Source organism: Eschscholzia californica, unplaced genomic scaffold, assembly GCF_041429995.1.
Source record: "Eschscholzia californica isolate CP2 unplaced genomic scaffold, dmEscCali1.0.p SCAF_1, whole genome shotgun sequence".
Classification (NCBI taxonomy): domain Eukaryota; kingdom Viridiplantae; phylum Streptophyta; class Magnoliopsida; order Ranunculales; family Papaveraceae; genus Eschscholzia; species Eschscholzia californica.
In genome coordinates this window covers 45,486,035-45,558,123 of record NW_028238198.1, presented here as the reverse complement: position 1 = coordinate 45,558,123, position 72,089 = coordinate 45,486,035, and the positions used below count along the sequence as shown (strand labels likewise).

Genomic DNA, 72,089 nt, shown 5'->3' with positions numbered 1-72,089 from the left:
AGTCCGCATCTAATCTAATCCTAGTCAGCGAAGATCTTAAGTATGTAATAAACTTCGGATACAAGAGATCTGCGGGGAGGAAACTTATCCCACAAGATAACTATGATCGTAAACTCGATATATCCTACAAACAGAGTATCATTGAATAAGGGAACTTGCATTTATCCAAATATACGGGCTAATCCCGAAGGTCCATCAAGACTAGATTATAGTAGTTTTAACCCCAGACTGTGGATCTTAACCACTCGTCGGAATCGGCCAAATAAGTCTAAATAAATCTTTTTGATGGAGATTTATTGCAACAACTAATTTATAAAGTAATGCATTTATTGTTTTCTAAAAATAAGGATGAGAATCCGATTACAGATAGACATTGTAAATCCGGTAACACTAACCACGATATTTTTGACAATGTCTCTTACAAACAAAAGTGCATTCCGCATCGTATGAATTAAAGAGTTTCATACATTCTCTGTGGAAAATTCTAAAACACCAATGATATATTGATTCTCCAGGATATGCTGGTGGAGCGTATCTTTTGCGTGGCCCAAACCCACAAACCGAATCCATTGTTATAACAATTATAACCAAGATCATGATGGTCTTATAATTCATATTTACTTTCTAACTAGTAAGAGTACACAGAAATAAGTTAATAAAAAGAAATGTCATTCTTCTTTATATACTTACGAATAGACAACTTTCGTACAATGAAAATACCTTAGAACGTTAAAAGTAGTAATAGATAATAAATAAACTAATTAAAAGAATAAATGTTCGTCTTAATATGTTTATTACTTAACAAACTGAAAACATACGTAAGCTATTATTAATTACTTCTTTAATCTTAGTGTCTTTATGACATATATAGACTTGAGAAAAATTTTACATGTGTACTTCCGACAGTATTATTGGCGCATCCCTGTTATTAGCGCCTCTTATATTCAAGACACTGGATAAAAGCACCTCCTCTCAAAACATGGACTCCTTTTTTTTGACGACTTTAAATCAGTGGACCCAAGTCGATTTGATTACAAAATCGACTCTAGTCCACCGATATCAAATTTGCTGGGTTGGAATTGGTTTTGTGCTTCAGCCATACCGTGATTACATAACACAACTCAAATTGGTGGATACGCGCCGATCTTTGTTATGTTTTTTAGCTCACTCGACCAATTTATACTCCAGAGCATTTGAGTCATTCAATTTACCTTGACCGAAAGTTTTTACCAAAATCGACTCTGAGTTCACCTATTTCATTGAGAACATTGGAGTTCAATCAGGTGACCTTATACAAATTTGGGATAAAATTCACTCAGTGTCTATTGATCATGGATACAAATCCAATGAAACCAGATTTACCAAATCAAAGGGGTGTGGAAGCGTCATCCGGAGGCACGTTTAAAACTTCCCTTTATTTAATAGTGATTTTAATATCTCTCCAATCTTCTCGAATCAAAACAAGGTTAAGTTTAGGGAGCAATGATTAATTTATAAGTCAAAGTTTTAATAAGAATAAGGAATTTTTTTTTTTTGCTTATCTAATTATTCCATTGTTTTATATAAAATTTAAATACATACATATATATATATATATATATATATATATATATATATATGTCGATTTCATTAGATATCTAAGTAGAAAGGATGTTTCATTATCATTCTATTAAGATCTACTTTCATTACCTTTTGTTAAAAAAATATTCCTGAAAAACAGTGTTCTTATTTTCTCATTTTTTTATTGCATGCAAGCTAGGTTTGCAAACATTGCAAATTTAGTTCTTAAATTCACAAACTCAATAGTTAAGACTCAATATGTATGAACACTTTGAAATTCAATTTCGGACATACAAGATAACACCATGAAATAAGAGTCACACGACTAATGAAGAAAAACACAAATATTTGAGCAAACAAAATCATATTTTAGAACCATATGTGATTTCGATTCCAAAATGGTTCATCATTTGTTATTTGACATAAAAGTGAATCAAAATCAGATTTCAATATAATATGAAATTCTAAAACAAGATCTGATTTAAAGGCCAGCAAATAACATGAACACAAGTCATTTTGTTTTGATCAATAAGATCATTGTCCGTTGGTTGTTTTTTCTGGTATTGTTGTTCGATTGTAATAATATATTTTATTTTTATATTGAACGAATCTAATCATTTCAACAAATTTAGAGATTTCAGGGACATTAACCATGGAAAAATCATCGATTTCATACATGAAAGGAAGAAAATGGAGGAGGAAAAGGAAGGAAGAGAATGAATATAGTCGTAGATGTGAATCAATGGGTGGCACATATAAAACTTTTATGGGAGTGCTACATGTACAAAATCTTTGACAAAATTCTCGACATAATGACTCATTTTCATGAAAGACAAAAGTTTTTCAAAGTTTGACTTAGATCCGGACGGTTTATTTAGAATTTGGTCAAGAATTTTGTCAAAGATTCTTTGTACACTTAGCATTTCCCAAACTTTTATCGGCCTGATATATTTTTGGAACAAAGAACATGTGTAATGACATAGAAAGAAAAATAAATATTTCAAACATGAATAACAATTACACATATTATTATGACACTTTTCGGTTATTCAGAAAATCAAGTGCTTTTTCTAACTTTATGTATAAAAAATTGTGCATCTCAAATAAAAAAAATTATGATTTTATTAAGTAAGATACTTTTCTTGATTCATAAAAAGTAAAAATACTGATGGTACAAAAAAAATAGATTATTATATTGTATGTTACGAGATTGTAAAGACCATTTACTATGTATCTCCAAAGGGGTGCTTATTTTAATTTTTACTTGCCGTTCACTTGTGTTTCTTGTATGTACTAGGTTTCCTCCCCGTCCTACGGAGGGGGAAGTGTGCGTAATGCTTAACTGACTTAAGTCCGTATCTAATCTAATCCTAGTCAGCGAAGATCTTAAGTATGTAATAAACTTCGGATACAAGAGATCTGCGGGGAGGAAACTTATCCCACAAGATAACTATGATCGTAAACTCGATATATCCTACAAACAGAGTATCATTGAATAAGGGAACTTGCATTTATCCAAATATACGGGATAATCCCGAAGGTCCATCAAGACTAGATTATAATAGTTTTAACCCCAGACTGTGGATCTTAACCACTCGTCGGAATCGGCCAAATAAGTCTAAATAAATCTTTTTGATGGAGATTTATTGCAACAACTAATTTATAAAGTAATGCATTTATTGTTTTCTAAAAATAAGGATGAGAATCCGATTACAGATAGACATTGTAAATCCGGTAACACTAACCACGATATTTTTGACAATGTCTCTTACAAACAAAAGTGCATTCCGCATCGTATGAATTAAAGAGTTTCATACATTCTCTGTGGAAAATTCTAAAACACCAATGATATATTGATTCTCCAGGATATGCTGGTGGAGCGTATCTTTTGCGTGGCCCAAACCCACAAACCGAATCCATTGTTATAACAATTATAACCAAGATCATGATGGTCTTATAATTCATATTTACTTTCTAACTAGTAAGAGTACACAGAAATAAGTTAATAAAAAGAAATGTCATTCTTCTTTATATACTTACGAATAGACAACTTTCGTACAATGAAAATACCTTAGAACGTTAAAAGTAGTAATAGATAATAAATAAACTAATTAAAAGAATAAATGTTCGTCTTAATATGTTTATTACTTAACAAACTGAAAACATACGTAAGCTATTATTAATTACTTCTTTAATCTTAGTGTCTTTATGACATATATAGACTTGAGAAGAATTTTGTATGTGCCCTTCCGACAGTCTTGTTGGCGCATCCCTGTTATTAGCGCCACTTATATTCTAGACACTGGATAAAAGCACCTCCTCTCAAAACATGCACTCTTCTTTTTTCGTCGTCTGAAAACAGTGGACGCAAGTCGATTTGTTTACAAAATCGGCTCTAGTCCACCGATATCAAATTCGCTGGGTTGGAATCGGTTGTGTGCTTGAACCATACCACGATTATAGAACACACTCAAATTGGTGGATACGCGCCGATTTTTGTTATGTGTTTTAGCTCACGTCGACCGATTTAAACTCCAGAGCATTTGAGTTATTCAATTGACCTTGACCCGAAGTTTTTGCCAAAATCGACTCTGAATCCATCTATTTCAATTGAGAATATTGGAGTTCAATCCAGTGACCTTGAACCAAATTTGGGATAAAATTCACTCAGTGTCTATTGATTATGGGAAGCCTCAATCCAAATCCTATCAAACTAAATTTACCAAATCAAAGGGGTGTGGAAGCGCCAATAAAGTTATCGGGGGCGCATTCCTTTTATTTAATAGTGATTTTAACATCTCCTCCTATCTTCTTGAATGAAAACAAAGTTAAGTTTAGGGTGCAATGATTATTTTAGACAAAAACTCAAAAAATTAGTGGAAACAAATTTAAGAAGGCCGCGACTTTGGGGAATAAAAAAAATCTTCGGGGAATAAATACTTCAGTCTATCAAGGTTGACTTAGGGGGTATATTTAATTTTTGGCCCACAAATTTATTAAGTTGTCTTTTGCCCCTTATTCTTCATCTACACCTTAATCTTCATCTTTCTCCTCCTCTCTCTCTCTCCGTTATTCTTCTTCCTTTTCTTCTCTCTTCCTTTCTTCATCTTCTTTCCCCCTATTTCGAATTTGAAAAACCCTTTTCTCAGATTACCTAAATTTTTAATACCCACATCACATTACCATTAAATATCATTGTTAGAGAAAGAACAAAGAAAAAAGTGAAACTGAAAGGAGAGAGACAATATAGTAATGGATCTTGCCTGGGAGACATTAACTACTATATTAGAACACTAGGAAATTTTTAGAGGGAGAAAGAGACAATGGTATTACGTGATTGGAAGATTTGGGACATGGATCCAAATCATGCATCAAATCTCGTTAGGCTACAGCTTGCAGGAAAAGCTTTATCCTTTTGGTCCCTAAGTTTCTTTCACCAAATCAAATTTAAAAAAGAATTAGGGCACTTCTTCAAGGTTTTCAAATCATTTTGGTCTTGAGTATTGAGAACTACACTAATTTCATACCTAGAAATCAAGGACAAACTATGTACAAACCAATCTATAAGATAAAATCTGGTTTCAAGAAGATTAAATTTTAGAGAAAAAAAGAGGTAAAAGAAAGAGAGAGGAGGAAGAGGAGAAAAAAACATATGAAAATGGTGGTTGTCTGGAAGCTGTGTGGTCCGAATGGTGGTGTTGGGAAGTTGCAGTAGTGAAGGTGATAAAGAAGATGAAGGTTAAGGGTCAATGTTTGATCAAATTAATTTTTGGGGTAAAAAATAATATTCCCCCGAAAATGTATAAAAAAATATGAATTCCCTAAAGAATTTATTCCCCGGAGATTATTATTTATTCCCCAAAGCCGCGGCCTTTAAGAAGTACTATTCAAGCCGAAATTTTAATAAGAATTAACAATTTTTTTTATTTAACTAATTATTGTTTTGTTTTATTTAAAACTTAAATATGTATATACATATGTTGATTTCATTAGATATCTGAGTCTAAAGGATTTTTTATTACCTTTTAACAAGATCTAGTTTCATTACCTTGTCTTCAAAAAACATTCTTGAAAAACATTGTTTTTATTTATTTATTTTCATTTTTTTATTGCAAGCTAGGTTTGCAAACATTGCAAATTTAGTTCTTGAATTGGTGGCCAATACGCGGACAACCGTTTTTCTTATATGGACAACTATCTTATGTGGACAACGCAAAAAAAATAAATTTTTATATGGACATCAGTTTCTAAGGGGACAACTCTCTATTATTTTCACCCAAGTCCTCTTAGAATCAGATGTATTATTTGATGATCTCCCTCTTTCTCCATAAACCCTAGGTTAGTTAGTCTTCATCTCTTCTATTACTTGTTCTTCATCATCACCCAAATTTCTAGAGAGAGAAATTCCTTGGAGAAGCAATATTGGTGGTTATGGCATCAAACAAAGGCAAGGGAGTTGTTGTAGAATCTTCCCAAAGATAAAGGTTAGAACCCTAAAACTCTAAAACCAACCATGAAGAAGAAGATGGTACTGATGGGAAAGAAAAACAGAGAAGATATGGAAGACGAAGATGGATCTGTTGGTTTCGACTCTGAAAACGATGGTGAAGAGGAAGATGAATCTGGTAATTGGGGTTGTGCAAATATATGGCATAATAGAACATTACTTGCGACGAAAATCTGGCATAATAAAAAAACTTGCCAGATTTTCGTCGCAACTTGGCTTCTGTTATGCCATATTTTCGCAGATTTTCTGCGAAAATATGGCATAACAGAAGCCAAGTTGCGACGAAAATCTGGAAAATTGCCCGATTTTGCCAGATTTTCGTCGCAAGTTAAATTCTGTTTTACCTCATCAGTTTCATTAATGCCTATTATAGAAACGTCCGGAAAAACTTCTTCAGGTGCGTGCAGATTGGGGGATTTTGTCTTCTTCATCCATCTAAGGTTTGATAAAAAAATGGTAGAAACTACAATTTACTTTTAGTAGAAGTGAAGAAAGAAGAATAAGACAAAGAAGAGATTTTGTCTTCTTCATCCATCTAGGGTTTGATAAAAAAATGGTAGAAACTGCAGTTTACTTTTAGTAGAAGTGAAGAAAGAAGAATAAGACTAAGAAGAAGGATGAAGATGAAGAAGAAGACAGTTTAGGTTTTCAATCTTTAACTATTATTTTTGTTAGTAGTCCACAAGTTACTAATTATTAGTATTTAAGACTTTATGGAGTTGTCCCCTTATTAAATCAAAGTCAACTAAGTCAAGTATAGTTGACTCGCATCGGGCCCGAAAATAGTTGTCCATATAAGAAAAACGGTTGTCCGCGTATTGGCCACCCTTGAATTTACAAACTCAATAGTAAGGCTCAACATGTATTAACTGTGAAATTCAATTTCGGACATACAAGATCAACACCATAAATACAAGTCACACGACTAATGAAGAACAAAAAAAAAAATTTTGAGCAAACAAAATCATATTTTAGAACCATATGTGATTTCGATTTCAAAATGGTTCATCATTTTCTATTGGACATATAAGTGAATCAAATTCAGATTTCAAAATAATATCAAATTCTATAACAAGATCTGATTTAAACGCCAACAAACAACAACAACACAAGTCACTTTGTTTTGATCAATAAGATCATTCATTGTTCGTTGGTTGTTTTTCCTGGTATTGTTGTTCGATTGTGATGAAACTATTTCTTTTTTTATTAAACGAATCTAATAATTTTAACAAATTTAGAGAATTCAAGGAAATCTGTTAACCATAAAAAAATCATCGATTTTGTACATGGAAAGAAGTTAATGGATAAGGAAAAGGAAGGAAGATAATGAATAGAGTCGTAGTTGTGAATCAATTGGTGGCACATATAAAACTTTTATCAGCGTGAGGTATTTTTGGAACAAAGAAGATGTGTAATGACATAGAAAGAAAACCAATTATTTCAAACTTGAATATCAATTACACATATTATTATGACACTTTTCGGTTATTCAAAAAATCAAGTGCTTTTTCTTACTTGTTAGTGTTCTTGTATTGAAGTTTTACTCATCATGAGTATATAATAACGGTGAACCTGATGACCCCACGGAATCGGTGGATCCAGGTTAACTTGATCCTCAAGTCTCAAGATTTCTCATATATTCTCTTCCCTTGTTCATATTTATTCCTTATATATTTTCACCTATCAAATATGTAAATTAATGTACTCTCTTTGGTAAACACGCTAATGGTGTGTTTGGATGACGAAATCATGAATCCACAGGTTCATGAGTCCTTTAGATTCATGATTCCATGGATTCATGAATCCAAGTAATATTTTTTAGTTTGTTTGGCAGCTAGTAAGAACCCCATGATTTGAGTATTTTTAAACGTCTTCTTTAATAAAACATTGAAGTAATATTTTTTAGTTTGTTTGGCAACTAGTAAGAACCCCATGATTTGAGTATTTTTAAACGTCTTCTTTAATAAAAAGATTGAAGAAACCTTGTTCTCGAAACTCGTTTTTTCAAATACTGTTTCATTCGAGAACCTTCCATTTTCTTCATAATTTTTTTTTCGAGAACCGTTTTCTCCAAAAGCTGTTTTTTCTTCAAAAACCCTTTTTCCCAAAAAAAAACTTTTTCTTTTCGAAAATCATTTTTTTCCGTAAGCGAGATTTCATGAAACCTTTTTTTTCACGAAAATCGTTTTTTTCCCCCCGAAAATCGAATTTTTTTTCGATAACTGTTTTTGCCTTGGAAAAAGTAATTCGGAAAAAAACTGTCTTCATAAAGTACAAAAGTTTTAAAGAAATTTCAGTTATCCAAAAAAAGATTTTTGAGAAAAAAAAATTCGGTAAAAAAATGGTTTGGAGAAAAAAATGGTTTCAAGGAAAAATATGTTTTCGGGAAAAATATCGGATTTTGGGAAAAAAATAGTTATTTGCAGAAGAATTTGTTTTCGGAGGAAAAATCGGGTTTTGGAAGAAAAACGCTTTCCGGCAAAAAAAAAATTGAAGGAAAAATTGATTTTCGGGGAAAACAATTTTTGGAAAAAAACACGAATTTTGAATAATTATTTTGTAGAAGGAAATATATTTATTTATTAATGCAAAATCTTAGCAAATACTAGGGGGTAGGGTGAGATTTTAGTACAATACAAATTTTGGGATTAGGAATCCTTAGGATTCAAGAGTCTCAGGATTCTTGATAGCCAAATAGACCAAGGATTCTTGAATCCTACCAAATCCCACTTTTGATAGGAATTTTACTTAGGAATCCTACAACCAAACACACCACAAATATAAATATAAATATATGTGAAGGGTTTGGTAGTAGAACCATCCAAAGTTTTACCATTTTATTGTTCTCTATTGGTTTCTATCATAGTAACAGAGTCATTGTTATTATCTCTCTAAGCAGTCTTGGTGTCAATATTTTTTTTCCGATCGATAATATCGGGCATATCGTTGTCGTCGTGTCTCTTTTTGGTCTTTAATTCATTGTCTGGTTTTTATATACTGGTATTTTATTTTGGTATCTCGATTGGTATTCTTGGTCGAAAGTTTGTAGTTTTCTTGGTCTAATCGAATACTCTATCTATCAGTTACTTGTTATCATTAATTGCGTTTTATCATTATGACTATTCCAAGCGAATCTGTCCAATCTACTGCTTCATCATTCTCACCTACTATGGTGTCCTATCCTCACTTAAGTTCAATGATCAGTTTGAAGTTAACCCCTGACAATTATCTCGTATGGAAACAATAACTTCTCTCACTACCTGAAAGTGAGGAACTATTAGCTTTTATTGATCGGGTTGTTTCTCATCCATCTCCTACCATTCAAACCTTGGATGGTACGGTCTTAAATCCTAACCGTACAACATGGAAGAAAACAGATCAACTTGTCTACTCGATTATTTATAGTTCATTGTCTACTGAGCTATGGGAGAAATTATAGGCCTCACAACAGCAGCCGAGGTTTGGGCTCAATTACTTAAAACTTATGAAAATCCTAGTATTACTTACTCACTTCAATTACATGAAGCTATTCAAAACAACAAGAAGGGTGATTCTAGTCTTGGTAAATCTATTCGTAAGTATCGGGAATTGCTTCAGTTTGTGGCTTCTATAGGGAAACCTTTAAGCGAAGAGTCAAAAGTGTTTTATTTTGGGTCCTTCTTATGCTACCCTAGCTGAATCTATTATGTCGAAGAAGAAATCACCATCTTTTCAGACTCTAGTTCCTATGATTCCTCTTTAGAAGCACTTCGCTGAACCTTTCACCCTGCTCCTCAAATTCTTGAAGGTACTTTTTACACTCAAGCATCACGTTGCAATGATAGTGATTGTCGACCACCTCCTTAGTCTCAGTCTCCTTCAAGTCTGGACCGTGGGGAGCCTATTATTTCTCGAAACCAACCACCACTTTCTTGGCAATAGTCTGGTAGGGTTGGTGACACCGCAGATCGTTGTTATGACTTAGTGGGTCGTCTGCCTCGGGAGCAGACTCGAGATCAGAATCGTACACAAAATCGGCCTCTTGTACTTGATCTGCGAATTGTTCAACGACTTGTTCCCACCCATCATGCTAAGCTACCAGAGACTCACCATGATCAAGACATTGCTGCTGCTTTGACTGCATTGACTGTTTCAGACGTGACTGACCCGGCTTGGTATGCCAATAATGGCGCTTCCGCTCATATGACCTACACTTCTAGTATGTTTTCTTCCATTCGTCCTTATCATGGGTTAGGTAATGTTCAGATTGGTGATGGTCACCTGCTCCCAATCACTAATAAAGGCACTTTCTCTATTCCCACAACTAGGGGCCCTCTCTCAGATGTCTAATGTCTAACACTAGTATCCCCAGGATCTAATGCATGAGCTAAATAAGAACTAAGTTCATAGAGATTGTTACCTTAATCACTATTTATCCCATTAACTATTCCGGCTGAATATGAAGACCAAAAGCTCCAATTATAGCTTCTCTAGTCTAGACACCCGAGTAATCAACTTGGTCTCCCACCTTTAAGTTAGCTAGATCTCCAATGGTGGTTAGACGAAGAACACCTTCTTCTTTAGACTAGATAGATAGTTGGAAACTATTCTCTCTTTCTTTCTCTACTTGATGTTGTAGAGTAAGAAATCTCTTTGAGAAATTTCCACACCTAGATCTCTTCTAATGAGGGTCTTATATAGAATCCCAAAGTTAGAGTCTAACCTAATTAGGTTTCCTAAAAGACCAGAAAAGAAGGAGGTTTAGGATTTTCATAAAATAGAAACTAGTTTCTATTTTCCATACACAATTGTGGCTGGCCAGACTAAGCCCTAATGGGCAGATCTGGCCGGCCCACTAATGGCCCTTAAATGCCTTTTAAGTCCCCGACCCAAATACTCCTCTATCGGGCCTTCGTACTATCTTTGTCTTGACTTTCTTTAGGCCTTCTAGACATATTTCCGGATCTAATCTGTGTATATATGTCTCATCCCTCTATTCGCATCTCCCGATCAAGTGCACACTCTTTGGTGTAAGCCGATGTAGGATCCGAACAAAGTTAGCCGAGAATTACCTCGTAATCCAATGATCGTAGTTGGTTTCTAGCTAAACACTATGATCCCTAAATCGTCTGGAGTTGCTGATCTTCTTCATCAATTGTCCTATCCGAAAAATTGTTTGCATTACATCTTTGGTCGAAGGACATCTCCTTCAGTCTCCCACCTGTACCTAGAATAAGTGCAATGTTCGATTCCCTTATCAATTTGTGTCCCATCTGATACGGCATATCTTTCAGACTTTCTTGATCCCGAGCAAAGCTGTCAACCAAACGATTAACTACTTAATCCATTTGAGCGTAGCCACGCATTTTCAGTTGCTACTCATCAAGTGGCCTTGAGACACTTTTCCTAACTTAATATGATGACACAATCCATTCTTGTACTCCCACTTAGCTTCATGTTTATCATGCCTAGCCCAGTGTCTGCCTTTATAATCTCCTTTTACGGCGCGACGTTTAACAGAGCTGAAGTTAGACATTCCTTACATAAGATGAGTGGAGCACTCTTTTAACGTTCATCACTCTTTTATGTAATCTCATGGTGGGTTATCTAGTATATATTCCCAATCATACACCCACGTAGTCGACTTGAATACATTATTCCCATAGCCCATGAAGCAACGCTATCTTGTCGATTTCACGTGCTAGTCTTCATAAGTCATTGTTGTCCATGCAACGACCTGGACTAGAGAGATGATAACAAAATAATTCCAAGTTAACTTAATAGGATTTCATTTATCAGATCACGTATCTGACAAACCTATTTGGAATATTTCATTGTTGATGGACTGTCGTTTAAATACCAAACCAAATGTAGACGACGAAATAAACAACTGTTTATTTCGTATAACAAAAGTTTGTAAATTTGAGTCCCCTCCATAAACCGCTTTAGTTACTCAATTTACTAGTCAGGGTCATTCTCAGAATGCACCTTATGCCTTAAACCTTGTATGATCCCGTTTATACTTTGTCTTACATGACTGTTTAGTTAAAAATGGATCTCATCCAAGTAAACCTTTGCTAATTACCTCTTTAATCAAAGGTTCCCTCCTTCAATTCATTCGATAATTTCTAGTATCCCTTTACTAGAATTAATGCTTTTAGAGCCTTAATTACATTCTTTCATTTGTAGAGTTTCACAACAGTGTGCGGCTTGGAACACTTTGCAGCCTACTTTCCATCCATGTCTGGAAGTTGCCAAAGTATGACATTTTCCACATTCCTTTTTAGACTTTGTACCAAGAATTCATCCTAAGTACTTCCCAAGCTCTTTAGGATGATCTTTAGTTGTGGTTCAGATTTCCTCATCTGAATTCAAATGGTGACGTCTCATCATACTTCTAGTATATGAGATGTTTTTAGGCAAATGCTAATCATGTCCCAAATGATCGATCTTATGGTTAAGCATGAGCACCTTTCTCACGCGTGCTTGCTCATTAGAGCCTACCGGATTCAGAGTCTTGCTTAGCTCTATGTCATGAGACTTGGGTCGAATCTCTCTTCTAGAGTTTTTCACATTGGACCTTTCAAGAGGCTTATCTCAGTAAGTCCCTTGACTTAGTCCTATCATCCTTTCGATCTATTCTCATAGATCCTTGATGCCCAAAAGCATTTTACCTTTGTTTGGTCCTTTATTGAGTCAGTTTTAACTATTTACAACATCCAATGTTGTTCTCAATTTCTGAAGCTTGCATACTAACCTTTAAATCAATAACTTTGATTATGTCGAGTACACATCTTCTTCCAAAGGAACTTCCAAAGGAAGTCAGTTTTTACCTTTATGCGTTAGTGTGATCTTTACGAACTTAAGCGACGATTATAAAGATCTCGTTCATAGTCTCATGCTATGAATCCGCGGTCTTGATCTTCTCGTTTAGGTTTGGGAAGCACCAATATTTCCATCCTTCTCGGTTTTCACCTTTGGAACACTAATTTTGCGTTCAATGGGTTTTACTCCATTGACCAAAATTTCAAGTTCCGAACTTGATGAGATATGGATTCCATATCTTGATCTTTTGGCTCCAAGCCTATTTTCAGAGTTAGGTTCTGTCGTAGTTCTGCGCAGGTTTGTTGCTTTTATCTTTTATCAATAAGATCTTAATCTTTTGAGCTAGATTGATAAGCCATTTTTTGACCTAAAGGGATTATGAACAACTTTGTGCCGAGATCATTTTGGCCGTTAAATCTAGTTGGACGCCCAAACAATAATAGTAGTCCCGAACTGTGACCGAAAGGGTACCGAAATTTCCTTTACGCTGTTCGATTTGAGCATGTGTCTCTGGCCGATTTGGTCAACCCTCATTGACCCTATCTTTGACTTGGGCTTTCTCCTCCGGCTTCGATTTTCGCCTTTGGGTTCGTCATGAACTTCTCTTTTCATCCAAGCATCAACATTGCTCAAAATTATCAGAATACACAAATGACCAAAATGCCCCTCAAGTGTATTTCTCCAGTTTTTATCCGTTTCTGTGCTCAATTCCTTGGAAGACACCTGAATAAAAGTAACAGATAATTCATCAGAGTAAATGCTCGAATCGAATTAACCAGCACAAGTTAAGAGATTCAAATGGGACATTTTCATGTCTCATCATCCTCCCAAATACCCATATGATTACGGCTTACCCCCCATTGTATGTACCAGATCGATTCATATAGTTAACGAGCACTCACATTGGAAGAACAAATGGTCGTCAATCTCCTAAGTGGAGAGACAAATAGGGCATAAATCATCTATCCCCAACCCCCATGTTTGCAACGTAGCCTTCATTTTTAGTCCAAGTTTTATTGCAATCCAAGAGACAAACGAATGTTTCGGGAATAGCTTTATGGCTCCATACTAACTTGGACCAATAAGAAAGTGCTCCTCTCTTGCGAATATGATGGTATGTGTCTTTCACCATGATCTCCTGGCGTGATAATTTTCCATACCACTCTGTCCACTTCCAAGCCTCCAACCTCCACTCGAGGCAAGGCCACAAACACATCACTAAGAACCTGACGAATATGGTCAGTGAAAACCCACCTGCCATGTACTAAGAAATCCGATACTAGATCATCCTCCCTTAAGTTGGCCCAATAGTGGTGATAAGTAGAGAAGTGGTCAGTTGATGATCATGCTAGATGCCACACATCACGATAAAAGAATGTCTGACTACCGTCCTGGATGAGGTATTGAACCATACCTTGTGTTATTGACTTGTAATGTGTATGGGCCAAAATACGTCACCAAGAGTGCCCCAAAAAATTCACAATTAATGGTCTTACTCGATGTCCAAGCCCATGAACTAATGGCTAATGGGCGCGGCCCATTTATCTTGGGGCACCCCGAAGCAACGCCAAAGTAAAAAAAGCACTTCCAGCCCTGGAAGAAGAGGTATGCCCTCACCTTCTCAGCAGACCCAAGTACGGAAGCACATCCAGCCCTGGGTAGAGAGGTCCGCCCTCAAATCCTCAACAGACCTCCTATCATATATCCGTTGGGGAGACGTTACACTCATTCAAGATGACAATGTCTCGGATATATGCGTTACAACCATTAAAGATGACAACTACCATCAGGCAACGGTCGACCCAAGACACTATAAAATGACGGAACCAAGAATGATACAGATGATCTGGTGATGACCGAGCACACCCAATACTTTCTCTCTCATACAGAGGATCATCAACTCAATTTCTCTCTCATAGAGTCTGGCAGTTTGATAGAGTCCTGCTTCATCATATAGTCCCGCCTTCGTTCTCTCACCTAAGCACTATTACGGTCTTGTATCCATATACAGGACCTCGTAAGATACCGTGCACAGAAGATCGAGGCTCTACACCATTTATCAAGGTATAGGGCCTTGTCAAATACAAGACATTATCAAATACAGGCATACCTTATCAGGTGCAGGATCTTTGAGGAAACAAACATATACTTTCCCAAGAAAGTACAAGTACAGGGCTTATCAAGGGCCTGCTTACTTTCTCTCTCCTTCAACTTCTAACAAGGGTTCCCCTACTTTAAGGGTTCGCCTACTTTCAAGAGGTCAGGACCTCCCCACATCTCCCACGTGACAATCAATAAGGGTTCGCTCACCTTATCTCTCCTAGGGGTCAGATCCTTAACATACCACCCACGTGATTAATTACGAGGTCAGACCCTTAAAGCTTCTCACTTATTTACGATACATACCCCTGCAAACCACTCCAGGGCTGCCTCACTCAAGGAAAGACCTCATAGGCTGTCATAATCACTCTCCAATCAAGTCAGTCATCCGTAGAGAGCGAGCTCCGGCCACTCTACGAGTCGTGCCTAAGCTCCGACCATATCCAATCAACGGTAACATTCCAAGGCTAATATCCACTTACACTTTACTTCTCTTGCAAGCTTACTGACTTGACCGTCCGAGCCCCCATAGGCCGGCACCATCCCGGTGTCCCCTAAGACCTCACGGTCACGTGTGTTGTTGTCTCTTTTGTCACCAGTTAAGCCCAAAGACGTCGTCGGTGCCCGCAAAATTATTAACAGGTGGAGGTTCGACATCCGGTCAACGATCCGGTCCAGCTGACTTCTTGACCCGCGATTTCCTACCCTCACATAATGTAGGATGCGTCTCCAGCACCATAAGAAACTATTAGGAACTTTCATGGTCCCAGAGGTTATTGCCCCTAATCGGATATTTCTCCACCATCTGACCCAGAGAGTAGTCTTCCCTCTAATAAGGTCCCAGATGTGTCTTAGATTCAAAGTTAAGTCCATAGTCTTTATGTCTCTCAAGCCCAGACCCCCTCATTTTTTAGTAAACATACATCCGACCATTTCATAGCAGGCCTATTACTCCTTCTTCATGCCTTTCCAAAGGAATCTATTGAAGATCTGGTTTATCTCTTTGAACACACGTTTAGGTAACACAAGTACCGATGACCAGAAGACCATCATACTGCCCAAAACCATTTGTAGAAGTATAAGTCGACCTGCGTAAGATAAGTAACAAACCTTCTATGATTGAACTCGGTTATATATCTAGTTTAGTAGAGGGAGGCAGTATGTATACGATAATCACGAAGCTAATAGAGGAAGGTTGGGGTACTGAATAGGAAGTGTACCTATCTGAAACCCAAGTGTCAGTCGGACAACTTCAATCTGTTCCTCGGACATACCTGCAAAAAAGGACCTCGTTGCAACATTCACCGCCAGAGTCATGTTTCCTTAAACAGCTTGTTCACAGTCACCTCTAAAGCCTGATCTGTCTCCTCGCATAAAAACCATGAGGTAGTTCGTGAAGCATAAGTGGGTGAACATCGGGTCTCTACACCATGGATGTAGCTTTAAATTGTCATGTATTTGTTCCTGCTGAATGAGAGTGGAAAAACCCTCCATAACCATAATAAAGAGATAGGGAGAGAGGGCATCCCTGTCTCAAACCTTTCTTCCTGTCAAAGTAGCCATGAGAACCTCCATTAACCATAACTGAGTATCGAGGGGTAGACACGTATCTCCTCATCCAGCCAGTGAATCGATCTAGCAAACCAAACTTCTGTAAGGTTCGATACAAAGCAGACATCGAACAGTATTACACGCTGGCTATGACAAGATGGGTGGACAAAATAAATTCCTTATATTTTCCCTTCATTTTCTTTTTTGGAAATCCCTCTATTTTATTTATCTTCCCTTCACTAAAAGATGACAATAAACCTGTTTAATATCATCTTAATATCCTGCATAAATTATTTTATCTATTAATATTCCTCTATCATATATTTAGTCTTATGTCTAGCCGAGCTGAATTTTTTTCATCTTCCTCACCAAATCTCATCTCCTTCCACAAAGCATAATTACTCGTTAATAAATTCAATTGTTGTGGACTAAGGTGTGGTTTTGACTTTTCTTTCTTGCAAAATGTGCAAGTGTTTCTTGCTTAATTACTTTATTTGAGAAATAAATTTCTTTTGTGGGAGATTTTGACATTGACCCCCGGTATTATATTAATATTTGGACTACACCCCCGTTTTTTCAAAACTTTTGATTTACACCCCCAAGTGGACGGACACCATTAAAACACTGTTATGTTTGGAGTGTGTGAATGACACATGCAAATCTGGACGAGATTACCCTTCTCTATAATAAAATTTCCAACTCAAGTACATCTTCCTCATCATCTTCTCCTTCATCATCAATCACCTCCATCACAAGCACAAAAAAAAACCCACCATCGCCACTCCACCTTCACTTATCGCCATATCTTCATCGACCACCACATTCACCAATTACTACCACCATCATCACTAGCAGCTTAATCTTCTCCTTCAAGAGCACCAACTTAGTGATTAAGAATGAAGAAATTGTAGTAAGATGAACTACTAGCAGCTTATTCTTCCAATTCAATGATTTAAACATATAAACGACCAACTCTTAGTGATTACTCTAATGGTGAAATTCATCGAGTCTGCGGCCATTTTCTAATTTCTCACCTTCCACTTTCAACTGCCCCGACAACAACCAAAATTTTCCTTCCCAAAACCAAATTTCATAAACTATCCAGACCATCCAAGAAGAAGATGATTGGACATGATTATCATAAGTTAATTTTATAATTGCACTAGAGAGATGTAAAAGTACCAATTTCATCAGCACATACCTTTTGATAAGCTAAAACCCATGATTCTAATATTTGAAGATGTGTTATTAATTTCGTTAGGATTTTATCTCATAGCTGAACACACTGCAACTCCATCTTCTTTCATCTTGGTGGATGGATCATCTCGTCTTTGCATCGAGAAGGTTGATGAGAAATTAAACAAAATCAATTCCATATCATCTAGGATTTAGTTTGTTTGTAAGTTCAGAAAAAGCTGATGATTTAGGTTCTGTGATTAAGTACAATTTCATGTCAAATTGAAAAGAATTCAGAAAAGGATACCGTGGAAATACATCATGTTCGGTTGATTTCCCAAAGTTGAAATTACACGAGAAGTAGATGAAGAAGATGGTGGATGAGTTCTTAAATTTTGTTTGAAACCCTAGAAATCTATATAAACTCCTGAAGAAGAGAAGAGGGTTCGGCAATTCTAAAAATTTGGTGAAAAGTTTTGATGCAACTATATTAAATATTAGGTTTTTTGTTTCAACCGTTAGATTTTAAGAGACGCAGAGATCCACCCGATTAGAAATGGCAATATTGTCCTGGTTCACGCGTGTGTATTGCACACGCTCAAGTTAACTTAGAGTTGACCGTTTCCGTCCAAGTGGGGGTGTAAATCAAAAGTAAAAAAACGGGGGTGTAGTCCAAATATTGATATAATACTGGGGGTGTATGTCAAAATCTCTCTTCTTTAATTTTCCCATCATTAATTTTATTTGTCTTATCTTCATTGAAACAATGACAATAAATCTGGCGCTTAATACCCTTTTAATGTTGCTGCATAAATAATTTTATCTATTGATATTCCCCTCTTTTACATTTAGTCTAACATTTAGCAGAGTCCAATTCTTTGCATCTCCCTCACCCATGGACCATGGTTAAACTCACGTGACTTGCATTAATGAAGAATTAATTTAGTTACCTATCTAATTAATTTATTTTTCAGTAGCTTATTTTAACTTTTGTCCAATTCTTAACCCGTTACTGATGATACATAAAATTGTCAACCGCTGACTGCCGTCAAGAAGTCAAGAAAAAACCAGAAGCCCAACGGGTCAACCCATCACAAGACAACAGGACGGCTGCGCCCGAAGAGGTCTGCCACCTAAGCCCATAATCGGAAGATCGGTCAGATCATCTAAGGAGCTTCAACCCTACATTGCCTCAAACACAACCAGGTCTACCTTGGGATTTACAAGAAGTATAGGGGGTCCACGTAAGCAAGGTTGATGCGTTACACCATGAACATGGGAAGGCAACAGCGTGCCGCACGTTTACCGATGTAATCCCAAATCTTACTAAAGATCTTAGTCTGTTAAGACTTAAGTGTTTGATTAACTTTGACTTCAAGAGTCTCAAAGGAAGAAACATCTCCTAGAAGATCTATCAACTCGGCAAAATATTTACGAAGGATCCTTGTACAAATGAACTTTTAAATATCCAAGATACGAAATCAAATCAAAAGGAAACCTACTTTATCCACACCACAGTCGGTCCAAGCAGCCTATAAAAGAGCATCACATCACGCTCACCAAGGTACGTTTTCCAAGGATCGATCAATACTCAATACTTTAACTACAAAGGGCAATCTGACTATCTTGAGCGTCACAGAGGTTTCTGAACTCTTTGAAGGTTTTCCCCCAGGTTTTCGAAAGTGGAAGCTAAAGGAGCAGTATCACTCATTCAGACTCATCCATTCGGATGGGATATCAACCATTCAGACGCGATTCAGTATCAAGTCTCTGTTTCCTAACTGCAAGTACCATATCAAGAAAATAAAAGTTTAAGAATTTTTGTTCTCTTGCAGGTAAATTTGTTATTCCTCATACTTCCATTTTATATTTCAACATGCCTATATTTCTACTTTTACGGTCAATCTAATATTCTCCGTCTTGAACTTATTCAAGGTTAGTTTTATTCAATCTAATTTTGTACGTCTCAAAATTTATTCAAGGTTAGTTTTACACTTTAAATCTTTCATCAAATTATTTCCCCAATAGCCCTCAATTTTATGACTGGTTTTCTGTCTAGCCCCCTACTTTGTCAAAAATACCCAGATGACCCCCTTTTTCAGTTTACAACTCCATTAACTAGTCATCACCTCTCTCTCCTCCATCTCATCACTTCTCCCTGCCACCTCATCGTCTTCATCGGCGAAGGTCGACGACCTTTAAAAATTAAAAAAAAAATCTCTCTCCTCTCTCTCTAAAAAAAATTTAAACATTTTTCTCTTTTTCTCTCTCTATATACTCCGGCGAAGGGTTTCCCTTCGCCGAAGTATTTAGAGAGAGAGGAGAGAGAAAATAAAAAAAAAATTAGAGAGAGAAGTTTTTTTTTTAATGTTTGAAGGTTGCAAAGAGAGGTGATGAGATGGAGGAGAGAGAGGTGATGACTAGTTAACGGAGTTATAACAGTAACTGAAAAAGGGGGTCATCTGGGTATTTTTGACAAAGTAGGGGGCTAGACAGGAAACCAGTCATAAAATTTAGGGCTATTGGGGAAATAACCCTTTTTATAATTCTAATTTTTTTCCTTTTTTGTCTTAAGGTTCGCTTTTATGACTATATTTGATGATCATCATCTGAGAATCATGTTCCATGTAGACCTAGAAAGATCTGTTATTCTTTTCAATTGATTTTTTGTTGTGGCCCCCTACTTTGTGACCAGCTTCCTTTATGGCCCCTTTTTTTTCGTAAATTCAAATATGGCCCCCTATTTGCAAGTAAATGTCCTAATTGTCCTTCCTATTTATAATTTTTCAAAATAAAATTAAATACATTCCACCTCATTTCCACCTCACCTCTATCTCCACCTCACATGTCTCTCCACCTCCCCTCTCTCCACCTTTCTTTCTCTCTCTCTCTCCACCTTTCTTTCTCTGTCTCTCTCTTTCAACCTCTCCCTCTTTGTCTTCCCCGGCAAGGTCGCCGGGCGAAAAATTTTCCGGTCAGCGACCTTAAAAAAAAAAAAAAAAAACTCTCATCTCTCTCTCTCCAAAGATTCCGGCGAAGGGGTTACCCTTCGCCGGAATCTGTTGAACCAGACCTTTAGGTCTGGTTCAACAGATCTGAAGGTCTGGTTCAATAGATTCCGGCGAAGGGTAACCCCTTCGCCGGAATCTTTTGAGAGAGAGAGAGACAAGAGTTTTTTTTTTTTTTTTAAGGTCGCCGGCCGGAAAATTTTCCTGCCGGCGACCTTGCCGGGGAAGACAAAGAGAAGAGAGTTTTTTTTTTTTAAGGTCGCCGGCCGAAAAATTTTCCGGCCGGCGAACTTAATCGGAGAAGACACAGTGAGGTGGAGAGAGGGAGGTTAGGTGGAGAGAGGGGTGAGGTGGAGAGAGAGGTGAGGTGGAGAGAGAGAGAGATGAGGTGGAGAGAGAGAGAGAGAGGTGAGGTGGAAATAAATATGTTTTTAATATTTTATTTAGAAATTAGGAAGGGTATTTACGCCATTTACATAAAAATAGGGGGTCATATTTGAATTTACGAAAAAAGGGGCCATAAAGGAAGCTGGTCACAAAGTAGGGGGCCATATAGGAATTAACTCTTTTTTGTTTCATAATAATAATTCTTATAATTGGCACCGACCTATTATTTTCAATCCCAAGTATTTTTAATATATCTTTTTTGTATCTAATTAATGTTAAAACAAGTCATCTTCAAACACAAAATTTAACTTTATAGTATTTTTTCCACGTGATTATTTACTTTATCTTTGTTAATTCAAATTTATATGGTTATCTTTATTGATAGAAATAAAAAGGTTGTTTATTACTATGGTAGCTAGATGAAGTCAATTTATGAAAGGTTGTATGAAGCATAAATACACCACGCCCTTATATGTGTGGATGATGTTAGAGAAAATGACTAAATGAGTTGAGAAAAATATTATAATAACTAAAAAAACCTATATTTTTTTCTATTGATTAAAAGTTGTCAAAATATTATGATTAATGATGTATAAAGTGCAAAATAATATGAGTAATTATTGTTAAGGTCATTTTCTGTTTTTCACATTCCGAAAATGTCCTTATCTATTAAAATTCACTTTCTCAAACTAAAAGTTTTAGGGTTTTCTTCTTCTCCTCCTTTGTGTAGAGTCGAGTCCTCCATCTTGTTCGTCTGCGTTTGTGATCTTCTCCATCTTATTCTTTATGAGTTCATGATCTTCTTCTCCCTCTTCTTCCTTATAAGTTCATGATCTTCTTTGCATCATCGTCTTCATCCAGATCTTCTTCTCCAATCATCTTCTTCGCCATCGTCTTCATGGTTCACGAATCTAGCCTTTCTGCATTTTCAATTGTATGATTCATGAAGTTTTCTACCATGATATTCAAGATGAGGACTGTATTTTACTCCACTTTGTTCAGACTTTGTTAGATTGAAAATCTTTAAGAGTGGTGCCATCAAACAATAGATTACCATGGAAGTGATGCATAGAGTGAATGCAAGGAATGGTAACTGCTCACTTTAAGGAGACAAATTAGATGAGTCTCTTAATGAAAACTAAAAGGAAACTGATGTATTTGAAGTTCCAGTAGAAGCCAAGCCCATTGAGTCGAAGATTGAATGGACTGAATCGGTCGAACTAAAAGATAACTAGATCAAACATGTAGAAAAATTCATTGAACCACCGTCAAGTGATATCTCTTTACTGAATGCGGAAATTGCTTTGCTGAACACCAAGTTAAAGAGAAGGAAGAGGAAGTTAATATTTTACAGATAAAAAATGAGGTGCAGAATATATAAATAACAGAAGCGGCAATAGCATTAGTGATGCACCCGAAAAGGTTGCACACCCAAGCGGAGGTATCAAGTAGTAATCCGGCAAAGCCGGGGTCAATCCAAGGATAGGAAGGTAGCTTGGATATCGAAGGGTCTTATCCCTCGGTCTAAGATATTACTAAGCTAACTTAGACTAAAAAGGAAAAGGGAACAAAAGTAAAATGGGGTTTTGAATGATTGATTCAAGAAGAAATAAAGACACAAATAAAACTACTAAACAATCAAAGTAAATGGGCAAGAGAGATTCGAGAGAAGAGTCGGAGGAACAAGAGTCGGGAGACAACAAATAAATGAGAGAGGTGTCGAAGTCCGGGAATCAATAATGATAAATCTACAACTATGTATGGTCCGATTTAATGTGTCGAGGTACAATCAATGTTCGACTCCTAAAGTAGATGTCTCTAAGTACTATGTATATCCGGATATCATACTTAGTCAAACAAACGTCTAAATCGGTAAATCCCGAGTCATCGAAAGTGTTGCCTAGTCGCCTAACTATGTGAAGTGCATGACAAGACACATGAAATTATGACTTAGACTACGATCGATATCGAATACTTCGTTTCGTCTATTAACTATGCGAAGTGCTTGACAAGCCACATGAAAATACGATCAAAACGATAATCGAAATAAATGATCATCAATTTATTATCAAACCATTAAATCATCACAAACATAGTCATAAAATTCATCACATTTCATCCCATAATCGACACACTAAAGTAAGCTAAACATGGTAATTGAATAAGAAATGGAAAGGAAATGATGAAAGAATCCCCCTTTTTCGATGTGGTTCGAGGCTAAGATCGTCGGAAAATATGAGTCTTTAAGGTGCAGCCAATCTCCCCTTAGCAAAATTCTGGATTCCCCATAGCGACCACCATCATCTTCTCCATTTAGAACACAACCTCCATTAAAGCTAAACCCTAGCTTTCTCTCTCTAGAAATCTTCAACCAAAACCAAATCAAACCATGTAGGAAGCAAACCAAGATGATGGGGAGTAAAAGCCCTAAAGTTTCGGATCAAGAAAGTGACCGGAAACTATGAAAAGTCCGGCCAAAGAGTTGATGAAATCCGGCCAAAACATGGAATCCGGCCATGAAGACTTAGATCCGGGCCAAAGGCATCCATCCCGAGCTAGGAAGCTTCCACCCGAGCCGTGCTTAGGCATCTCGTGCATGGTCGGAGGCGTCCCGTGCTGCTGCCCGTGCTAGGAACACTCCCGAGCTGCTCCAAAGCAACTCGGGTTGCTGCTGTTCGGAGCAGCTGTTCACACGTTCTTCCCGTGCTCCAATAGCTGCTGCTCGGCCGCTCCCGTGTAGCTGCATGCTCCCGTGTTGCTCTCGAGCTGCTGCTCGTGTTGCTGCCCGAGCAGCAGCTCGGCCGGCCAAAGCTAGGCCGGCCTATGCTTTGGCCGGATCCTCCTCCTTCCTTCTCTCTTTCTAGCCCTCGACCCAACCAAACTCAAGAACCCTAAAACCCTAAGTTGTAGCCCCCTTTTCTCTCTCTTCCTTCTTGCCTCTTTTCCAAGGTTGAAGATGATGAATAGTGTAACTTGAATAAAAAACCCTAGACTTATTCAAGTTGACTAAGTCTTTAGACTACTTCAAACCCTTGACTTTGTCCATCATTAAAGACTCTTGACTTGGACCAAAAAGGGTGCCCATAGAATCTCTATTGTTCTCTTCCTCTTTGGGCTCTTGGGTTGGCTTCTTTCTAAAGCAAGGGAGTGCCTTCATAGAATCCTTGTTTTAAGACCGAACCTCGGCTTCTTTCATTCACAACTTTTCCGTCCGAACTCCGAATCGACTTCCGTTTTCACCGTCGGACTCGTCATTGACCTCACTTGTTGTTTGACTTCTGATATTGACCAAAATGACCAAAATACCCCTGGTGCTCTTTTCTTCCCTTTTGCCGCATAAGATGAAAATGTGATAATTCGCTCTCTTTATTCCGAATTACACGCCAAACCCCAAATAAACTACCTAGCAATGAAACACATAAATAATTAGAAATAAAACTCGAAACGAACTAACTCATCAAAGTTAAGTGACCTAAATGTGGCATTTTCACGCCACATCAACATCCCCAAACTTAGAATTTGCTAGTCCTCGAGCAAACAAACAAAACAAGACAATAAAGTAAAACTAGCTCACTTTCGGAGGACTCCCGGTTGCATTTAGCATATGCAACAAGCCTTTAAACCCTTAGGTTACCCCTAAAGGACGAGTTTTGTCTCGTGAGGGTTTCCAGTGAATACATTCACAAAGTTCTAAATTTCCAAGAGACATAAGGGTTCAACTATCGATGCAAATAAGGTGATGATCAACAAGTGAGAGACTTAAGTATGTCAAACATATGAACCAAACCAATAAACACAAAAGCATGCTAAGAGTCTCCTCACTAATAGTTTCATACTCAAGTGCAAATGTCTCATCATCATGAGTATCATCCAAGGCTAAAGTTACAAAACCTTGTTTCCTATCATAGCACATTTCGCCTCGACTTTAGCCTCACGGTCATACGCTCTTAAACATGAAATCACTCAAATCGAATTGTAATGGTTCACTCTCATGTGTGAGCACGGAATAACGGAAATTCAACACATACAAAATTAAATGAGGATAACAAGTTCTAAAACGAAATGATCTCTTAAGAATGGAAATAACCACTAACGGAATGGGGAAGCTCACTCACCCTTCTCACCCACTCTACCCTCTAATAATGTCTCTTAAAAGTCAACGGATACAAGTGATGGAATGGAAGATGATGAAATCCCGAGAATGTCGACGCCTTCAACGATAAAAGAACACTCAAACAACCTTTAAACTTAACTTCTTGCCTTGAATACTTTATTTTCCACAACACTTACACAAACACAAAATAACACATATAGACACTTTCTTTCTTTTTTTCTTTTTTTTTCTTTTTTTTTTTCTTTTTTTTTTCTTTCTTTTCTCTTCTTTTCACTTTTTTCTTTTTTTTCGTTTTTTCCTTTTTTTCACTTTTCACTTTCTTACACACATACCCAAACACCAAAACAAAAATACAACTAGTATTCTCAACAAATCACCTTTACTTTCACATTTTGCTTTCACATCCTTTCTTCTTTACTTTTCATGTCTTCATTCTCGAGAGTAGTATGATGAATGGATGGTGGAGTATCCGTTTCCCTAAAGTTGACACCATTATCGGGTTTCATCTACAAGAGTAAGGTTTATTCGCTATCCTGATGTCACTCCTAGTGGATAAGGAAGTTGAGCTCATGAGATCGTCTAAGCTCTTTTGAAAGTTGCGAAGTTGAGTAGCTCTTCATTCTACTCGGAGTTAGCGCGGAAGAGTACACTCAAAAGCAATAACAAGGCTCAGATATCTCACATGGGTTGAAGTCTCCACTAATGACTATTTTAGGTCACTTAGAAGTGTTCCTTCTTCCTTAAGATGCTACTCACATGATAAGACACCAACACCAAAGGACTTAACATTCATGAAAAGACTAAGAGCATGCATAAGATTTATCAAGAAAGAACCACATGTATCAACATAATTAAAAATACCACTAGAGTCATACCAAATCTACCCAAAAATTTTCAAATTTGGTCAATTTGTTGAACTCTCTTGTCTTTTGAAATCTAAGGTCATGATGTCATGCGACCAAAAAGTCGTATCCCCATCCCCAAACTTAAAACTACATTGTCCTCAATGTTCTAAGCATATACTCACCAAAAGATAAGAGGTACAATAAGTTAAAGAGAAGAGTGGAAGGATATTACCATAGCCGGTGGAGATAGAAATTTATACTACCAAGACTTGTGTATTCGAGTTCCAAGTTGATGATAAGCCCATCGACATCCCCAAACTTGGAATGAACCACGTCCCAAAAGTATACAAAGTGAGAAACACTCCTAACACATCAATATAAAACATAAGAATGAAGCATAAGCATGACAACATAAAAATGACCACTCACGCAGGATCACTCGATTGGATCGAACCATGCAATTAGTCATTGATTCTCTTGCTTTCACAAGAGCACGAGTTAGGTCTCGTGGAGGGTTTTCAGAGATGATACCCACAAACATCAAACCCATCTCAATAGACCAACCAATCATATAACAAAAGACGAAATATTTGGGGGTCTACCCATACGAAAGTTTTAACTGGTAAGAACCGTCTCACAACAATGTAATGGTATGGGTTTATACGTGAGACGGCAAAAATTAAGAGGTAATCCCCAAACTTGGATGATGACAAGGCAACAAAGTTTGATAAAATAAGAGAGGGGGCATGCATTTCACCAAAATGATCTACAAAGGTCTCAGGAATCAAACTAGTCATGTTGTTATGGTCCTCCTGAGCATTAATAGTATTGTCCCTTTGAACTACCGGTGCAAGCATATATATATATCACAGGTAGGCAATAATTGTTGAGAGAATGAGGGTTTAGGTCTATCAACTGGTTTAGACTCAGATTTTGACTGAAAAACCTCGTTATGCCCACCACCATTCTCAAAAATCGTACGATCCTTGGGTATGTCTACCGTCATGGGAGTCTCTAAGTTAATCATTTCATCACTTTCGAGAATGGAGTTGGACTTAACATTAGCACTGGGTGTATTACCCTCACCTATACCCTTGAGATCTGTTGGAGTTTGCGGTTGTGAAACCCTTTTCTCGATGTCTTTTAATTTTTCCTCCATCTCTTTAATGGCGTGCAAGGTGTTTTGGCTAATCTGAGTTTCTGCCTCATAAAATGATATCGAAACATCTTCAAGATTCCTCTCATGATGAGACACATAAGTGAAACCGACTAAGGGCTCTTGAAGATTCTCATAATCATTTGTAAAGACATCACTCCTCGAACCTACGTGCTTCATATTAGTGTCTACGACATTTGTGCATCCTAGTGAGAAATCTCGACAAGGAGAAATAGTAGGGCATTCACCCGATAAGTGTTCTCGACTTGCACAAATGCTACAGACACTATCAATCACCAAATCACCATCATGCATATCTATAAATTCTTTCCGAGCCATGTAGGCAAATTTATCTTCTACTTCCCCGTTCTCCTTTAAAAAGCATATGCCTCCTTTTGAGTAATGGTTTCTTTCGGCTATATCTCCGCCACTCTTAACGGGTGTGTCCCAATCTTGGACTTTCTCCGCTAAGAGGTCGAGATACTCCCAAGCCTCATTAGGACTTTTACTCATAAACTCTCCGTTGCACATCACTTCCACGAAGTGTTTCATTTTGGAGGTCAAGCCATCGTAAAAGAACCCGATGACCCTCCATATTTCATAGTTATGATGTGGACATATGAGAAGGAGGTCTTTAAATCTCTCCCAACACCCAAGGAAGGTCTCCTCTTTGTCTTGCTCAAAGTTCATAATTTCTCTTCTTAAGGTGGTGGTTCGATGAGCGGGAAAGAATTTTTTCAAAAACACCCTAGTCATCTCATCCCAACTTCTTATAGTCTTAGGCCTTAAAGAATGAAACCATATCTTCGACTTTTCTTTTAATGAAAACGGAAATAATTTGAGCTTAGCGATTCCCTCAAGTTCTCCATTGATTAGGAGTATCGAGCAAATCTCATCAAACCCTCTCAAATGAAAATATGGATCTTCATTCTCTAAGCCTCGAAATATAGGAAGTAATGGAATAATCTCAGGGTCTATGTCTAAATTACACACATTACTCGGAAATATGATGCATGAAGGTATGCTTGCCATATTAGGTTCAAGGTAGTCCCTAAGACTTTTAAGCGGTCGATGAACCTCATACCTATCATTCCAACTATCATTCCCATTAACATCCATTGAAGCACAATTAAAAAAATGCAAGCAATCACAAGTGTTCAATTCGACTACAACTATCAACAATAGACAAGATGCAAATGCACTTAAGCCGCTCAAATAGGTAAAGGTTAGGGAACGATACTAGAGGTGGCGTTTATTACCACAATTGGATCCTCTTCCCTTTTCTTGTCTCTACCTTTTTATCCCCAAACTTGTTTGCTTTCGTCCTTTAAAGCTCCTTGGATGAATACCTCAAAGAAAACAAGAATTAAAAAGAAACTAAAAAAACAAAGAAAATAAACGTCCAAGTAAGCAAATAACACTAAACTAATGAACAAAACACGTAAACGATATCTAAACTACTAAACCTATCCCCGGCAGCGGCGCCAAAAACTTGATGCACCCGAAAAGGTTGCACACCCAAGCGGAGGTATCAAGTAGTAATCCGGCAAAGCCGGGGTCGATCCAAGGATAGGAAGGTAGCTTGGATATCGAAGGGTCTTATCCCTCGGTCTAAGATATTACTAAGCTAACTTAGACTAAAAAGGAAAAGGGAACAAAAGTAAAATGGGGTTTTGAATGATTGATTCAAGAAGAAATAAAGACACAAATAAAACTACTAAACAATCAAAGTAAATGGGCAAGAGAGATTCGAGAGAAGAGTCGGAGGAACAAGAGTCGGGAGACAACAAATAAATGAGAGAGGTGTCGAAGTCCGGGAATCAATAATGATAAATCTACAACTATGTATGGTCCGATTTAATGTGTCGAGGTACAATCAATGTTCGACTCCTAAAGTAGATGTCTCTAAGTACTATGTATATCCGGATATCATACTTAGTCAAACAAACGTCTAAATCGGTAAATCCCGAGTCATCGAAAGTGTTGCCTAGTCGCCTAACTATGTGAAGTGTATGACAAGACACATGAAATTATGACTTAGACTACGATTGATATCGAATACTTCGTTTCGTCTATTAACTATGCGAAGTGCTTGACAAGACACATGAAAATACGATCAAAACGATAATCGAAATAAATGAACATCAATTTATTATCAAACCATTAAATCATCACAAACATAGTCATAAAATTCATCACATTTCATCTCATAATCGACACACTAAAGTAAGCTAAACATGGTAATTGAATAAGAAATGGAAAGGAAATGATGAAAGAATCCCCCTTTTTCGATGTGGTTCGAGGCTAAGATCGTCGGAAAATATGAGTCTTTAAGGTGCAGCCGATCTCCCCTTAGCAAAATTCTAGATTCCCCATAGCGACCACCATCATCTTCTCCATTTAGAACACAACCTCCATTAAAGCTAAACCCTAGCTTTCTCTCTCTAGAAATCTTCAACCAAAACCAAATCAAACCATGTAGGAAGCAAACCAAGATGATGGGGAGTAAAAGCCCTAAAGTTTCGGATCAAGAAAGTGACCGGAAACTATGAAAAGTCCGGGCCAAAGAGTTGATGAAATCCGGCCAAAACATGGAATCCGGCCATGAAGACTTAGATCCGGGCCAAAGGCATCCATCACGAGCTAGGAAGCTTCCACCCGAGCCGTGCTTAGGCATCTCGTGCATGGTCGGAGGCGTCCTGCTGCCCGTGCTAGGAACACTCCCGAGCTGCTCCAAAGCAGCTCGGGTTGCTGCTGTTCGGAGCAGCTGTTCACACGTTCTTCCCGTGCTCCAATAGCTGCTGCTCGGCCGCTCCCGTGTAGCTGCATGCTCCCGTGTTGCTCCCGAGCTGCTGCTCGTGTTGCTGCCCGAGCAGCAGCTCGGCCGGCCAAAGCTAGGCCGGCCTAGTGTGCTGGCCGGCCTATGCTTTGGCCGGATCCTCCTCCTTCCTTCTCTCTTTCTAGCCCTCAACCCAACCAAACTCAGGAACCCTAAAACCCTAAGTTGTAGCCCCCTTTTCTCTCTCTTCCTTCTTGCCTCTTTTCCAAGGTTGAAGATGATGAATAGTGTAACTTGAATAAAAAACCCTAGACTTATTCAAGTTGACTAAGTCTTTAGACTACTTCAAACCCTTGACTTTGTCCATCATTAAAGACTCTTGACTTGGACCAAAAAGGGTGCCCATAGAATCTCTATTGTTCTCTTCCTCTTTGGGCTCTTGGGTTGGCTTCTTTCTAAAGCAAGGGAGTGCCTTCATAGAATCCTTGTTTTAAGACCGAACCTCGGCTTCTTTCATTCACAACTTTTCCGTCCGAACTCCGAATCGACTTCCGTTTTCACCGTCGGACTCGTCATTGACCTCACTTGTTGTTTGACTTCTGATATTGACCAAAATGACCAAAATATCCCTGGTGCTCTTTTCTTCCCTTTTGCCGCATAAGATGAAAATGTGATAATTCGCTCTCTTTATTCCGAATTACACGCCAAACCCCAAATAAACTACCTAGCAATGAAAACACATAAATAATTAGAAATAAAACTCGAAACGAACTAACTCATCAAAGTTAAGTGACCTAAATGTGGCATTTTCACGCCACATCAACATTAGCATCTTATCTGTTCTATATTATCCGAATTTGATAGTTTCATTGATTATTCGTTGTTTTTAGTGAAACCCCTTAATGGGTTTCTATATGTTTTTATCAAGTTTACATTTTTATGGTTAAAAACTTAATGAGATTTTCAAACGATTAAGCGAAAATTTGATTAGTTTTTTTTGGTTCATGACCTAATTGTGGAAATGCCTGTTTTTGTATTCTTCATTTTTGTTGTTTTGAGAACACATGTTCGATCAAGTTGAAGAACAAAGCGATAATTTTGTCGTTTTGATTATGCCTTTTATATCTTAGGAATCTTTGGGTATTTAACGAAAAATTACACCTTATGAATAACTAATCTTACTTTCGATTAAATTCTTGGTTGATAATACAGATCTAGCATATTTGCGCGGCTCCAAAACGTTCAATGTGCCATTGTTGGGAAGAATCTCTATATGAGATATAGATGCAGTACTGGTGATGCTATGGGTATGAATATGGTGTCTAAAGGTGTACAAAACGTTCTCGATTATCTTCAATGGAATAGGAATTGCGATGACAAATATTGTTAAAGTTCTCTGATTTGTTTTCTTTAAATGATAATGTTAGAAATAATGGATGAGATTTGGTTTTTCTTCACATAGATCTTTGCTTATAACTTTACATTAGTGTTATGTTGTTATGATTGGAAGGTAATGGATGTTTCAGAGATCCAGGTGAGGTGTAACTCTTCTAAAGTAAATTACAAGTATAAGGAAGAAGAAACTCTTCAAAACTTGGAAAATTTTGTTGACTCCTCTAAGGTGTTTGACAAAATGCCTTAAAGACGAGCTCAAGCTGAAAAATCTACAAAATTGCTTAGTCTTATTCGAGCAAAGAATTATGTTGAGGTTCTTCTTCTTCTGTTTAGATCTTAGACAGAGAGAGAGTTCGTTGTCGTATTTGTTTGATGATGAGAGTTTTAGTTTTAGTTTATGAGGGTAAATTCGTTGTAGTTCTTTTCGGATGAGAAACCATAAAATAAATTTGTTAATGGTAATGAATCAGATATTGATGATGATGCGAAAACATATGTGAAACCCTAATTTATATGATGATGAAGAAGAAATTTTTTAGATTTGAAGAAGGAACTTCAATTTTTTTTTCCCGATTTGCAAATCGAGTTTGTAAGATAACTCAAGATTATATTCTGTAAAGCTTGCAAATCATGTTTGCAGTCTATATTTTGCAAACACATTTTGCAGTTTTACATTATGCAAACACATGTTTGCAGACTAGATTATTGTTTGCAGCTCGGGTTTTCATCTCTTTATCTCTAACACCAGCACCAGATATCTAAGAGCAGCTCAGGTTTTCAAACTTATTTTGCATTGTCGCACATGCAAACGCAGTTTGCAATATCGCAAATGCAAACACATGTTTGCAATATCGCAAATGCAAACACATGTTTGCAATATCGCAAATGTAAACACACGTTTGCATGACAGATTGTTGCAAACACGTTTGCATGGCAGATTGTTGCAAACACGTTTGCAGAAAACGTAAAGGAAAAAAACGCCGTTTTTTTCTGGGTTTTTTTTTTGGAAAAAAGTATTGAAAGTGGATCTTGTTAGAAAGCTAATGAAAAATCATTTCTAAATATATAATTTTTATAGAAATCCGACATCTCAAACAAAAATTATATCGATTTAAAGTTTAAAGAAAAATAAAAGAATTTAGTTACACAAAATGACAAAAATGGGTATTTTAGTATTTGCACACTTTTTGACCTGAATAATAATTTTCAAATGTTTAGTGCTTTTCTACTCATTTTCAATATTATTTTGACCTTTCTAGTAAATACCTCATGATGTTAATTATATATTTAATTTGACTTTACCGTAGGTCTTCCTGTTATAGTTGGAAGAAAGATGAAGAAGAAGCAGCACATGAAAATACATGAAAATACTTGAGGACCCACGTTTACGTATAGTCATCCCGAAGTTAGGTTTTTCAATTTCAACTTTATTGAGAAAGTTGACCTAAAAGCATCTTCAATGCAACACTCAATCTTAGAAACTCCGAGTGCCATGTAGGATTTTTAGAGTTTTTTCTTAAAAATCATCTCCAATGCAACACTCTATTTGGATCTCTAAAATGACGTGTCGAGAGTAGAATATAGATATCTCAAGAGGACACTCTATTTCTAGAGTGTCCTCTTGAGATATCTCTAATTGTCCAACTCATCAATATTTGATTTTCAACCAATAAAAATCAAGTCTTCTATATTTTCTAAAATAACTAATTATTTATTTACGAAAATAACTATGCCACATAAGTAAATAAGATAAGTTTAGAGTTTTGCATTGGAGACAACAAAAAATTGGAGATCTCTATTACGCCACGTAGGAGTGAGAATCTCAATTGGAACTTGACACATATGATGAATGGAGATTTTTTGAGTTTTGCATTGGAGATGCTCTAATGTTATTTGAATATTTTTATTCATGTGGATATATGTTTGACAAAGTTGGTAGTAATATTTTGAGCTAATCTACGCAATTCATCAAGGAGTCAAATAATTTTGTCGCATAAGGTAACAAAATAGTCGAATGTATGTGATAGCTAATGATTCTTCTACGTACATTTGACAGCAATAACTGATGTAGTTAAACATCTGTGCAAAAGGAGAACTGCAATTCAGTTTTGAGTCTACTTCGGTGTGAGAAAGAGTTGGTAATGGTTAATAGACTTCTTAGAAAGTCGCCTGTGACGGAGGCACGGACGGATCATGCCTAGTAGTCTCACACAGGAGAATGGCGATGTAACAACTAAGAATATAATGTTTATGTCCTCTCTACTCGTTATCAATTGATTTTTAATTAGATGACCACAAACTTAACAAATCTTATAATAGATTGTGGTTATTCTAAATCCTATAATAAATTGTGGTTATTCTAAAATTTATGGTTTAAAAATACTAAGAATCCCTTTAAATTTTACTTTGTACCCACACATAACATCACCATAAACATGAGGTTTATTTCTTGGGTTTTTTTAGTTTACCCCCTCAAAAATAATTAGTAATTGAGTTTACCCCCTTCAGTAATTGGTAATTGAGCTTACCTCCTTAAATTTAGAATTTTTGTTAAAACTATTAGGGACATGTTTGACATGTGATAATAAAATCATAAATTAAATAATGTACATACAAAATCAATCTTTACTAATCATATTCCCGACAAAATCAAACAATAAAGTAAGGAGAAATATCTAATAAGAAGAATAATTGTGCTTGGTAGTCACAATTATTTATGTACGCCAAACACAACCTTTGTGTTTTTGTTAAAAATAATAAATCTAAGGGGGCAAGCTCAATTACCCATTATTGAGGGGGTAAATTCAATTACCAATTAGTGACGAGGGCGTAAGCTCAAAAAACTCTTATTTCTTTTGACCCTCTAAGGCTCTAATAGTCTAATGGTATCAAATTTACCCACTTAGGCTCTTAAAAGTATGACTTGTTCATTTTCTTCACCCTTTTTTACGTGGTCGCGGCTTTCGGGAATAAAGAAAAGTCTCCGGACAATAAAGACTTTTCTTAAAATTAGTCAAATAAGATTGGCTTTTATGTTTATTTTTATTGCTAAGGGGCTTCTAATTTTGGGAGTTAAAAAAAAACAAATTTTAGAAGGCTCCTCCATCTCATCACCTCTCTCTACCACCTCATCTTCACGCCATCTCATCATCTTCTCCGGCAAAGGTGGCCGGCCGAAAAAATTTTCTTTTTTATTTTCTCTCTCTAGAACATATCTAGAGAGAGGGTTTGTTCTCAGGAACAGACCTTGAATGGTCTCCAGTGTTTGTCTCCAGGTCGACAAAAGAGAAGTAAGTAATAAGAATTGAAACTACTGCCACTAGTTTTGTCATCATTATAATCATCATCAATATCAGCATCACAAAGGAATAAAAAAATCATGGAACCTGAAGCAGAAGGAGGGGAAGTCAAAATACAGCGGTGGAGATGGATACCATGTCGATTGGGTTGGAATTTTTGAATCCAAGGTATAAGGGTAGGTAATTGAATTGTCTCAGAAGAGGAAGAAATTGAATTCAACAACAAACAATCCCCAAATTTCAAATTTAATGATGAGTAAGCATAATGATGATTTTTACTCAGCTTTATTTTCTCATCATCATCACCGACCATAACTGACCATTCTGCACGTGCAGAATCAACAAAAGGAGACTTCCAAAAGGAATTGCGACGACTAGTTTCATTCTCTATGTTCCACTTTGTAACGAGAGACTTCCCATAGCGATAGTAACAGATTGGTCCATAATTATTGTTCCTATTGTAGTAATATAATTGTTCATTCATCCCTTGTTCATTCAAAACCTGCCTCGTGTCCCCAGAAACCGGCATCGGAAACCACTGATGCGTGTATGAAGCTTTTAGAGAACAGACCCTCTCTCTCTCTAGATCTGTTCTAAACAGAGAGAGAAAAGAAAAAAAAAATTAAAGAGAGAAAAAAAAAAATTTATGTTTGAAGGTCACCGGCCGGCGACCTTCGCCGGAGAAGATGATGAGGTGGCGAGAAGATGAAGTGGCAGAGAGAGCAGATGAGATGGAGGAGAACTTTCAAAAAATGTATTTTGTATTCCCCATAAAAATTTATTCTCCGAAGAACTTTCAAAAAATTCTGGATTCCCTCGAGAATTTGTCCCCCCGAGAATTTTCTTTATTCCCCAAAGCCAAGACCTTTTTACATTTATATCTTAGGAAGAAAAAAAATTTATCTATCATTATCCTCTACCTTGTTGTCTTTCTAATTAATGCCCACCCCCTCAACAAAAAAATAAAATAAATAAATTAATGCCCACCCTCCAATTGATGATTCCCCCCTCACCCCACCCCACCCAAATAGTAAATGTTTGGCGGAAATGTTAAGTGTATAAAGAATCTTTGACAAAATCTCTTACTCTGATGAGTGACACGAGTAAAAAAATGGCCTAAATCGAAATCAAACTTAAACAAATTTGTATTTTAGTGAAAATTAGTCATTAAGTCAAAGATTTTGTCATTGTAGCACTCCCGTTTTACTATTTTGTAGATACAAAGTTGAAAGGTGATACCGAAAAGAAAAAATTGGAATTACTTTTTTCTTGACTGAAAGTAAAAAAGTACTTTCAACAAAAAGAATAAAAAAAATCTCTCAAAAAATAAAAATAAAAAAGACACTAGAAAGTCTAGTGGTCATATTTTAGAGCAAAATGGCCCTCGTCTTATTTACCACTTACGCAAAGAGGTCACCACGAAGTCATCAAACATGTACTTTTATCATTTTACTATTTTAGACGGCAAACGAGCAAGTTGGTAACATTGGAGGACCAAGTACTCTAGGGTATATCTTCAACAAAAAAAAAAGTACTCTAGGGTATATCCCGTACTCTAGGGCATGAACAATTGTATTAATCAAATTTGACGAAAGTTTAACCCAGTACTTATATAGGCGCCCCATAGTATTGATCTAGATCTTGTCCCCAAACATGTCACCCGACTTTCCATATTTATTATTAGTATATTTTGGAAACCATAACTTTTTGGTATTCTACTTATTATTTATTTTCTTTTGTTTCATTTTTTCTTAAATTAGTTAGTATTTTATTGAGAGAGAGAGAGATTTCATTTTTTTTTAATCCTTACAATTTATTTTGTTTTCTTTTTTTAAATTATTTATTTTATTTCTCTTAAAGACACGTTTTTTTCTATTTTAAATAAATTACTTTATTTCTAAGAATGACTATTTTTTTTAGGGTTAATTCCGTTTTGGCCCCCGATTTGTGACCAACTGGCCGTTTTGGCCCCCATAAGTGTCCGGCAGTTCGTTTTGGCCCCAAAAAATTCCTAAATGGCCCCAAATTTTTTCAACCTCCCAATTTTACCCCCATGGCATTTCTGTAATTATCTTTTTTTTCTTTTTCTTTGTCCACCTCATCTAACAATCACCACATCACCTGTCCACCTCACCCTTCTTCTCCGGCGAAAGGTTGCCGGCCGGAATAAAAAATTCCGGCCGGCCACCTTTACCCAAAAAAAAAAAAAAAGAAATTTTTTTTTTCTTCATCTTCTTCATTTCTCTCTCTTCTTCATCTCCTTCTTTCTCTCTCTTCTTCATCTCCTTCTTTCTCTCTCTTCTTCATCTCCTTCTTTCTCTCTCTTCTTCTTCTTTCTCTCTTCTTCTTCTTTCTCTCTTCTTCTTCTTTCTCTCTTCTTCCTCTCTTCTTCCTCTTTCTCTCTAACCCCTCTCTCTTCTCTCTCTATAACTCCGGCGAAGGGGCGGAGCCCCTTCGCCGGAGAACCAGACCTTGAAGGTCTGGTTGTAGAAACCAGACCTTGAAGGTCTGGTTGTAGAAACCAGACCTTCAAGGTCTGGTTGTAGAACCAGACTCGGTCTGGTTTCCAACCAGACCGAGATCTGGTTTCTACAACCAGTCCCGGTCTGGTTGGAAACCAGATCGGGATCTGGTTTCTAAAACCAGATCCCGATCTGGTTTCCAACCAGACCTTGAAGGTCTGGTTTCTACAACCAGACCTTCAAGGTCTGGTTCTCCGGCGAAGGGGCTCCGCCCCTTCGCCGGAGTTATAGAGAGAGAAGAGAGAGGGGTTAGAGAGAAAGAGGAAGAAGAGAGAAAGAAGAAGAAGAGAGATAAAGAAGAAGAAGAGAGAGAAAGAAGGAGAAGAAGAAGAGAGAGAAAGAAGGAGATGAAGAAGATAGAGAAATGAAGAAGATGAAGAAAAAAAAACTTTTTTTTTTTTTTTTTTTTGGGTAAAGGTGGCCGGCCGGAATTTTTTATTCCGGCCGGCAACCTTTCGCCGGAGAAGAAGGGTGAGGTGGACAGGTGATGTGGTGATTGTTAGATGAGGTGGACAAAGAAAAAGAAAAAAAGATAATTACAGAAATGCCATGGGGGTAAAATTGGGAGGTTGAAAAAATTTGGGGCCATTTAGGAATTTTTTGGGGCCAAAACGAACTGCCGGACACTTATGGGGGCCAAAACGGCCAGTTGGTCACAAATCGGGGGCCAAAACGGAATTAACCCTTTTTTTTATTTTGGAAAGTTCTTCAGAACAATATCTTTTATTTAAAAAAAGTAATTTTGTCTCCGTCACCATTTTCCCTTTGTTTTATGATATATATAGGTACTACTATATTAGTGAGGGTTATTTCCCTAATGGCCCCCTACTTTGTGACCAGCTTCCCGCATGGCCCCCTACTTTACAAGAAATACCCATATGGCCCCCTTCCGTTATAACACCGTTACTCTCTCTCTTCCATTTCTTTTCTCTCTCCTCCAACATGTTTTCTCTCTCTGCCACCTCGTTAAAACCTGCCAACTCATCATCTTCTCCGGGAAGGTCGCCGGCCGACCAATTTCCGGCCGGCGACCTTTAAACCTAAAAAAAAAAAAAAATTTTTTTTTTTTTTTCATCTCTCCTCTCTCTCTCTCTCTCTAAAAAAAAAAAAATTTTTTTTTTTTTTCACCTCTCTCTCTCTCTAAACTCCGGCGAAGGGGGTTACCCTTCGCCGGAGGACCTTTAAGGTCTGCCGGAACAGACCATGAAGGTCTGTTCCGGCAGACCTTAAAGGTCTGCCCGAGCAGACCTTGATCTGCTCGAGCAGATCTGGAAGGTCTGCTCGAGCAGATCTGGAAGGTCTGCTCGAGCAGACCTTCATGGTCTGTTCGAACAGACCATGAAGGTCTGTTCGAGCAGACCTTTAAGATCTGCTCGAGCAGATCTGGGGTCTGCTCGAGCAGATCTTAAAGGTCTGCTCGAACAGACCTTCATGGTCTGTTCGAACAGACCATGAAGGTCTGCTCGAGCAGACCTTCCAGATCTGCTCGAGCAGATCAAGGTCTGCTCGGGCAGACCTTTAAGGTCTGCCGGAACAGACCTTCATGGTCTGTTCCGGCAGACCTTAAAGGTCCTCCGGCGAAGGGTAACCCCCTTCGCCGGAGTTTAGAGAGAGAGGGAGGTGGAAAAAAAAAAAATTTTTTTTTTTTTTTTTTAGAGAGAGAGAGAGAGAGGAGAGATGAAAAAAAAAAAAAAATTTTTTTTTTTTTTTTTAGGTTTAAAGGTCGCCGGCCGGAAATTGGTCGGCCGGCGACCTTCCCGGAGAAGATGATGAGTTGGCAGGTTTTAACGAGGTGGCAGAGAGAGAAAACATGTTGGAGGAGAGAGAAAAGAAATGGAAGAGAGAGAGTAACGGTGTTATAACGGAAGGGGGCCATATGGGTATTTCTTGTAAAGTAGGGGGCCATGCGGGAAGCTGGTCACAAAGTAGGGGGCCATTAGGGAAATAACCCTATTAGTGACAGGTGAATTCAACAACAATCTAATCCCTTCTTTCTCTCACTAAAAAAGCAGAATCAAAACACAAACAAAACTGTATGATGAAAATCCAATTCAGATTCTTTCTCTTCATCCTTAAATTCTTCACAGTTCTTTTCTTCATCATCTCACAACCAATCAAAATCAAAGCTCAGCCAAATCCCAGATACCCATGTAAAGATCCCAATTATAATTCTTACATTTTTTGTAATAATTCACTACCCATATCAATCAGAGCTAAATCTCTAATTTCTCTCCTTACCCTTGATGAGAAAATCAATCAGCTTTCCAATAATGCATCAGCCATCTCAAGATTAGGTATTCCATCATATGAATGGTGGTCAGAATCACTCCATGGAATAGCCATTAATGGTCCTGGTGTTTCCTTCAATGGTTCAATCCCTTCTGCCACTGGGTTCCCTCAAGTTCTTGTTACAGCTGCTTCATTCAATAGAAGTCTATGGTTTAAAATTGGGTCTGTCATTGCAATTGAAGCTAGGGCTATGTATAATTTGGGTCAAGCTGGATTAACTTTTTGGGCACCAAACATTAATATTTTTAGAGACCCAAGATGGGGAAGAGGTCAAGAAACACCAGGAGAAGATCCAATGGTGGTTTCTGCTTATGGGATAGAGTATGTTAAGGGTTTTCAGGGAGAAAATTTGAGTAAAACCACAGGGTTCTTGGAGAGAGAAAATAACAATGGTGGTAGTAGTGATGATGATGAATTGATGGTTTCTGCTTGTTGTAAGCATTTCACTGCTTATGATTTAGAGAAGTGGGGGAACTACAGTAGATACAGTTTCAATGCTGTGGTAAATATTTTATACAAAATTCTTCTATTTTTATATCTTTTCTTTTTCAGACTCTTAGTAAAGTTTAGGTGGGTTCTTTTTCTGGAATCTGACTTGTCAGGATCTGAATAATCTCCTATGCCCAAAATCAATCCAAACCGGTCTGTCATCCAGACAAGTCAAACATCACTAGTCAAAACAAAAACATGTATTATCAATTCTGACTCTGAGTCAATCAATCAAACCTCGAGTCAGATTTTTGACTTAAAAAGTACACTACCTCAAAGAATACTTAAATCGATTTCGAAATTCTTAAAGATGGTTATTTTACTACTGTCTCTTTATTTTTTTCAGATTTCTAAGCAAGATTTAGAGGATACTTATCAACCACCATTTAAGAGTTGCATTAAAGAAGGTAAAGCAAGCTGTTTGATGTGTTCTTACAATAAGGTTAATGGAGTCCCATCTTGTGCAAGTAAGGATCTAGTTAGTCAAGCTAGATCTGAATGGGGATTCAACGGGTGAGTGTGAAGTTATTCATGAATTCATCATTTGTTACTAATGTGTGTTATCTTGTGCATACCTATTTAGCTCAAGTGGACGCTACCGTCATTCCTAACTGATAAAACTTAAACAACAATGATACAGCATGCTATAGTTCGAGAGAATTGGGAGTAAAATCTGGCGTGGGGTCCCCCACGTCAGATTCACTCAGTTTTGGCACGTTATTTGAAGACGGAATATGCTTCACATGTTGAAGAGGGAATACGCTACCGTGATTCCTAACTGATATAGATCATAGAGATTTCAAAGGACCTAAACACAAGAAGCATATTCCGTCTTCAAATAACGTGCCAAAAATGAGTGAATCTTACATGGGGGACCCCACGTCGGATTTCACTCCCAATTCCCTCTAACTTCAGCATGTTGTATCATTCTTGTTCTACATGTGTCTTGAATAAAAACCGGACAAGCTTTGATGTGCAGAAACTTGAGCTAATAATATTGTGGGTAGCATGCACCTCCATCTAGTCAAAGGTCAAGTACATTGTCCACGTTAGCGGTTAAACAAAAATTATGCTCAATGGAAATTATCATTAGACCACGCCTTCAAACCCACATGAGTTCGCTACTATATGTAAAAGATCATAGTTCATTATTCTGCCCCAATATGTCTGTCTGTTAATGTTGTCCAAAGTATGGTCTCTGAATCTAGCATTACTGCGAGCCTTGGTCCATTATACCCGTTTCTCTTTCGTGTCGATTGCTTCTCTTATTGACTCAGATTCGAGTGATCGCCACCTACTCTTTTTTGTCTTGCATTTATGTGAAAACCTGCATACTGAATTTTGAAAGTTAGCCACTTTAGAAAGAGATGTAAACTTTAACAGAGACAACATGAAAATGCAGATATATAACTTCAGACTGCGATGCTGTAGCAACTATCTATGAATATCAACACTATGTATCAAGTCCAGAAGATGCAGTTGCAGCAGTTCTTAAAGCAGGTTTTAGAAAAATTATTTGTTCCACCAATGTAGTTTCAATCTAACAATCTTTTCACAACAATTCACTAGTTTAAGTTATGGTTGAGTTATTTTATATGAAAATGCAGGAATTGATATCAATTGTGGGACGTATTTGCTTCGTCATACTCGCTCAGCAATTGAACAAGGAAAGGTTAGAGAAGAAGATATAGATAGAGCTCTTCTCAATCTGTTTTCGGTTCAATTACGCCTTGGACTTTTTAATGGGGATCCTGCGAAGGGAAAGTTTGGAAAGTTGGGAGCTCAAAATGTTTGTACTCAAGAACACAAGAAACTTGCACTTGAGGCAGCAAGACAAGGAATTGTATTACTCAAGAACGATAATAACTTGTTGCCTCTACATAAGATTAGTGTTTCTTCGTTGGCTGTTATAGGACCATCTGCAAATGATACAAACAATCTCGGTGGTGGTTATACAGGTTTTTGCTCATTAACTTCTATCTAGTATTTATTTGATATTGTTGATATGTGCTTCCACCCTGTTTTACGGAGAGTTCGATTTGGCCTCTCACTCTTGACGTGGGTTCACAAATGTTTGATTTATTCTTTGTCACTAAATCATTTTTCGGTTGTAGAATCTTAGTTTGGGTGAGACCTATCAAAGTTGTGTGTTCTATTCATCCATGATTGTTGGATCTTGAAAGTGTTATTCTCTCTTTGACCCATAGATTATTGGTAGCGCAAAATTACCTCAAGATTCGAATCGTGTGGCATTACTTCCTTCGTTATTGCTTTGCATCACAAAACCAATTAATTGGATTGGGATTTTGACTAATTTTTAGGTATCACTAATAGTGTTGCTTGGTATATGAATTGTGACATCTTCACCTGATAATACACCTCATGAACATGGATTCGGTGATGCTATCGTGCAAAAGGACTTTCTTCCATTGGAGGGGCAAAGACCGTGCGAGATTCTATTCTTGTGCCAATTTTATTTTTGTGCGCGACACATGATATCGGCATCGTGTAATTTTTGTTTTCTTTCAAGGAAACCTATTTCTTTAAAGGATTGGCATGAGTTTGACTCATGGAGGGCTCCTCATTCCTTATTGTTTAATTGATATATTCAATCAACTTCCCAGAATTTCTTTCTTTTAGCAAGTGGTCATTAATGTTCACTTCCTGTGTTACCAAAATTTGAAGTTGCTTTATGTTCCTACAGGTGTTCCTTGCAATCCAAAGAGTTATGTTGACGGACTTAAAGCATATATAGAAGACACAACTTATGTTTCTGGCTGCCTCAACGTATCTTGTAGTGAAAGTAACGATTTCGAGAAAGCCATTGACATAGCAAAAGAAACAGACATAGTCGTCGTGATTGTTGGCTTGGACTTAACACAAGAAACAGAAGATCGTGATCGAGATAGCCTTCTTTTGCCTGGTAAACAGATGGATCTTGTATCCCGCATTGCCAATGTAAGCAAAAAACCACTAGTTTTGATCCTAACAGGCGGAGGGCCCCTAGATATTTCATTCGCCAAAGACGACCCAAGAATTGGGAGCATTCTTTGGGTTGGATACCCCGGCGAGGCTGGCGGAGATGTACTTGCAGAAGTTATCTTCGGAGATTGCAATCCAGGTTAGCAATCTTTCGGTTGGATACCCTAAGCCCTTCAAGCTTCTTGCCTGCAAACTTGTTCTTCTAATGATGGTCTTTTACAGGTGGGAGGCTTCCTATTACTTGGTACCCTGAGTCCTTCACTAAGGTTCCCATGAACGATATGGCTATGCGCGCCGATCCTTCTCGTGATTACCCAGGAAGAACTTACCGATTTTACTCAGGAGATAAGGTTTATGGATTCGGATATGGCTTAAGTTACACAAGTTATACCTACAAATTCGTAGATGCACCGAAGAAAATAACTTTATCGAGATACTACATCAAGGCTGAAATGAAGAACTTACTTTACCGACGAAGTGATGGACTTGATTATATTCACGTCGATGAATTACCATTCTGCAACAACATGAAATTTAATGTGCAGATCTTAGTGACAAATAATGGACACATGGACGGCAGCCATGTCGTCATGTTGTTCTCAAGACCGCCAAGAAGCTTCAGTGGTGCGCCGATGGAACAGTTGATTGGATTTGATCGCCTGCATACGAGATTCAACGAGGCTACCGAAACTGTTATGCAGGTCGACCCATGCAAACATCTTAGTATTGTAAATGAACATGGAATTAGAGTTTTACCATTGGGTGATCACATTCTAACATTAGAAGGCTTACAGCATTCCATTTCCATTCAAATCTAATTAGATCATTCATGAGTGAATCATGAATTGTACTTCATGATAAGCTGTTCCAAAAATGTAATATTGTTTGTTACAGGTAAGGTTTGTTGTAACAAAAGTGAAATCGTTACTAATAAAAAAAACTAGATGAGATTATACTTCAAAAATTAAGGCTGTAGTTGTCCTGTGCTTCAAGTCTTTAGTGTTTAAAGCTCGCACGATTCGTTCAATTACCACCAGAACAAAATTTAATTCATCGACCACTCAGTAACAATTGAAGCTGCATATCTTTCTGCTTCATCAAACTTAGTTTCTTTGAAGCAAACTTAGTTTCTTCCTACCATGTGTTGTGCTCGAGTCTACCTTCTCACAAAGAATTCACGTTGTCAAAACACTTGGGCTATGCAAGAAGGTAGTGTTTGGTCCGACAGGTTTTCTTGCCATATCTTATGCTCGCATACACTATCATTCTATCCAAAGTATTGCCCATTGAGGTTTTGCTCATAATGAAGTATATTGTCCATCAAGGTTTTGCACCTAGTGAGATGAGATACGAAGCTTCATTTCTGAAGCGGGAATCACAACGGAAGCATAAATTGTATTTCATAAGAAGCAGGTTCATTTATGAAGGAAATGTGATATCATTTGTTACAATTCAAAAGGGATGGCCATTCACCTCGTTCTCTGATTCAAAAGTTGGACATCAATCTGACTCGAATGCTTTTATGAAAAGAAGAAAAGAAAAACAAAACTCAATACAACTACAGTTCTCTTAAGATCTCTCTGCGGGTCAAAAAAGAAATTAAGTAGGGCGAAAAGCTTAGATTAAGCGCTATGCTTTGGGACTACTGACGAAGAACCCCAACCCAACCAAGACTGCCAGAATAAGAACAATAATAGGAATTAGTATACTGAATGTAATCGACTTTGTTGGTTCTCTGCCGATATCTTTACCAACTGAATCTTTTTCGCCGTGTTTTGTCCAGTGAGTAACTGATCGAGATGTTGAATAGCTAGAGATTGCTGCATCCCTGAAAGATTTTATCGTCAAATAGGTTGTTGGCTCAGTTTCTGTTTCCATGATTGTTGATGAATCTGTTGGAGCTTCCATGGACATCAACTCCTTACAGTGATCTCTCAGAACCTAAATTAACATATCCAACCATTAATCTCAGTAAAACTACTAGTCTACCATTTAATTGCAACCAAGTATCCAGGAATTTTTGTCGTTCACATCATCTGTTACAAACCTGTAATGTCTCTGATGGTTGTAGATAATCACAAATAAACGTATCAGCTAGCCAGGGAACAAAAACTCGTCGAGGAAATGGTAGGCTACATTGTTTCCTGTTAAAATAAAAGTGAAACAAATGAATTTTCGCAGTTTAGAATGATAAATTTAGGTCCACCCCAAGGTTGGGTCATTTCTTGAGTCCAATAATGTTTTTTGAAAAAAAAAAATCAAGCCCAGAACGTAAAATCTACTAGGTCGCTCTAGCCAAGGCGATACCAACTAAGTCCCCAGTGCAACTACTTACCCAAGCATAGAACAGGTGATACTGTGGTGGTTGGAATAATGGACATTGCAAGCCATTACATAAAGCAAATCGTGCCAAAAAGAGGCAGACGAAAACAGCAAAAAATACCTCAATAAATGCAATTCAAGTTGGGAGACTGATTTTCCACTCAATATCTCATCATCCGTGACACCATTGACCGCAGAATCCATGCCTTCCTCTGCCTCATCGGAGATGATCTCCAATCTACTTTTTAAACTCTTTATGACATCCCTCTGAAAGAGAAAAGCAGACCATCTTACAGCATATAGAAGCAAACACACGACTGAAGGTCCTAGATTTTCCCACTCTCTCAGGTTGTCATTTCATTTAAACATGCTTTAGAAACTGGGTACTAGAAACAAGTAAATCACCATAACTTGACCTACAATCAACCTGAAGTTGAAGAAACAATAAAAAATCATTCCTTCTATTTGTTTTCGAAGGTTCTTTTAAAATCTGTATGTTTTTTATGCACTTCATCAATTCTAGAGCTTATGTGCTAGCTTCACTAATGAGTGGGCCTTGTCATGTGCTTTACACCCTTCACTATGATGTTTAAAGAACCACCAAATCATATGAAATACAATTTACATGATCCAATTAGAAAGTGCATTTTCTTGGTTAACAGGGCGAAGAAATAAACTAGTTGTTCCCCAACATATATCTAGGGCCCACGGTCTACAGAGTCACTAACTGCTACGATATGAAAAGATCAAAATTTCACATGCTACAAGATTTATCTGTCTCATGGTATAAAGCTTTCAGATGCAACTGACACAATCAGTAATCATAAAAATCTTCATAATAAAGGTATCCTTCCATTGAATCAAATAAAGACTAGAAACCAACAAGTGAGCAAATACCTTCAAATCAGCTACAGCTTGTGAAACGGGTACTTTGGGACTTAGGTATGAATAAGAACAAGTCGATCCTCGAAATACAACGAGTCCAAGAACCTCCTTTTGGCTGCATGCTTTACACAATTACCCAAGTGTTGGCATATGGCAAGTAAATTAATGATCTCAAATAGACCAAATATGAGACAGAATAATATATTTGTCACAGAGCGTGAGAGCACCTTCAAAAGGAGCATCTTTCATGAATGGTAAAAGCAATTGGACTTCGTGTATAGCACCATCAGAAGCACATGGGTGATCTTCAACCACCTAAACATATTTCATAGCTTAGTATTGCTTTAAGACAAAAGGACTAGACCCGAGGTATCATACACTAAAGAAGAAAAGAAGGAAGTCATCGCAAAAACAACTATTTAGATCCTCTCCTATGTTGTACATAGTACTACATACTCTCTTCATGTGTTTTCAACAAGAGAGATATTTTTATGAAAATTAGAATGAATATATTGATGGCCCTGGACCAAGCATCCCAATTGACTACCATATCTAAGTACGACACATCCTTAAACTCCTTGATGGCCCTGGACCAAGCAAAGACTGCCCCCTTAATATCTTCTATATCAACAAGAGAGATTTCAACCCACAAAATAAAGAGTTTACCAAATTCCCATCAATTATGGCCTTCGCACTCTTCAGCTCTTTGGCGTGACGCGAAATTCCATCTTGCAAAACGTTAATCAACGTATTCACTTTGGATCCATTATCACGATAAATGGGTAATCTGGAAGAAGATAAGTACTATTACAAGATGCAACATCAAGAATAATCCGACGTTAACTATTAAAATGTAAAGTTCAACAATTTCCATACTCATAGTGATTTCATATTGCTAATAACTACACCATTAAACATATGCCAAGCTACACAAAAGGACGGTGAAATTAAATCCCCAGCAAACAGTATAATATCGTGACAGAAAAGCTTGGAAAAAGCTTTTTGTACTAATTGTAACATTAGCATGTTATATGCTTGTTGTCCGGGAAGAAGGCACACTAAATCATGAGCATGGCCTCCTTTTCTCAACTTGTGAAGTAATTGTGAAATCCAAAAACATAATGAGCTATGCTAGGGAAGGGATGTCACTATTGCAAATATTTATGCTTGTTTGTGTGAAATATATGCAATTTCTGAATTTTTATTTGTCCTTTTGTAGGGTGGATTACAAGTGAACTAACAATACAAATAATGTACTCATGTATTCTATGGATATTCAAAAGATGTGCTAATTGGAGCTGATGAATATGAGATGGTGATGCTCCTGAACTTCTCGACACTGAATGAGGCCACTCCTAGACATTACAGTGGAGCAACAAATGTGCATGTACACAGGCACATCACATGAAAAATTCATGAGCTAGTCAGAGCTTGTGCAGAGGACTACCTTTTACAAGTAAATAATAACAGGGGGGTTAATTCATAACATCCTGAAATAGTAAAACATCAACGCATAAAGTACCAGTGCAGAAAAATCAACCCATGAAACCGGGAAGAAGTGAGTGTGGGATATGGTTATTACCTTATGTCGAAGTTGTATATGCATCTAAAAGCTTGAAGTGAGGCCAATACTCTCCCCATCTTGAAATCAGAAGGCCGGAAACTAGTTGATGTCATAGTTGAACCCAAAGAGCAATTTCGACATATCCACCTACCCAGCAAAGTAAAAAATCAGTGTTTCTGATATGAAAGAAAAGAAAGACATGGTTGTTACTGGGAGAAAATATTTGATAGTTGATACATGGGTACATAATAGCAAGTCATATAGAAGAGCCTGCTATCACTTTGAAAAATGAGAACGGAACAAAAAGCTAACAAAACCAAAGAAGTGATGAACGATCATTATCATTAGCCCTGTTTGTCACATGGAAATTTTGGTACAAAATAAAGTGGTTTTATGTAATGGACTAATAGTCCTTGCAACATTATGAACAGTAACGAAAGGTTCAAAGACTGATGTTAAGCATAAGTGTTTGTGTAATTATGTTCTGTGTTAACTAAGTCAGTATCCAAACGATTGTTCCACCAACAAGAAGACAGAAGCGGAGAAACAAATTTGATGCATATGCAGTTAAGCTTTCAATACTATTGTGAAGTCTCGACTTTAGAAGGAAAATTTTGATATTAAAATGCATATAATCTACTGATGGCAAGGTTAAAGTGAAGAAGATAAGATATTTATCATAGAAATTAGAAAAATACCTTCTCGGACTATAAGAGATATGAATGAGCAGAAGTTCATCCAAATCACTCCCATAAGTAGATGCTGCTTGTGCAACTTCCTTTACAGTCTGCAAACTTGATTCACTTGATCAAAAATCATCCCATGTAGACCAAAATATAATAAAGTTATAAAAATGGTGTTCCAACTTAGGAAATTGAAGCTGCGAAGCTACAAGGTTACGAACTACACATAATGGGCTTATCGAAAATCAAAGTTGAACAAATATTAGTTAGAGAAGATGCACATTAAGTAGATCGTTTAGAAACCTGATTGAAACTCGGTGGTTATTGTAGCTTCGTATGAATATTCTCTCAAGAATTAGTAATAGAATCAAGCACACCAAGCCACTTTTATGGATCTTGGCATCAAGTCTAGAGCTTCCGGCATATACACATGTCTGCTTATCATCCAGACATTGGGCATAGGAGCATCCATCTCGCATGTTGGGACACTAAGGTGTCATGCCACACTAATTTTTTTTGAATCATTTGAATTAATAATAAAGGGAAGAAAACTATACAAAGGGGTCATGCCGCACTGTTGGCAAGGCCAAGATGCCTAGAAGGTCACAAGTGCTCCGAAATGGTCAGGAAGGTTGGCTATGTACTAGGAGGGAGTGCATAGCTCCGTATGGATGTTAGGATTTCTATTTCCGCACCTGGCCCGCGTGATTTGAGCATATTATGCCGGGTTGACCTAATGGTCCGTGACAATTGGTATATCCCCACGGAAAATTGAAGATTTCATATTCAAAAAATAGAGCATTTCTTAAATTACCATGGGTACATATGCATTTATCAATTGTAGAAATCTGTTTCCAGACTTTGAAGATTGCAGTATAACTAATAAACACCAATTTACATTTATTTCCGCTAAATGGGGTTAAACAAATACCTGCCAGAGTTTTACGCTAGAATTCTTGAATGAACTTTCCGGAGCCCAAACATAAATCCCAACTACATCCATGCCACCTAACAGCATCCGCGAAACCTAACACCCCAACAAACCCATAAACAACTTAGCTCAAATTATTCATATCCTGCACACAATCTATGGGTGTTTTGAATTTCAATAAGCCAAAGGAAAAGTCATCCAGTCGCAAATATGAAAATTGTTTCACGCAATTCGTCAGTCAACTAATTCCAACATAATCATTCATAATTGAAGATACAAAAACACTTGCAAAGAAAAAAAAGAACTGATTTTGGGCAAAACTAATACCTGACGAGCATGTTCAGCAACCCACTCACTATCAATCACAAGAGTAGGTGATTCTGACTGACTTTGAGCTTTCCCTTTTGACCCTTTTTTCTTATCATCTTTGCTATTGTTCTCTGGGAGATAACAAGCGTGATCTCCACCATCATTAGGCGGTGTCGGAATCAAATCGAACACAAATCCTTTATCTAAACTAGGGCAAAGCTTTCCAATTACAAGACCCACCTATAACGAAATCAATAAAACCCCAAAATCAGAAATCTAATTATCTTAAGAGAAAGAGAAAGAGAGATTGCAATATAGAAAGAGAAAGATCGAGAGTGCCTGAGCTGTAAGGTGGGATTGAGAAAGACGATCCTCAACTAATTTGAGTTGGGTTTCCTCTCCGACTACTGCTTTCACCATGATTTTGGCTTCTCACTGCCTATTCCGGGTCGTTGTGATCTCCCCCACGAACTGCCCAGACCAGACGTTACAATAAAACGGCCATAGAGTCAGCTTCCCCGCCCCCCAAGACCGAACTCGAGTCCGCGACCGTCTCCAAGCCCAATCGAAACCATAAGAGCTGGGTTGGGAATTTTGGCCGCATAAGCGGGTCCGCCTGCAAGTACCCGCGACCGGTAGTGACCGCGGGTACCCGATGACCTAGCCGGACGTTACCCGTCCGGTTGATAAATCCCATCGGACGGTCACGGACAAAAGGGTATACCCGGAGGTCTGCCCGTGACCGTCCGCTTTGGATAAGGTCTGCCCGTCCGAACTTAGACTAGAAGAATATGGACTATTAGATTTTCTAGGGTTACATTAGAGCCGTCCGATTTTCCTAAGGTAGAGTTTTGTCCGATCCGTCCGGACTGGGAGCAAGTCTGTCCGCGGACTGTATGCCCAGACCAATTCCCACCCCTATATGAGCATCCCAACAGATCTCCAAAACCGAGATTTGTTTAGGGTCATTCATTAGTTAAGAAGTGATTACAAAATTCTTATTGATAGACTTAAATCTATTCTCATAAATATTATCTCTCCTTGTCATGCCGATATATTCATGGGCGACAAATCACGGATAATATCATCATTGGGGAGGAATTAATGCATTCTTATAAACAAATCAGGGATAATATCATCATTGAATGGTCATTCATAAGGGGATATCATGCAGAGACTTGGATTCTCTAGTAGATGGATTAAAATGATTCAGACATGTATATCGACCTCCTCCATGGCAGGCTTAATCAATGGTAGACCTGGTCCACACCTTTCACCCAAGCAGAGTGATTAGACAAGGAGATCCTCTATCTCCCTTTCTATTCACCTGACAATGGAAGGGTTGAGCATACTGCTGGAACAGGATCATTTTGAGACCCCTTTTGTTGGTTTTCCAGCAACCAACTCTCACCTTGTTATCAAGCATGTCTTTTTTATGATGATTGCATCATCTTCAGAAGAAATTCTCTCGATAATATTCATAACCTTAAACAGATTCTAAACATCTTCTCCAGTGCGTCCGGTTAGATGATAAATTACACTAAATCTAATATTTTCTTCTCAAAAAACTCCCCTTTGAAATTCAAAATAATGATTATTAGAAATCGCAAAGTCAATTAGGCTTCACTTCTGGATAAATACGTTAGGACTCAACTCTTCATTGAAGCCAACAAAATTCAAAGATTTTCAAATCTCTAGTTGAGCAAATCCATTATAAGCTCTCTTGGTGGCAGAATAATTTTCTGCCACAAGCTGGTCGCGCGATTGTTGTTTCAGCTGCATTCGTTCTTCGATACCAATTGCAATACTTTGTTATCCCAAAAAGCTTATGTAAACGCATTGAGACTTCGCAAAAGTAGTTTTGAGTGGAAAAATCTAAAGGCTTAGTTCCATCAACCCAAAAAATGTAGGGTTTTGTACGTCTCTAAGACTATTTATCATCTAACTAATGTTACAAGCGGAATCTCAAACATCATATGTTTAACACTAATTAATCAGGATCATATGCATGAACTAATAATGAACTAGAAACTGAAAGAAGAATACCTGGATTCGCTTTCCCGAATAAGATTCCAAAGACTTTATCCCGAAGAAGATGAGAGCTCCAATTGTCGCTCCTCTACTTGAGACACCCGAGTAAATAACTTGATCTCCCTTCTTTTTTGTATGCTAGAACTCCATTGAAGGTTGAGAAGAAGAATCATTCTTCTTTTGACTAATTAGATAGATTGAGAGACTTTTTTCTAAAACCCTCTCTCTCCACTTAGCTGTATATTGTGAGAGAGAAGTTGTTTTCTAGAAAAATCCAACCTTTTTTCTGAACTCTAATGACCCTTAAATAGAAAAACCCTAATAGGAGTCTCACTCAAATTAGGTTTCAATAAGAGTCCGAGAAAAGATAAACACCAGAGTCCCATATGAATGGAAAAACCTGGGATTTCCATTAGGGTGTCCCCTAATGGTGTGGCCGGCCACTTAAGCCCATTAATGGGCTTAGCCTGGCCGGCCCACTCCCCTTTTGTGGCCGGTTCAGATCAACCCATTATTGGGCTTGATCTGGTCGGCCCAAAAGTGGGTTTTCCACTTTTTCGGGTTTCTATTTTGAGCTCGATTCTTTCTATCTTTGGTACTATCAGACTGGATCATATCCATCTATAGGCAATCTCCCACTAGTCAACTCTCTCCGATCAAGCCACCACTCTTTGGTGTAACCCATTGTAGGATCCGATCTATGTTAGCTACGGATTACCGAAGTGACTCGACGATCGTAAGCGGCTTCTAGCTAAGCATTACGACCCCTAATTGGACTGGACTAGATGATCTTCTGGATAAATTCATCATAATCTTAACTGACAAATTGAACGCATTGCCACCTTGATCAAAGGACACTCCTTCAGAATGAAATCTTCTTCAGACCGAACGGATATATCCTTCAAAAAACAAGGGGGTCGGGATTTGGGCATCCGAGTGTCATACTTGAACAACCAAACGTTCCTTAGCAAACTAGCTTGGTGGTGGGGGTTCAATTGATTCTTTCCTTTTTCCTTTTCTTCCTCGTTGTTGAGCATAACAATGGTCAACCTTAACTAACTAAGAAGTCGACTGATTGACTTGGGTGGCACGTGTCGAATCCCTGAATACGCGTGAACGAGACCTTGACACAACGAACAAAGAGGTATATCCAAAAAAACTCTTCCACTTGAGCTCTGGTACTAGAGACAGGCCCGTGTTTGGGGAGGCGCCAAGGCGTCCTCCTTGGCCCCAACCTCCAAAGGGTCATTTTCGTCTTTTGTTTAATATAACTGTCCATTTTTATAAGGTGTGATTTTGTAATATATAAGCAAAGGTAACTAATGAAACAAGTTATGTAGAGTAGGTTAGTTGGTAAGGGATGATAATACCATGCTAGTGACCCAAGTTCGACTCCCTTACTCTTCATATTTTGTTTAATTTTTGCTTTTAATTGTTTTTATTGTACTAAGAGCCCAGATTTAAATTTCACACGGGGCTCTCAAATTCTTAGCTACATCTCTGACTGTAGGTCTACACGAGTCTTCTAGACACCTTCAGCTCTGTCACAACTTAAGCTAGTATAAGGGTGGATTCAAGTCAGCTATGATAAAAAAGATTCTATTAACAATCCTGCCACATTACCTATTTTAAGCAGATGATCCACCACTACCATGCAAGCATATATAAACAACATAAATTTGATTTTCAAATGAATCTGATTCTTACACTTCAATTATTGACTTTCAACTTGCAACACTGAGTTGACTTAATCATTGTAGTGTCTTTGCAGTTCCCTATACCCCCTCCTAAATCTCCTTATAGGTGGCACGGGGGAATGATACTCAAAGGTACAAAGACGATTTGTGAGAAGCCACTCACAAGCATCACCTTGGCACTAAAGGAAGAAGGTGCCACTTCAGCAACCCCCGAAATTCGTTATCACCAGTCCAGCAATTCATGAATATTCGTCCACGCGAACCCATCATCACTATGTCCAAAATCAGTGATTAGGCAGAAAAAAATGTTCCTATAAAAGAAGAAGAAAACGAGATGAAGATGCTCTATTTATGTTGCACTCACAAGATTTGAAAGGAGAAAAGAGAAATTGGATATGAAGATGAAGTCGATGATGAAAACCTTAAAATTCGTATTCCATCGTGTTGAAGAAAGAGACTAGAGCTTCAATCAGTTGAAGATGATGCAGTACATTGTCTACTTGTCATCCATCGTCGACAAGAGAAGAACATAGCGAGAAAGGCAAACGAGGTCAAGGGAGCAAAGGAAGAGAGAGAATGTTTAAGTTAAATGAAAATCTTCAAGGTTTTATAGTCTTTTATACAAAAGATCAGTGTTAGTATTAAAAAATTGGGTTCATAACCTTCTTCGTGGACCTCAATCATATTTATCTTATATGCGCATTAAATGACGTCCTTATTCCGCACTGAATTATGAGTCAAAACTAGAACCCACATATCATATTTATTTTAGGACTGGACACGTATTTTCTCGTATTTATATACTCTTCAATTCGGAGTACACTTCGTGATATTTTAAAGGGTGGTTGTACAGGTGCCTCATTTTTTGTTGACCGCGGCTTTGGGGAATAAAGAAAAATCTCCGGGACATAAAGACTTAGTCAATCAAGATTGACTTAAGGGAGTCGTTCATTTTTTAACCCAAAAATTTAATTGATTTACCTTTACCCCCTAATCTTCATCTTCCCCGGAGCTCTAACACCACAACTTCAGCCCACCACCAATTTTCGATTTCACTACCACTGTTTTATTTTTGGCTTTTGTCTTCTTTCTACTTCTTCACTCTTTCTTTCCCTCTCTTTCTCACTATAAAACCCAACAGACCTCAGATCTGAGATTTGCTGGGATGATGAAGACAAAAGGGGACGCCCCAAGTATTCTTCAACAGATTGAAGAAACACAAACAAGAAAAGTATAACCTTCTTCATCTGTTATGAATCAGGCGGGGAAGACGACATAATCTTCATTCGGGACTTTGATCGGGAATATTCTCTTCTAGGTTTGGTCTTTTACTTCTTAGGGTTTGTGTTTAGTTCTTTCATTGATCTCCTTATTTAGTTTTCTTTTTCTTAGATTTGTTTGTGTACTTAGAGAGAGAAAGAGAGAGCTTTATTTTTTTTTTGTTGAAAAGAGAGAGCTTTATCTGATAGTTCAAAATTTTTTGAGAAAACCCCTGCAATGATCATTTCTTGTTCATGAGATTTGGCTAAGATCTGAATTATTAGTGTGGTAATTTGGGAAATTGAGGAAGACAATTCATGGTGACTTAAAGTGTTCTTATTTTATCCTAATTTTGATAATATCATACCAGTATGGCCCATTTTTGAGTAGAAGATCAAATTTGGGTAGACGCTCAAGAAACCATGATTTAAGATTTGTGAGACCTCTTATGCAACTAAGGCCATTTTTAGCAGAAGACTATTGCTTTAAGCAATTCTTCATCGATCTTTAGTATGGGCATCTTCTAGGCTTCATCATCCGAGCAGTGGTAAGTTTTTTAGAGAGGAAGAAAGGGAGGGAAAGAGAAAAAAGAAGGCAGAGAGAAAGGGAGAAGAAAAAACGAACAAGAAAATGACGGCGATTTTTTTTTTTTTTGAGTACATTTCATTAATAGTAATAAAGAATACAAATGTTAACTGTTTCTGGGCACCCCCGATATAAGAGAAGAAAACAGGAAGTAAAAATATGGTGCCTCTCATGCAATCCCTTAGGTGTGAGTCATCTTTTGTGCTGCTAACGCGTGGGCCTCCCGATTTGCCACTCGTCTACAGTGGGTAAACAAAACTCGAAATCTAGCTGCATATCCTTTGAGGTCTGCCAGATGAGAGATGAGTTGCCATGGAACCGTTGGATTGTTGTCATTTAGGTATTCCACTATTAATCTCGAGTCTCCTTCCATTATAAAGTCTGTTAAACCTAGCAATTCCGCCGCTTCCAAACCTAGAACGAAACCACAAATCTCGCTGTGAAGAGGAGATATTGGCAAGAAGGAAGTCGATGTTGAAAATATAATTTCTCCTTTATAATCCCTTATCAAGGCAGTTGCAGCTGCTTTATCCTCTTTGTAAGCTCCGTCTACATTGATCTTCAGAGTTCCCATTAATGGAGGTATCCAATCTTCTTTCTGCATGTTATCAACAAGAGAATTATTTAGAATAGTTAAGAAATCAGGGTTCTTTTTGAGGGAAATAGTGGTATTAAGCCAAACTCGACGAATATCGACTGGTTGGTTATTAAATATTGATGAGTTCCTTGCTTTTCACCATTCCCAGAGAAGATAAGTATATCTTAACCATGTTTCCTTCAATTTTTCCCCTTGACTCAAAATATTCTCAATATTTTCTAAAGGATTTGTTCCAAGTTGTTGCAGATCCGGATTTCCTGTATGTTGGATAAGCGATTGAAAACAGGAACATTCCCCAAACAGGTGGGTTAAGGTCTCTACTTCATCTCTATCACAAATCTTACAAACTTGAGGTAAGTTGTTGATTCTAATCCCTATATTGTGTAAAGTAGGAAGACCATTGTGAATCATTTTCCAAATAAACAACTGAATATTAGGGTTCATTGATGTCTTCTTCCAAAATATTTTCCATGGGAAATTCTGAGCATATTCTGAAATTGGGGGTTTCTCACGAATGACCTTGTAGTATGACTTCGGATTAAAGTTACCATTCACAGTTGGTTGCCACACTAGTCGATCAATGTTAAAATCCACACCCAAATTAATCTCCGAGATTGCATTTACTGTTGTGGTGTTGAAGTATCTATTAAGTAGCTCTTGATTCCATCTCTTTGGATCGTATAAAATTAGGTCTGAAACCCAGAAGATGTTATTTGGTAATTGTGAAATAATCTCTGGTTTTTTATTTTCAATTGTTGGTATCCATGGATCAAATGCTATTTTGATTGAAGATCCATCTCCTACTAACCATAAGCAGTTTTTTTCCATGGTATCCCTTGTATGTAGAATTGCCCTCCATAGATTTGATGAGGAATGAGGTTTTGTTGAAGACCAAAAATCATCATTTTGAAAATATTTTCCCTTGATTATCTTTGTCCATGTTGCATTTGAATTGGTAAGCAACCTCCATGTCAATTTCCCAATTAACGATTCATTTACTTCCTTTAGTGACCTAATGCCTAAACCACCATTTTCTTTCTGACTTGTGATAATCTCCCATTGTATGAAATGCATTTTTCGTTCATCCTGTTTATGCCCCCACCAAAAGTTCCCTTGTTTCCTGTCTAACTGGTTAATTAGACCCTGTGGTATGACTTGAAAGCTGAATGGATAAGTGCAATATGAGTTCCGTACTGATTTAATTAGGACTGTCTTCCCTGCTTGTGTTGTGAATTTTTGCCTCCAATCCGATAAGTTCTTGTCATACTTTTCTAATAGCCATTTGTGACTTTTGATTCTATTTCCTGGTTTTAGTAATAATGATCCAAGATACTTGGCCTCATCAGTCATCTTTGGTGCATTTAAGTCAGAGTTGAATTGATCCTGCATATGAGAAGATGCACCTTTACTGAAATACAGAGAAGATTTTGCAAAATTTACTAACTGACCCGAGAAGTTTGAGTACAGTGACATGATATCCTTAATTGCTTGGAGATTTTGAGGAGATGTGGCCCAAAAAAGAATGAGATCATCTGCAAAAAGTAGATGGGAAACACTAGAGCAATGCTCATTAATTCTGTAGCCTGTGTATTTGTTTTCAACTTCATATAATGAAATGAGGAGAGAGAGGGCTTGGGAGGTTAGAATAAACAGGTAGGATGAAAGAGGGCACCCCTGCCTTAGGCCTCTAGAGGCCTTAAAATTTCCCTTTGGTTGGCCATTGACATTAACACTAAACGAGGCCGTGGCGATGCATGACATTATAAGATCCAAAAATTTTCCTCGAAAACCTGTGGCTTGAAGCACTTTATAAAGGAAAGACCAATCAACTCGGTCATAAGCCTTGGCCATGTCCATTTTGAGACAAAAAGCCCCTTTTGATTTAGCTAGCCCTCGAATTATGCATAGAATGGATAATTTATTGAGTTATGACTATATTATCTAATATTTGTCTCTCAGGGACAAATGCATTTTGAGTCCACATTATGCAACTCTCAAGATGGGGTCGGATTCTATTTGCTATTATTTTTGTGATGAATTTGTACATCGTATTGCACAGAGAAATTGGTCGAAAATCTGAGGCGAAACTCGGATTACCACATTTAGGAATTAAGGTTATATTTGTTAAATTAATAGAAGGATCAATACGACCTGAATGAAAGATCTCTTGTATGTATTGCACAAGCTCCTGTCCCAAAGTGTCCCAATTATGCTGAAAGAAAAAGCATGGGAATCCATCTGGCCCCGGACTTTTTAATGATCCCATATTCATCATAATAGCCTTAATTTCTTCATATGTGGGAGGCCTAGAGATGTCGTCCAGAGCTTCTTCCGAAAGTACCTTGAATGCCGACAATAACTCTGGAGGGGGATCTATTACTTCTCCTGCAGTAAACAAATTATGAAAAAAATCGATTAGTTCACAAGCAATAGAATCCGGATCTGAAATTGTATCCCCATTTTGATTTTTAAGACATTGTATTTTATTTTTATGCCTTCTCTGAGTCATGGCCGAATGAAAGGCCTTTGTATTTCTATCTCCATTATGGGTCCAGTTATTTTTAGATCTTTGCTCTGCTTTAGAACGTTGAAGTTCATCCAACTCTATTATCTCTTCCTGGATGTTACTTTCCGCCGCAAGGAGAGTTGGGGTTGACTCCATTACCTGTATATTCATAAGACGTTTACGTAAGATTTTCAATCGGTTATGTACAACACCAAAAGTCTTTTTACTCCAGATATAAATAGCCTCTTTCACATTCTGAATTTTCTCATAAAAGGGGCCGGCAGAGTTGTCCCAAGTATGGTTAAAGTTCTCCTTGTAATTTATATGCTTGGTCCAAAATACCTCGAATTTTGTCTGATCTTTCAAAGGTGGACCTTTAGAAATTAACTTAAGTAATATGGGAGCATGGTCGCTATTATAACGAGGAAGATGAAAAAGTCCTGCTTCCGGATATTCAGAAAGCCAGGAGACAGAACAGATCGCTCTGTCCAATCGTTCCTTCGTTAAATGATGATGAGCTTTACTGTTAGTCCAAGTGAAACCAGGACCATTAAATCCGAGGTCTATTAATCCTGAGTCTCGCATGAAGGACTGAAAGTGAGTCATAAAGGGGATTTGATTTGTGCCTCCCCACTTGTCATTCGGGGATAGAATTGCATTAAAGTCCCCAAAACAACATATCGGGTTGTTAATCGTCCCAGTTAACTGTAAAATATCACTCCAAAAAGGTAATCTATCTTGGGTGCGGGGAGGTCCATAAATACAGAGTAAATCCCAATCCGGTTTATTTGAAGTGGTACCAATAGTAATGTGAATAAGATTAGATGTACTAGAGTGAATATAAACACTTATATTATTAGACCAAAATAACAAAAGGCCGCCACTACGTCCCTGGGCAGGGACAATGTGAGAATTTGGGAGACCATAATTATTAAAAGAAATAAAATTATCCAAAGAGGTAATACGAGTTTCCGAAAGAAAAACTAAATCAGGCTTAATAGATTTGAGGAACTGAGTAAGAGTGGTTTTTGTCGGTGTGTTCCTCAAACCACGACAATTCCAGGCTAAGAAATTCATAATTCCATCGGCATTTGGATTGCCGCGGCCTCTTGTTGTATCGTAGTTCCCTCCCGATTTGATCGTTTATAGTGCTTTGTGGATCGGGTAGTACCAACATTCACATTTATTGGACTAACAGAATATGATGCTTCATTATCCTTTCTTGTTGATGATTTGTGTCGGAAATCATTTTCCTCCAATTGTAATGATGGGAATGTTGTGTGATTTTGAGTGCCTGAATTACCAACCGTTTTAAGTTTCTTTGCCTGAATAAGATGAGATAACACTTCACCAAAGTTAGTAGACCAGTTAAAATGAGAATTAAAAAATTCAGGATTTGTGTAAGCATCATCTGATGGTATTTCACTTCCATTCAAATAGGGATCAGTCATGGAGAAAGACCCCAATTCCCTATTTTGACCTCTGGAAGAGAAAGGAACTCTAAATGTGTCTGGGTATTTTGGTTCCATTTTCTTTAAAACAGCCTGTTTTTTACTATTATTGATATCTAATTTCAAAAGGTCCCCAAATCCCAAAATAGAGGAGCAAAATTTATAAGAATGTCCTATCAGGCCACAATAAACACAGAATCTAGGCAATTTTTCAATCCTAATCTCCACACATAAAAGTTTAGTTTTGGAGGAATTCAGATTAACTCTTTTGGGTAAAGCCTTCAGGATTGGGTATTCAATTTTAACTAGGCCAAAGACACTACAGTTTTTAGCGTCTTCCGGTGTAGTAGGATCATAAGTTCCCAAAGAACCGGCAAGACAGTTAACCGTAGTACTAGTCAATAGGCCAAGAGGAATGCCATGAAATTGGGTCCAAAACCAAACTCTATCAAAAATATGGTCCTTTGGTGCTAAATCATTACAACACCGTTGTATTAGGACCAAATCGTCATTGAGAACCCAAGGCGAACTTTCGATAGCCAGATCCAATTCACAAGCCGTAACGAATCGTATAATAAAAACATTATCTTTTGCTTCTGTGAGGGTGAATGTGTTTGGCCCATGAATCACTTTTGATATTCTTTGCATAGCCTGACTGATTTCAAGTTTCTTTCGACTTTGGAAATAGATGAAGATTAGGGGGCATACTCAAACTATTAATTTTTTGGACTAAACAATAAATATGCTCCCTTAAGTCAATCCTTTTGACGAAGTCTTTATTCTCTGGAGACTTTTCATTATTCCCCAAAGCCGCGGCCTTTTTGTTATAGGTGCTCGGTTGGAGTCATTGACCCCAATCAATTTATTTAAAGATGAACACTTTGTAGGCGCCCTTTCCCTTGAAGTGTCTGGTTCGAGAGAGCAAATATAACGCCAGATTGTCCAATCTGAGCGATATTAGAATGATTTCAGTACGAGGCTTGGCTTCGACAAATTGGACAGTTGGAGACATTGCTTACTGATATGGGTACGAGTCCGGACCATTCATAATTTTTCGAATTCGATAAACTCCATCACTACGTACAAATCGCTGTAAAACCACTCAAACACAACCCAAAATCGACGATTGACTCTTTTCGAAAATTAAACCACTTCGAAAACTTTTCAAACACTTGATTCAAAGATAAAGTCATTAAAATAAATTAGGTTTTTGGGACCGGCTTTTATTAAGAAATGAGATCCTTTCAAATTTTTCTTAGTTACTTTTTTCTACGAATGTATTACAAATGATACCTTCCAAATAAGAAATCTAAGGATTTTGATGAATATTATAGAAGAAAAAAATGAAATTGAAGAAAAAAAGTGAAGAGGGCTCAAGACACCTATTTAAACCTTTAGAATGGCTAGCTTAAAGCAAAAAGTGGGGCACCTAGTGACAAAATGGGTGACAAGTCCCAAACCTTATTGTTATTGGATATATACTGTGTGAAAAAAAATAAAAACTAAACGCACTAATTTTGGGTAGTTGCACATTGACAAGATGGGAGTTTAGTCTTCTACACCAATAAAAATGTTGTTTTCATGTCATGGAAAAACAGGTTTTTTCATCAGACTCTTCTGGCATAAGCCAATAAAGCCTAAATGTTTAGTTTTGTCATGAGATACACGTTGTTTTACCTAAACTTTATATTGTAGTAATAGTGTTTTCTCATACTAAAGCATAGGACATACAAAATATTAAGTAAATCACCAAATCATATTAAAATGATACCTGTTGTCACTTTTGAGAGTGTAGTTTTTTTTTGCTTTCATATTTTTTTTGTTACCAAAAAAACTCTAATTATGATTTGACAATAGACTCTTCAATTATTGGCAGGGGCGGGCCAAGTACTTGGAAGGCCTAAAGCGAAGAAAGATTTTGGGGCCTTTCTTACGCTAGTTATAAAGTGTTAACTTTTTACTCTAAAAATAATTTAGTATGAAAAACATAACCGAAAATCATAAACTCGAACTATATACTATATAAGAAGATCTAATTTATATGCATATGAGCTAAACATGTTTCGAAAACATTTTTTTGCCTTTCGAAGTGTAAAATTACTAATTATGCGTTAATAGTCTAATTCTTCCCTCATATCTTGTTCAATTGACAACATGGCTGGCCACTAAAAACATATCTTATAATCAGTAAAGGATTTTGAAGATATCTTTGTTAAAACCTATTTTTAAAATTAATAAACTTAACACATACTTTCAAAAAAAAACTAACTTATTCTTTAGCAGGATACAAACCAATTCCCTTTCAACAAAAAAAAAAAAGGATACAAACCAATTCTTTTTAAATATAGATGATAACGAATATAACAAACTCAAAAACTAAAGACAACCATAAAAATGAGGGTGAAAAATAGACAATCTTTACTTTGTTTCAGTCTTTGAATTAGAGAGAAAATTGAAGATTTTGGAGACAATGCAAGAGAGAACAAATATTTATAAAGGAAAGAATTTTTGGGTGTATGGCCCAAAAAATAGGCCCTAATAAGACTTTTAGTCCTCTCTAATTCCATAAAGGGTATAAAAACCAAAATAATATTACAAATAGATATCTGGTCCATTTGGTTCAATCTAGAGAGAAAACACAAATCCCGAGAATAACTATTAAATATTAATACCTAGACTAACCTTTCTTAAATATAAAAACAGTTATAAGATCAAAATCACCAAAGATATTTTCCATTTTTATCTCCCTGTTTCTCTCTCCAATCACGTTTTTATATTAAGAAACCGTGATCTTCATTAGCTTTCTATAACCGAAACCTTCTGGTTTTGTCTCTCTCTCTACATCTTAACCGAAACCTTCTGGTTTTTCTCTCTCTCTCTCTCTCTCTCTACATCTTAATCGAAAAATCCTCCATTAAATCAGAAACCTTGTTTCATATTCATTTGAGTTGCTGAAATCATCTTCATCATTGTTAATCAGGTAAAACAAAAATCAATTTAAAAGTTTTCTGATCCTGTTTCAGTTTATTATAGTTGATTCTCTCTCTCTCTACATCTTAATCTACTGAAAATCTTCCATTAAAACAGAAAACTTGTTTCATATTCATTGGAGCTTCTGAAAATCATCTTCTTAATTGTTAATCAGGTAAACAAAATTCTTCTTTACTGATTCTGTTTCAAATCGAGTATGTTATTATTGTCTTTCTCTCTCTCTTAAAGTTTCATTAATGTTTTTGATATTGATGAGATAATCCTTCATTACTGATTCCTACAACTCGAGTATACTTATTGTTGCAATCAATCATCATATCAGATAACTTTAGATTTGCAATTTAAGCCTAATGATATTCACACTTTTTCTTCAGATCTGGTTTTCAATCTGTACGGATTTATGAAACATGCGTTTTTCGTACGGTTCCTCATAACAGAATTAACATTACATGTACTTTACCATAAATTATCATACTTTACAGTAAAATATGCAAACATCTCCCGTACGAGGTTTTTCAAAATGAGAACATGATATATGTATTGTCTAACAAATTATATATACTTTATCAGGAATATCATGAAAATTATATTATTGTCCATAAATTATGCGTAATTTATAGAACATTACGTATGTTTTAATCTCAAAACAGTACTCGTTTCATTATTAGAACAACTTCGCTATATTTATGCAAATCTAGTGTACTTTGAAATAAATTATATATAATTTACATAAACGTTCATGTCATTTATTGTAAAAAATATGTTTTTCCATAAAATTTATATGTATTAATCTCTCTCCATTTGTTATCACAGATGGAGTTTCAAGTAGAATCATCAAATCAAAAAAAGCAAATCACACTGAAATCAGAGGGATTGGATAAGATATTTACAGATGGAGTTTCAGGCAATATAGAATCAACACAGGGCATGATTTCAAATTCTTAAAAAATGATTTGAACCGTGTTACTGATGTGTGTCATGTTGAAGATAGCAAATGAAGCGTGCATGTGGGCACCATTGAAATGCGAATCTATGTTCATAACTGATTTTATTTCTTCGGTTACCGCATCTACTATGTACTTCTGGTTCTATTTTTGACAATCTAATGAATAAAATTTTATTATTTTTGATAAATGTATCATTATGTTTCGTAAAGTTTGCATAATTTATTCTAAATTAGTCAAGTGTTTTCTTTTGTTTTCCCTTTCTTGGTGGTTGAGCTTGCTCCGACCTGTAATAAATATAAATGTTGCATAAAGCATAAACACTTAGATACAATATATATATAACATTATACATAAATTATGCATACTTTATCATAAATTACAAAAAGTAAGATTTTCAAATAAAACCCTATAACCCAAAAATTACATTACATGTTTAATAAAGTATGCGTACTTTGTTACTGAAATTTGTCTAAATCTCAAACAAAAGTAAGATTTTCAAATAAAAATTAGGTTTTTACCGATTATAAACCATTACCAAAATCAAGATTTTCGAATCAAACCCTAATATTTTTTGTGAGTAATCATTACCAAAACGATGAAATACATTGTTTTCTGATCTATTCAAATTCGATTATTTAGGGTTTCGGTTTTGAAAAGATTTGAATCTGGATTTTGATTCCGAAACGGTTGAGAAAAGAGAGAAATGATTGATTCATATACACAGATTCAATAAAAGATGGAGACAAAGGATAGTATTTCATCGTTTTGATTCAAATTCGATGTGCGTACGATTGTTTAGGGTTTCGGTTTTGAAAAGATTTGAATCTGGATTTTGATTCCGAAACGGTTGAGAAGAGAGAGAAAGGATTGATTCGTTGCTTGTTTTAAATCCCATAAATCACGCTGGAAAAAGATGGAAAATACGCTTTAACCCCCGACTTCATTAACACCCGCGTGTTTTGAACGAGGGACATGGACGGTATGTATTTTGTAAAGTATGGATAATTTCGTCCATTAAGCAAAAGGACTAAATATCCATGTTTTGAGAAGATTGGATCATAAATCTTTTTAGAAGATTATTTTGGACTTTATACCCACGGACCCTAAAGGAAAAGAAACAAAAATTTAGGGATAGCCGAGAAAAAGAAAACAGGGTTATTCTATTGTAGGCCCCACATTTTGATGCCTGTTACTAAATGACCTTCGGGAAAGGTCTCGGTTGGTTTTAGTGGGCTTTTACTTTCACTGGGTTTTTCGTGTCATTAATTAATAGGAATTTTGGGGCCTTCCATGAAGTGAGGCCCAAAGCAGCCGCTTTGGCTGCTTTAGACCTAAGCCGTCCCTGATTATTGGCCACAGTCCAAACCTAAAAAGACGAGAAGTCTACATACAAAATAGATTCAAAGATGATAACAGTCAGGTGGGCGTGAAAAAAAAAGTGGTGATCCTATAGGAGAACCTTCTTTAATTCAAGTTTCAACCCTTTCAAAAAAAAAAAAAAATGTTTCAACCAAGAACAGTAAATTTTCATCAAAAAAGAAAAAAGAAAGAACCCTAAATGTGGCATACGAGAATCTGCAGAATTGTGCCTCGTAGAATTCCACAAAATCGACGGCAAATATAAATAATAACATATTTGACCAAAAGTTCAGTTTTTTTTTTTTTTTTGATGAAGGAGACCAAAAGTTCAGTTACTTACCTATCTTATACTCTCTGAATGCCAAGCGCTGTCATAAAATGTGGGACCCATCATCACTCTATTCTCACTCATTGCCTTCCACGCTGCCACTCATCAAACAATAACTGGGCCCCACCATAATAACTACATCCCAACCTTTACCCACTCGGGTTTCTATATGTGTCCCCCCGTTATATCGGATCGACTATGACAACTGTATTTCTCTAATTGATTATAACGTGAATTTGGGTACTGTTACGATAGATTCTTATCCCATTATACCGTTTTATTCAAGACTAAAACCTCCATTACTAAAACCAGTAAGTAGAAGGAAATCTCTCTACATCTCTTTCTCTCTCTAGAAAAAAAAAAAAACTCTTTTCCGGGGACGATGGAGAACAGTAATCACTCATACAACTCGTACCCTGATTCTCATGATTCTTCACCTCGATCTCGTGAAATCGACTGTGAAAACGCTTCATGGGATGAACCTCAATTGAATTATAAAGTTAGGTTTATGTGTAGTTATGGTGGTAAAATTCTTCCAAGACCTCATGATAATCAATTAACTTATGTCGGTGGAGATACAAAGATCTTAACTGTTGATCGTAATATTAAATTCTCTGGTATGATTTCAAAATTATCTTCTATTTCTGATTTTGATGTTTGTTTTAAATATCAATTACCTGGTGAAGATCTTGATGCTTTAATTTCTGTTACTAATGATGAAGATCTTGAACATATGATGATTGAATATGATCGTCTTCTTCGTGGATCAATTAAACCAGCTAGACTTAGACTGTTTTTATTCTCTTTGATGACGATACCTTCATCTCCAACTAGTAATGTTTCTACTGATGAAACAAAATCTAATCAACAGTGGTTTGTTGATGCTCTTAATTCTGTACCGATTCATTCTCTTGATGTTACTTCTCCTCCTTCTACTGTTTCAAATCCAGATTTCCTTTTTGGTTTTGATCATAAAGGACAAGTTCAATTACAGAGTAATAGTCCTTTAATGGTGAAACAACAAGAACAAGTACAAGTACAAGAATCTTCAGTGATTTTAGAAAAATCTGATCCTAAGAAGAATATGTCTGCTGGATCTGATCATGGAAAAGATGATCGTCAAATCGGAATTGAAACAGCGGTTTCTAGGGTAGAAATTGAGAGACAAATTCATGATTTACAGAGATTACAGATTTCTAACCATGAACAAGCTATGTTTCAAAGACAAAATGATGAAATGTTAGCTAGGGCTTTTCCTGGTGAATATTATATGCAGAAGGTTCCTGATAAACCAACCGCCATGGCAACGGCGGCGGCACCGATTCCGGCGCCGGTTCAAACTGTGCCGGCACCGACGAAAATTTCAGCTCCGACTGGTTACCTGCAAGAAAGACACGTGGCAACAGGTGGATATCCGATTCCTATCACCGGAGTTGAGCAGCAGCACCAGCCACCGATATACATGTATCCGACACCGACGAGTATGTACCCGGCTCGACCTGTAACCGGCCAAGTCGGTCAAGGATACCCTGGAATACAGAGAATGATGCCAGGTGTTTACCGGGAGCAGCCTGTATATGGTATGGCCCCACCACAACCACAACCAACAAAGATTGTTGGTGGTGGATACGGGGAAAGTGGTGGTATCAATATCGTACGACAACAACCACCACCAGGTCCACCACCACCAAGTGGAATTCCGGTAGGAGAATCTGGAGGGTATACTACACAATTGGCGTATGATAGTACAGGAAGACAAGTATTATACACCACCACACCTGGACCTGGTGTTGGTGTAGCGCCCACCTTTTATCAAAATGTACCAGTTGATTCAAGACAAACTGGACAGCTAAATCAAGCTGAGGGTAATAAGATTCTTAAATCCTCTCAACCTAGAATTTGAAACATTTGGTTTTCTATATTTTCATTCAGATCTAGTATCTAAATTAGATTTCTATCTTATATTATTATGGGAGATGCATATTCGGAATTATTTTCTTAGGTTATATTACAAGAGTCAAGGAGAATTGATCAATATTGGGATAAGAAAAAGATGCTACTGTGGTATTTCGGTGTATTAGTTCATGTTAATAAAATAGTTTCTTCTTATTAAACTTTTGGTATATGTAAATTTTGGTTTGCGAATTTGTAGTAGAATTAACAAGTTATTGATCCACACGGGGTCGACTATTTAGATTTGTGTATTGAAAAGTATTATATTTTATGTCTGATTCACAATTTTGAAAACCTAAGATACAAAATTGATTGTGATATCTGCTGATGTCGAAAATTGGTCTCCCGTTAAATCAGCATGAAAAAGGGAGTTGATGCATGACAGCCTCCGTTATGATGGTATATTCTGTTGTGAGAGGAAAGATTCCCTTGTTCAGCCCTGGTTCTCTGTTATGCTTCTCTGTTCCAGCTCCTCGCTCCAATTCCTCGCTCCTTGCTCCTGTTCGCCTGTTCCCGAGAGGGAAAAACTTGCAAAGGGTTTGAAAACCGTTTCGACGCTCAAGACAGTCAGGGTGCTCGTTGCAATAAAAGAATGAATATTGATCGATCCTTTTGGGGGGCGAGTTATGGGAACTCTGAGTATTGGGTGATCTTTTCATGGTGAAGAGATCGTGTCCCGAGAAGGACGATGTGGGGGGCCTTTCATAGGCGAAGTTAGGCCGACTGTAATTAGTGGCGGTGGTGAGGCAGTTGCCGTCAAACCGTAAGGGAAGTTTCCTCTTTAGCGTATTTAGGGTTTCTCTTTGAGTCTATCCCGGATCTTTGATAAGCGAAAGTTCCTAAGTTCAAGGATACTTTGTATATATCTTGCCGGAGTGATAAACTCTAAAAGAGAAGTTTCCTCCTTTAGATACGTGGAGTTCAATCGGGCTTAAACACTTCAAGATATGTGACCGACTGAGATCTTTCTAGAAAGTTCAGGATTAAATCTTTAGGGCGCAGCGCTGATATCTCCCCAGTTCTAGGCGTAAGATATGGGCCGAACCCGTGGAGATCCCCTTTTTCCTTTTGAGACCCCAGGGCTGATCTATCCATGTCAAGGGCGTTTTGTGCATAGCTGATTTCTTCCGGCCGACCTCCTAGTTAGGGGAAAATGTGGTGGCCCGTTAGGTATTTAGCTGCCCTGCTGCCTTAAGCCGAGTCGATCGAAGAGACTTCAGGTCTGATCTTAACTCTTCAGACGTTAGTCAACGTCTGGACATTTTGTGCATCATCAGTGTGTACAACTAACTATAATAGACACTACACTTTAAAACATAATAGTGTAAATAACATCATCCATTAGTCATATATAAATATTCTTAGGCAACCAATTAAGATCGATGAGAAATAAAAACATACCTCTTATTGGTGAGTAATGGAAGTATTCAGTAATACCCACTGTTTAGATTTTGCCGCCTAGTATCGAGATATGCTTGTTAATTAGTGCAACCAATATAATAATACGTTAAGGACGATTGAAATTCCTCATGTCTTCATGCTTTAGTAACTTCGACAAACAATTTTGTCAATATTTTGTTGTGCTCTCTCCTTAACCAAAAGAAGATCCATATGATTCAATTTAACTAATCAAACCACATACTCTCACGTAGTGTTTCTGTTCCAAAGATTCTAAAATTTGTGGGTGCATCTTAACATCACATTTGTTAGGGTCCATGAGGTTTAATGGGTTTTGTTAGTTTGGAACTGTGTCTTCACATCTTCCAATTTACAACAAGACACCAAAAAACAGAGGCAAACTCACCGTCTTTGAGATAACTGTTCATTTTTAGAGAGAGAAGGAAGATAAGTATTTCAATTCATTTTCTTTTTCTCTTCTTCATGTTACAAAATTTACCCGTAATCTAATCTAATCATGTTTTTAATCCGATTATGACTAAACAAAATTCTATACATGAACATATATACATAACTCCATAAGATTCAAAGAGATGATGGAAAATGAAAGCGGAAGCGTACCTTTTGTCCATAGGTTTATGTAAATGCCTCATTTGGGTTGATATGATCTTCCATTTGGTTCTTCTTCTCTTTGGAATTTCTCTTGTGATGAAGGATGTCAACAAATTAGAGAACTTGAGAAGTCGCCTAAATGGGGACCATAACCCCTATTTATAGACTTTCATTTCTAATTTTGCCCCTCATCAAATTAGAAATCACTTGATGGTCTTTACACGTTTATTCTGTGACACTTTGATACCTTTGGTCAATAGTTAACCATATTAGATCACTATTTGATTTGACCATACTTTAAGATAGCCATATACACACATTTAAATATGTGAGCCCACATATGTTGGATTTTTCCAACAATCTCCCACTTGGGCAACATATGTTATATGGAAATGTGTACATCTTTATGAGCTTAAAATGCGCTATCATATATCAGGTTTCCCAAATAATCTGGTTCATTAGTTGTGTTAGTATGGGATTAAAGGGACTTTCGTAACATTCAATCATCACTAAATCCACCAGTAGTCACACATACCAACATAGTCAAATGATGTAGATCAATCATGGACGTGTAGTATAGAAATTACATGCAATGTGATCTTACCATGTCTATTTCCAACTGGTCCACCCTTAACTTTAGTGAGATCGACCTTAACATAATAGGACAGAGTGTAAAATAACTGAATACCTTATTTCTATAGAAAATATCCAAATGTCAAAACATAGAGCAATGTCTGAATAACATCAAACCATATATGTACAAACTCCAACTAAATCTTATTACCATATAGTGATATAACACCTGCAAGAACAATTTTCTCATTGAACACCTTCAGTGTTAATCCCTCAAGTTAACGGACCCGCAATAACGGAGTTTGTCTTAATATGCTCTATTAAAAATCCACTCAGTGTCCTTTCTTTCACAACCGAGAACTTTATATTGTACTTTCCGTTGTTGTTAATATGTAAAAGATGCAAAGTTGTTGTCACAATATAACTTTGATGGTATAATAACACCCTCAAAATAACCTTTTAGTGACAAATTAAACATTACAAACCTAATCCATGGTTGGATGCCTTATTAGTTGCTACAAATTCTATTACATGAGAAAAGAAGCTATGAGTATTTTTTTTTTGTTGAAGAGAGTGCCACCAGGCTGAACTAACTAGCTAGATCTAGATTCATAGAATTCCTCGAGTGCCATAGTCGCCGTGTACTGTGTCGTCGTCCCCATTTCGCCAGTTTGTCTGCCGTCACATTAAGAGTTTTAGGCACGTGGGTGAATCTAGTGCCCACGAAGTTGGATTTAAGAGCTCTGAGGTTGACCTAAAGCTTGTTAGATTGCCAATCGATCTCCTGTCTATTGTCGTTGAGGTAGTTAATTAAGTTGAGGTTGTCGCTTTCGATGTGGAGGTGTGAGATCTTGTCATCTGAGCCCCATTGAAGCGCACTAAGAATTGCTAGGCATTCACATTCCTCTGCTGTTTGTCCCCTGGTTGTGTCCGTCTTTGCTGCAATGAAGTCACCTTTTTCATCATGTAGTACCCATCCAATTCCTGCTAGTTCCGTGCATGCTTTGAAGGAGGCATCAACATTAAACTTGAAAAATGGAGCTTCTAGTGGGAGCCAGGTGGTGTTGTTGGGCTCTTTCTTACTTTGGGTCATTATGTTGATAGTTGTTGTAGATTGTTGGATCATTCTGATAAACTGCATAGGATTATATTCTTTCGAAGAAAAACATTTTTCGCATCTCATCTTTCATATAAACCACATGATTTTAGCCATCATCGTCATGTTATGCACATCCATGGTTTTCCAGTAAATTATCCAGTCAAGGATATTATTAAAGTTTTCTGGGATGATACCAAAGTAAAGCCAAATCGTACGTGCAAAATGGCAGTGTAGTAGAATATGAGTAATCGTTTCATTATTATCACAGTAAAAACAATTGTAAATATTGCCTATATATCTACCAATTTTATCTCTAACTGGTAAACTGTTAGTACAACATTTCCACAGGAATAGTTTAATTCTCGGAATTGTAGGGATCGTCTATATGAAGTTCCATTCCATAGGTTCATAATCAAATGAACTAGTTCTTAAGTGATTATACATGGATTTAATGGTAAATTTACCTGATTTGGTTAGGGTCCAGATCATCGTGTCCTCTGCATTAGGTTGTATGTTGATACTGAGAATAGGTCTGCCAATATCACTATCAAAATAGAGATTTAACATGTTCATGTTCCAGTGCGTGCCCGTAATGAGATCGGCAACTTTATCGAAGGGGCAATTGTATCGATTTTGGAGAGGTGGTTTATGATTTGGGATCCAATAATCCTCCCAAATATTGATGTTAGTACCTTTGTTGACATCCCAAAAAATGAGATTGGTGACCTTTGGCATGTGCGCCACAATAGATTTCCAGATCCAAGAGTGAGAAGGTTTAGCAGGTGAGGGTTTTAAGCTCTTAGGAAAATATTTAGCTTTGAGCAATTGCGCCCATGGAGCATTCGGGAATTTGAGGAGTCGCCACGTCAGTTTACTGAGGAAAGCTTCATTGTCCATAATTGGGTCTCGAAAGCCGAGACCCCCGAATTTACGGGGCCGGCAAATAGTAGCCCAGTTGATAGTGTGAATGGTTTTGGTTTTTCCCCACCAAAAAGACCGTTGAATGGTCTCCATGCGGTTGCTTATACCTTTCGGGAGGGCAAA

The 72,089-nt window shown here is 37.2% G+C and overlaps 4 protein-coding genes and 1 non-coding gene across 5 annotated transcripts; 3 read left to right on the top strand and 2 right to left on the bottom strand.

The window, feature by feature from the left end:
- The first annotated feature begins 27,809 nt into the window (after positions 1 to 27,809).
- LOC147567134 (small nucleolar RNA R71) lies at positions 27,810 to 27,916 on the top strand. The gene has a single exon (XR_015231611.1). It is a non-coding gene; the product is annotated as a small nucleolar RNA R71 (small nucleolar RNA).
- A 10,037-nt stretch (positions 27,917 to 37,953) lies between these two features.
- LOC147567133 (Glycosyl hydrolase family protein) lies at positions 37,954 to 43,927 on the top strand. Its single transcript, XM_086653753.1, has 7 exons — positions 37,954 to 38,002; positions 39,161 to 39,994; positions 40,328 to 40,494; positions 41,384 to 41,481; positions 41,589 to 41,939; positions 42,686 to 43,102; positions 43,186 to 43,927. The coding sequence occupies exons 2-7, from the start codon at positions 39,239 to 39,241 to the stop codon at positions 43,779 to 43,781; spliced, it is 2,385 nt and encodes a 794-aa protein (XP_086509879.1). The 5' UTR covers positions 37,954 to 38,002; positions 39,161 to 39,238; the 3' UTR covers positions 43,782 to 43,927.
- Positions 43,928 to 44,361: 434 nt separating this feature from the next.
- LOC147567132 (oxidoreductase, zinc-binding dehydrogenase family protein) lies at positions 44,362 to 50,220 on the bottom strand. The gene is made up of 11 exons (XM_086653754.1): positions 49,997 to 50,220; positions 49,676 to 49,897; positions 49,349 to 49,444; positions 48,433 to 48,521; positions 47,753 to 47,881; positions 46,837 to 46,957; positions 46,398 to 46,485; positions 46,183 to 46,292; positions 45,407 to 45,552; positions 45,011 to 45,107; positions 44,362 to 44,904 (listed from the first exon to the last, which is right to left on the bottom strand). Exons 1-11 carry the CDS (start codon positions 50,075 to 50,077, stop codon positions 44,593 to 44,595), a joined length of 1,491 nt encoding a protein of 496 aa, XP_086509880.1. The 5' UTR covers positions 50,078 to 50,220; the 3' UTR covers positions 44,362 to 44,592.
- Positions 50,221 to 55,411: 5,191 nt separating this feature from the next.
- LOC147567131 (uncharacterized) lies at positions 55,412 to 59,411 on the bottom strand. Its single transcript, XM_086657018.1, has 4 exons — positions 58,677 to 59,411; positions 58,170 to 58,493; positions 56,177 to 57,211; positions 55,412 to 55,828 (listed from the first exon to the last, which is right to left on the bottom strand). The coding sequence occupies exons 1-4, from the start codon at positions 59,409 to 59,411 to the stop codon at positions 55,412 to 55,414; spliced, it is 2,511 nt and encodes an 836-aa protein (XP_086513144.1).
- Positions 59,412 to 65,699: 6,288 nt separating this feature from the next.
- LOC147567130 (uncharacterized) lies at positions 65,700 to 67,524 on the top strand. The gene has a single exon (XM_086653752.1). The coding sequence runs from the start codon at positions 65,793 to 65,795 to the stop codon at positions 67,311 to 67,313; it is 1,521 nt and encodes a 506-aa protein (XP_086509878.1). The 5' UTR covers positions 65,700 to 65,792; the 3' UTR covers positions 67,314 to 67,524.
- Positions 67,525 to 72,089: the final 4,565 nt, after the last annotated feature.

What these genes read in the sequence shown, in the direction of transcription:
- LOC147567133 (XM_086653753.1), top strand. Translation starts at nt 39,239, where the DNA reads ATGATGAAAATCCAATTCAGATTCTTTCTCTTCATCCTTAAATTCTTC. An exon ending in GATACAGTTTCAATGCTGTG is followed by an intron (nt 39,995 to 40,327) that starts GTAAATATTTTA and finishes TATTTTTTTCAG; the next exon opens with ATTTCTAAGCAAGATTTAGA. An exon ending in TGCAGCAGTTCTTAAAGCAG is followed by an intron (nt 41,482 to 41,588) that starts GTTTTAGAAAAA and finishes ATGAAAATGCAG; the next exon opens with GAATTGATATCAATTGTGGG.
- LOC147567130 (XM_086653752.1), top strand. Translation starts at nt 65,793, where the DNA reads ATGGAGAACAGTAATCACTCATACAACTCGTACCCTGATTCTCATGAT.
- LOC147567132 (XM_086653754.1), bottom strand. Translation starts at nt 50,077, where the DNA reads ATGGTGAAAGCAGTAGTCGGAGAGGAAACCCAACTCAAATTAGTTGAG. An exon ending in CCATAATTGATGGGAATTTG is followed by an intron (nt 46,486 to 46,836) that starts GTAAACTCTTTA and finishes AAATATGTTTAG; the next exon opens with GTGGTTGAAGATCACCCATG. An exon ending in CTTGAATTGCATTTATTGAG is followed by an intron (nt 45,108 to 45,406) that starts GTATTTTTTGCT and finishes TTATTTTAACAG; the next exon opens with GAAACAATGTAGCCTACCAT.
- LOC147567131 (XM_086657018.1), bottom strand. Translation starts at nt 59,411, where the DNA reads ATGAATTTCTTAGCCTGGAATTGTCGTGGTTTGAGGAACACACCGACA. An exon ending in AAGATCAGACAAAATTCGAG is followed by an intron (nt 58,494 to 58,676) that starts GTATTTTGGACC and finishes ATGAATATACAG; the next exon opens with GTAATGGAGTCAACCCCAAC. An exon ending in AGTTATTGTCGGCATTCAAG is followed by an intron (nt 57,212 to 58,169) that starts GTACTTTCGGAA and finishes TCTCATATGCAG; the next exon opens with GATCAATTCAACTCTGACTT.